The sequence below is a fragment of the Dendronephthya gigantea genome, unplaced genomic scaffold (assembly GCF_004324835.1).
Source record: "Dendronephthya gigantea isolate DGI-Jeju-01 unplaced genomic scaffold, DenGig_1.0 000055F, whole genome shotgun sequence".
NCBI lineage: Eukaryota > Metazoa > Cnidaria > Anthozoa > Malacalcyonacea > Nephtheidae > Dendronephthya > Dendronephthya gigantea.
Window position 1 is genome coordinate 295,293 of NW_021163065.1, and position 72,089 is coordinate 367,381.

At 36.8% G+C, this 72,089-nt stretch overlaps 1 non-coding gene across 1 annotated transcript; it reads right to left on the minus strand.

Annotated features, from left to right (window-relative positions):
- Positions 1 to 23,651: 23,651 nt before the first annotated feature.
- Positions 23,652 to 23,724, minus strand: Trnaa-agc. Its single transcript has one exon. It is a non-coding gene; the product is annotated as a tRNA-Ala (tRNA).
- Between the last annotated feature and the right edge of the window lie 48,365 nt (positions 23,725 to 72,089).

Genomic DNA, 72,089 nt, shown 5'->3' on the forward strand with positions numbered 1-72,089 from the left:
TTTATTGAAGCCTCTGCAAAGAAAAAACAAAGAAAACAAACGTAACTCAGGATACAAACAATAGTTCATGAGATAATTATATCCAAAGGGAAGGGTGGGAGGGAACCTTTGTTATATCTCGTCTCCTTATTCTTCATATAATTCATATTATACCTCAGGCCGCAAGCGGCCCTCGCATAATCTGAAATTATATTTCAGAAACGTCGCCTTGATATAACAATGTAAGTTAAAAGCTACTCATGAACTATTTAACGAGGATTTCGAAAGAACAGTCTGCACAATAGGGTTCTCACAAATTGGTCTGTAATAAAATCGCTTAAACGTAGAGTCATTGGACCAATCAGCCAGACTTAAAATATCCTTAAGGGAACAACCAGCGTTAACAGCTGCTGAACCTAAAGCACTGCGAGTTGAATGAGCTTTAAAAATGTTGGTATCCACCCCCGCATTCTTCAAGAACTCAACCACCCAGCGACTTAAAGTGTCTGTCGAGATGTATTTATGCGGTCGAATATATGACAGCAATAATTTGTTTGACATTTCGTCTGATGGAGTGCGAAAACACTGAGTGCGAGCTTCATACTCGCGGAGACAAGATACGACACAAAGATTCGGGTTGTCCGGAAAACTAGCGTGAAAGGATCTTTTACAAGCTTTTGAAAAGCGTGACTTCTTGAGCAAGGTAGGTAATTCAAAAACTACACCTTCCGGAAGGTAACGACGAAAACGAATATCGTGTGGAACTATTTCTGAAGCTCTTTCCATCTATGTCAACAATAAAAGAACACTTAACTTCTGGGATAGGAGCTTAAGTGAAAGTGACTGATTCTCTTTCAATGAATCAATATAATTGAGTACCATTTGTATATCCCACGTTGATGAATATCGGGGTAGTGGAGGTCTGGAGTTAAAAATCCCTTTTAATAATTGAGTGACAAGGGGATGTTCTCCTATCCGAACTCCATCGACTATTGGATGTGTCATGGATATTGCAGAACGATAAACATTCAATGTCCTATAAGCCTTCCCCAACTGAAACTCAGCAGTCAAAAAATCTAAAATGGCTGCAATATCTGCGTGAATGGGATTAATTTGGAATTTACCACACCAGCTGACCCATTTTCGCCAGGCGGAAGCATAAGTATTTGTAGTGCTTTTCCGCCATGCTGCAAGGAGCAAGTCCTGAGCTGTTTGCGATATTCCTGCTGTCGAATAGGATTGGCTGATACAAGCCAGCCTGCTAATTGGAGATTCGTTAGAGGATGAATCTCTACTTGTCGCGACAACAGTCCTGGAAAGTGTGGTAAAAGTAGGGGGGTTGCTACAAGCAGTTTTAGAAGCAATGGGTACCAGGGCTGTGTTTTCCACACTGGAGCGATTAACACTAAAGTTTGAACATTCTGGTCTACTACTTGTTTCAGACACCTTCCCACTAGTGAAAATGGGGGAAATGCATATCCTTGAAGGCAGTGCCAATCTAGTGCCCAGGCATTGCAAGTTTCTGCCTCGGGGTCGGGTCGCCAACTCACGAACCGGGGAAGTTGTTTTGTTAATCGAGAGGCAAATAGATCGATTTCTAGAGGGCCCCATAGGTTGTTTATGTGTTTGAATACCTGAGGGGCTAGTTGCCAGTCGTTGTGATCGGCGAAAACCCTGGATTCTCTGTCTGCCGCCACATTTAGCACCCCTGGAATGTGTTGAGCCTCTATCACAATTCCCCGGGAGAGACACCACTCCCATAGATTTATAGCTAGAGTGGTTAAAACTGGGGAATGGGTTCCTCCCATTTTGTTGATGTAATATGTTGCGGTTGTATTGTCCATTAACAAACGAACCCTTATTTCTGCTCTGTTCTTTGCAAATGCTTTGAGTGCAAATGCCCCGGCTAATAGTTCTAAGCAATTGATATGGAGAGATTGCTCCTGAGGTGTCCATCTTCCCCCAGTTGACACCACCATGCAGGAGGCACCCCAACCTTGCTGGGATGCATCGGTTTCTATTACTAGGTCTGGCTCCCCTGATACAAGAGCTTTCCCGTTCCATGCATCTAAGTTGTCCCTCCACCAAATCAACTCGTCTACCGCTTCTGGGCTGAGTTGAAAGGTGGCTGAATAATCCTGGGAGACTAGCAATGCTTTGTTCTTGTCTATCTGTAGATGCCGGAAATGTATCGGAGCCGGAAACACTGCTTGGATCGTTGAGCTTAGATACCCTAACAGCTTGGAAATTTGTTGAACTGATGGCCGGGGGTTGTCTAATATACTCTGGCATTCTTTCTTTGCTTTGCGCACCTTGTCCTTTGGTAAGGACAAGGACATTGTTTTGGCATTTATTAGGAAACCTAGAAATTCGATTATTGTTGTTGGCTCGAGAACAGACTTCTGGAAGTTTACTGTAAAACCCAAACACTCCAGAATGTTTACTGATATTTGTGCATGATTTGCTGCTAAGTCTGCAGATTCTGCCATTATTAACATGTCGTCGAGATAAATGATTATTCGAATTCCCAGTTGTCTTAGAAGGCCCATGTTGAATTTACCATCTGGTTGAGGTGTTCATACACGAGGGCCAAAGGACCCAAAACATCCAACACTCGGTCTTGCATAAAACGAAATTCTTTATCTGCTTGTTTTAGACCTGGAATCAGACCTGTCAAATAATTGTCTATCACAGGAGTATACGCAGCCTCCACATCAGGTCGGGGAAATTTGCGGCAGATAGCCTTGCGATCAAATGACTCCAGAGGTTTTCGAAAGGACTCAATAAAGTCCGAGAGTTCATTACTTGCCTGCCAACGTGAGGCTGGCGAAGTTGACTCATCCTCAATATCCTCCAGGTCGAACCCGTGTTGCGAATCGCTCGCCTCTAAGTCAATGCGAGGTCGTTTTTGTGGAGGTTCATTAGCCTCAAAAGTCTTTTCGGACACTGTTTGTTCATCTGTCCGAGCCGATAAATGGGCCTTGGACGCCCCGGCATTGATAATTTGTATCTCAGGATCAATAACACGAGCCTTGGTCGCTCTTGTATTTGGCGTAATATTGAGAGCGGATTGAAGCAATTCTAGCGCTCCTGGATCCGCAAAAATGGACTGAACTAAAGCTTTAGCCTTAGAGTTACCTGATTTCGATACTTCCTTATCTGGAACCGCCGTGATGTCATCTAAAGATGCAGGATTCTCACGCAAACTATTTCCTTCCGCCATGCTTCTTTGAGAGCGAAATAAAATGGCGACGGTTGATGGAAGCGCAAGGAACTTTGGGACGGTGTTAGATAGTTTTTATTGGTGTTCAGTTAACGTTTTTCTTTGTAACGCTGTTTTTGAGCGAAATAAAGTGGTTTAGATTGTTATATCGAGGCGACGTTTCTGAAATATAATCGGCTATTTAATGGTGGAGATATTACTCAGAAACAGAAATTTTACCAAGCGGCTCGCATGTTTCATGCAACGGCATACAAATATGCACTGAATAACCTTTCACATTCTGATGACTTGTTAAAGAATGCTGTGGTTATTAATTGGGCAGATCGTCGAGAAGCGAATCTGGATAGCATTACATATTTTGTTAAGAGGTATATAAACAGTACCATTGTAATGTATGTTTGACTTCACTACTTTGTCATCGGTCTTTATAAAACATTTTGTATTGTGTATTATAGGTTTCCAAACCTTTTGCCGTACGAGGAACCTACAGAATTTGATGCTTTGACAGAGGAGTTTCACGATTATCAACTTCTTAATGATGATGATATTCCACCCCATCACATAGAATTGTGTAAAACAGAGACGGGCGACTTGCGATTGGATGCACTGTGGAACTATATCGGTGGAATGAAAAATGCAGCAGAGAAAGCCTTGCGTTTCCCGAGGTTGAGAAAGCTCGCTCGACTTATTTTGACTATTCCGCATTCAAATGCCAAAGAAGAACAAATATTTTCAATCATCAGAAAAAAGAAGACATGCTTCCGCCCAAGACTCGATCCAGAAGAGACTTTAGGCAGCATCATCACAGTTAAGCTGGCCATGGAATCGGAGAAAGTTGACACGTTTGATATTCCGGATAAAGTACTAACTGATGCCAAAAGTGCAACTTACGACTATAACAAGAAACATTGTTCAAAAAAGAAATAGACATAATATGATGTCTGTAAAACTCAGTGTTGTATAATTGAACATACATTATTGATTAAACGTAGATCACTCGTTAATTCAATGAAGCTAAGCATATTTTTCGCCAATACCACGTGGCACCTGAACCAGCGGAAACACCAACGGTGGCAAAAAGTAGTTCGCGCGATAAAAAGAAAGTGAGTACACATCAACCTTTAGATAATTTTCGATGTATGGAAATGAGTTGCTATTCATGTTTCAACCCGTGTCTACAATATACTTTTAGTCACGTTGATAGTGATTAGTGAATGAATCTGTGAATGAGATGCATACTATATATGACCTATACTGACAGTTGATCACACGAATGGCAAATTCGTTTTTCTATGGAATCTTATAACATATTTTCAGCCCAGTGCGATACAACTGACAACGGCCTAATAACGCATGGCAAACCGGAAATGACGTCATCGTCAAATGACAAATTATTATTCTTTATTCATATAAGGCTATCCAAAAGTTAGAATTAACCTGTATAGTGCATGGTGTACTTAATATTTTTTACAGTTTGCATGAATAAATGTCTGGATATTTTTGGATGGCATATCATCATGCTATGAGTAAAAACCTTCATATGGTCCAATGTAACATTCGTCTATCACAGCAAAATTAAAAGTTAAAAATGGATGGACAAATATAAATTATTTAACATACAGTAACAAATAATTTGACAGTGACAGTTTTTACCATGATTTATTAATAATCACAGCCATAGAAGGCTATTGTATGTCCATGTTTTTAAATCGTTTTTCAGCTTATACAGATAAAATATAACAGCCTTTCTACACTGCACAATCACAAAAGATCCTTTTCGACTATTTCCGCAATTTATTTGTTCTTTTGCAAATACAAACACAAAATATTAGATTTTTCTTCATCGGTTTAACGTTTGCGTAATACAAATCTATACAATTTGTCCGAATCACTGTTGTTTTTAACATGTGCAGGGTCACATGATTGAGAGTGTTGGAAAGATTGCTTCAAGAAAATAACATGGGGCTTTAAATGTAACAAGTATAATGAAAGATGCTTGTATGTAGAAATTAGGAGTAGTGTCATTGTTATGAATTATTTAACCAAGAGAGTTCTAAAAATTAATTGGAATAAAAAGGTCATTGAATGTCTTCATGCTGGTCCTTATTATAACAATTTACTTCAAAAACGAACAAATAGTATATTCACTACAAATAGTGTATTGTATTATATATAAGCCATGGACAAGATATAGTCATTAAAGTGCCAATAAAACAAATTTTTTTATTCATTCATTTCGTACGCAACAGCGGAGAATTCGAGAATTTGACCTTAAAAATGTCCAATTTGAAATACAAACATGAGTTTTTGTACATTTTTGTAATAATTTTGCAATAAAAATATGGTTCGGAGACTGGAAACAAATCAGACGAATTTGACGTAAAGAGCAGACCACAAGAAATTGAAACAAACCAAATAACGCAAACTAATACAAACAATGTAGCAAGATTTTGTCGAATAGCAGTGATAATTCTGATGCTAATTTGGATTCAAGCAAGTCTGTATTAGATTCTTAATGCATAGCATATGAAGGCGAACCATTAGCTCCTCAGGAAAACGGTATAATGGTTTACATTAACCTGGGAAATTCCAAAGAAGTTGATATCCATGGCTTGACACCAGTTATTTTGGAGACTAGATATGACCAAAAGCATAAGTTGATTCCTGGTATGTAGGCTTTTTCAGTTTGGTAGTACATAAAATACTTAGGAGTTAGAACTTATGGGGTATAGGGCAACGAAGGGCAAAGGAAATTTTCCTTCATGCCCTGCTAGCAGGGTATTTTTAAAGTGCTACTGCAACGAAATTTTCGACCCCTTTTTTATTGGCTCAATTTAAAGTGCTCACTTTCCTGATTTCATTTCTGAAAACAGAATCAAAATTGGCTGTCTCAAAAGATTTTTATAGCTCTCCAAAGTCCCGATTTTTGCCACTTCCTGTGCGAACTTTTGCTCCGCCATATTGTGGTTTGTGACGTAGAAAAGAGTACTGATTCTTAGCATGGCGTAAAAATACTAGTGTTAAGTAGCCTCGCGGCTAAGTGAATTTCAAAGATTCGTATATGACTCTTGTTTAGCAAGATCCCTTGAATAAATGAGTATTGAAAGAAGATTCTGTGCATACATTTCATGTCTGAAGAATCATAGCACAAGTTGAAAGCTAACAGATAGGCAAAGGCTGATTTTATCATCAATGCGGAGATACTTTGCGCGCACATGCATTCATGCTGAAGTATAGTGATGTTGGCCTTTGTGTCTTAATGTGCACGGTGAGTGTCGTTTCTTAAGACATTGAAGTTCAATTTAAATCAGCAAGGATGGTGTTTCTTGAGTATTTATGTAAATAAACGGACCTGTGTTAGTATGTGTTTGATATATTTCGATACGCGCTATTGCAAAACAGTGGCAATGTGGCATTTACAATAGTGCAGTATCATATTACTGTTTATGGTTTGCGGGAATATATCGCATAGCATACACCAATATTACAGTAACAAGGACATCATATCATTGCCTTCATCTTCTTTACTGAAAGGCTAAGCAGTTTTTTTAAGTTCTTCAAGATCGTCTTACGTAGGGCTTTGTGGCATAAAGGACTAAGCGGCACAACATATACATGCTTATATATGGCATATATTACTACATTATATCCCTGTCAGACGGGCTAAGACTAATTTGAATTTTCTAACAAATTGGCGTATATTTTCAGAGACTTTACCAGGCATTTTTTGAATATATGTTAGTTAACAGAATTAACTTCCATTTCAAAATAAAATTTTTTGGTTCTCCGCGTCAAGCTCGAAAATTCGAAGCGGACAACACACAAGCTATATATATTACCATAAGCTTCGAAACATCGGTACTCGTTTTGACGTCACATCAGCAAACATGGCGGCTATAAAAGTTTGCATTTGATACTGAGGTTTGAGGGCAAAATTAGTCAACTTCTACTTAACACACAAAAGCCATATCTACATCAAATTGTTTCTAAAATACTGAATATTTGTTTAGGCTATTAAAAATGGGGTCGAAAATTTCGTTGCAGTAGCACTTTAATGAAAACAGAACACGCCAAAAGGTTGATGCGTATAACACACAATCCACCTTGGTGCTTTATGTGGTTAAATATAACTATGACAGACAAACTGAGGTTCTTTGGCCTTCTTACGGTTATGGCATATGTAAATTTTCTCGCCCGTTTTGTCATAGTAAGAAACAGTATATATCAAAATTATCTGGTTCCTATGTAAATGCTGTTATTGTACATGGCCTATCCACGCCTGTTGCAAAGCATATACGATTTCATTAGTGATAAGGAGTTAAATTTCTATTTGTCTACTCTGTAACCGGCTAAATTTTTAGAATAAGTGCGTACCTATGTTGGCGCGGCAACCACGACTTGTGCCTAAGGAATAAATTGGGCGTAAACAGGATACAAATACGGCACATCTAATCACCACAAATAGACGAAAACAGGACAGGTCAAAAGACTGAAACGTCAGACAAACGGGCTATAAATCTATCTAGGTTCACAATATAACATATAGTATAAAAAAATTGTTGAATCAACGAAATGAAGTCCATCCGCTACGCCAATATTAATTACGGATTATAAATATAAAAACTGTTCAAGTAGACAACGAAAATACCTGCAATTCAAATGTAGCTAGTTAGAAACCTAGAATTTAGCGAAACAAAGTACAACTGAGCAGCGTCAATTTATACTAATATTCGGCAGCTTATTAAGCGACTAAAAAGTAAAAATTGATGTATTTTGATTAAAATTTGATATGATTCTCTTAACTTGACCAATACATATTTGTTAAGCGAGGCTGTGTACAGCAAATTACAGATTAATTGAGACTACAATTTGTTTCCAATTAAGGTGATGGATGCAACTATGAATACAACAGAGAAGAATTTAACAACAACGCTGTTATCATTGATGCAACCTCCTGAACCACTGGAAAAAGTACGGCACCTCCCCAGCCAGTAGCCGAAGCATCTGTTGCAATGGACACACAGAAATGTTGCTCATCCCTCCAAGGGAGAGGGGAATCCTAACATCCGAGAAATAGCCAGTGTTCAATTTCTTGTTTCAGTAGACCGGATACAGGGATTGGTCGGCCAGTACAAAGACCAAAAAGATCATATGATTAATTTCACGGGTGAACAATCGGGCGGCTGGTACTGCCAACGAGAAGAAAGTGCATTTGCCCACAAGACACTGGAGCATTTTAACCGTGACTGTTGGAGTAAGCAACATTTCTTGCACGAGCTGAATAAAATGTTCCTTCTTTTTGGGTAGTAAGTGAAACACCTGAGAAGCAGAGTCAGACAGGAAACCAAGATATGGTACCACCAATCGTGGAATCAAGACTGACTTTGTTACAGTGAGAAAATAGCCCAAGCGTGTGAGGTAATATGAGACAAGAAAAAACTGCAGATTTAGCGGCAGCGAATCGACGCTCGTCGTCACAGTTAAACTTTGTATAGGCACCTTGATTAAGGGGAACTTGCAGCTGTCCATTGTGTCTGTCATCAATGTATAGAGAGCATGGAATACGAATAGAGCGGAAAAAATGAGTAGCTACAAGGCCTGTCGTATGGTACACGTAAGGAGAGCACTTCCATCCAAATGGCAGAGTGTTATAGGTAAAAAACCAGCCTCCCCATTGTATACCAAAGAAGGTAGTACTGTCTTCCGATAGGAACAGGTGGTCATACCCGGACTTATCATCAAGTACAGTCTGGAAAGATGCTTCCGAAACATAACGCGGTAGATCAAAGCACAAAGTTTATCGAGCATAAACGGTTTATCCTGCATCCATAAATTAATGTATCTAGCATCATATCACAGTTGTGGTTTCTTTGGTTCTACAGTAAGAGGGTGGACAATATAGGGAGGATCGACCTGTCCCACCTTTCCCACTAAAGAGACTGCGCCAGAATTTAGGCGTGCTAACAAGGTAGTGCGAACAAAGTGGGCGAAAGGCTTACAGGATAGGTTGTTACGAAAAAATCTACGTGGGGGACGATCGGAATCATAATCCTGACCTTTACAAAACCCGTTATAGTGTTGAGCAAATTCAAAAACCGATATTTTTTCTTGTAGCCAATGGAGTTGTTGATGGTTGCTCAGGCAAGATAGCACGCCATGCAGGTATGTTCTTATGGAGCCCACCAGGTCGAAAAGTTGCACGGTCACGAAACAATAAGTCATCTATATTCCCCACTGCATCGCCCCGAACCACCTGTTCCACCAGTGGCGCTCAACTGGCATTCACTGTCATCCCATCGCTGACATTGGTGGGGTTGCCCTGACAAGTCACCCATTTTACCGAGGGTTGTTGCATGGAAGCAATTTGGGCAATCACAGTGTCGAAGTCAGCATCGCATTCCCATGACCAAAATTTTTGCTGGAAAAGAGAGAAGACCCAAAGTACACTCCATGCCGTAGGGTAGCCCCAACCAAAGCCAGCGGAGAGACGACAGTTTTGCCCGGTAAAACCAGGAGGGTTGATTTAGGTACCCATATCAAAACTATCAAAACTCGCTAGCAATAGGCCGATTATTGGGGTGATGGGTAGGTAGAGTATTCGGGTGATAACGACCCCAAAGAGAAATAGCAAATGATAGAAATACACATTTTAATATCATTTGATTACTACATGTGGTATTGTTGCTATTGGATGATATAACATAAAGTATTTATAAACTATAATATATTACGAACATGTAAATAATTAGATATAAATTATAATAAGAATTCTAAAACACAACATGGCATAGTCTGGCCATTTTCTCGAAAATATCTTGATCAATCCTGATCAATCCTGATCCATCCTGCTTTTAAAGTGAAAATTAAATGTTTCTTGTGTTTCCTCTGGAATAAAGGACGCAGAAAAATTTGACTATTTAAGTTTCTCGGTAATATTTGATCTAAAATGCCACCGAAAAAATCTTCGCAAAAATCTGGCGATGGCGCTTCTGGCTCTGGAACAAGTGTTAATCTACCATTTATCTCGTCGGAAATGGGAAAACTTACAAAACTTGACATTAGCAGCTGTTCCCCTGAAGGATTTGAGATTTGGAAACAGCGATGGGACTCTGTTGCGACGATTACTGAATTTTTTGAACTCTCAAATGAAACTCAAAAAGCTCTCTTTATTAATGTGCTTAGTGATGATACTATCAAGCGAATGAATAACAAAACTCTCATAGAATCTTTCCACCGTCGGGTATGTGGCAGTTCAAATATGTTTGTGCATGAATATGAATTCCACAAACGAGTACAAGGCTTGAATAAATCATTTGACGAGTTTTACAATGATCTACAAACGCTCTTGAATAAATGTCATTACAAAGCATGTTGCCAGAGCTCAACACAAATGTCTTGTAACGACAGAATTCTCTTGGCACGTCTTGTGGCCGGTATAAAGTCTCATGATATAAGAAAGGGACTTCTCTGTATTCAGGTCACTGGGCAAAATCTGTTATGTGCCCCATGTTCTCTAAACCAACAAGTTATCCTGTTGTTCCTGACAAGAACGTTACTAATGAATCTTCCAATCTTGGTCCCACCACTAAACCAACTCTTAAAGTCATCTCAGCTGGTCAAGGACAACCAGGGACCTCTGACATCTCTGTCAAAGCCATCACCATTCCTAGTGTTGGTAAACACTACTACACCGACTTCATACTGGGCAACCACAACTGGAAGCAAAAATGCATGATTGATCCTGGTTCCAACATTAACTGTGTTGGTTATGATTGGATCACCCGCTTTGACACCCCTGAGTGGTCATATAATCTTGAATGTGGTTCGATGGCCAACCTGTTGAAGTCGTATCGGACGGTGGCACACAGTTTACTTGCAAGGCTTTTGCAACGTTTGTTGAGAGTTGAATTTTATACACACTGTGTCTTCTACTCACGCCCAACCCAATGGCAAAGCCGAAGCTGCAGTAAAAAATGTCAAGAAGCTTTTCAAAAAGTGTGGCTCTATGAATGACCAATTTTGGAAAGGCTTGCTGGCAATGCAGAACTGCTACTTGGTAGAGCACTGCACAATTCGCTCCCTCATTACCCTGGTCCAACAACCTTAGATAATGAGACGAAAACGAAAATCCTTGGTATTAAAAAGAAAGAGAAGAATATCTATGATCAACACACCAGCGCATTACCTCCTCTCCAGACCGGTACTCGATTCTGATTTGTCCCTTCTTGGAACTATTACAGAAATTAAACCGAATCGCACCTACGTAGTTTTAACTGAAGAAGGATCGACGCTCACTCAAAATCGAAGATACCTTCGGGCTGCACCTACCCCTGCTACTAATAATGCATTTCAAGTGAATGACCAACAGAAACCAACCCTGACTAATCCGTTGGGAGGAAGGCATGTGGGACAACATGTAGGTGATCCATATAATTTAAGAAGTAGATGTCCGAAGAACTGAACTTGGAAAGAACCTTTTATATCACTTAATCTTGACATTGTGTTGTTACTGTTAGTAGACTGGTTAATATAGGAAGGACTATTAGATACTGCTAAAAACTTTATATGTGAAGGAAGGGAGATGTGGTATTATTGCTATTGGATGATATAACATAAATTATTTATAAACTATAATATCTTAGGAACATGTAAATAATTAGATATAAATTATAATAAGAATTCTAAAACACAACACTACATATGTAACATAATTTGACTACTACACCTTCAAATGTGACAAAAAAAATTTTTTTTGTTGTTAAATAAAATAATAATTTGATTTAATCCTACAATACTCGAGTCCAAAGGCTATGAATCATTAATATAAATTGGTAGATCATTTCTAACAAAGAATTACGCATACACTCATTCAACATTTATTAACATCAGCCTTATCGAGAGGGTAACCTATCCAGACTTCGGTTGGTTACTAGTTGGTTTTTTCCACTGTGATCCCATGTTACCAGCAGGCGGCGTTGTGGATAGGTCCCGCTTCCGCAGCATACATTGATTCTGAAAATGACCCGGTTGGTGACAATAATAACAGCGAGGGCCAATAATGAACTACTGGATGGAAAATGTCGACGGTCACTAACAGGTACAGGTTTGAAAGTTTTTTCAACCTTTCGAACCATGTCAAAAATACGTTGGTGGTCCTTATCGCCAATTAGCCGGAGCAATAAACTTTGAAACTGTTCTGGAGGTAGGTCAGTGCGCTCACGGAGAGTTTGGTATGCCAAACGGTATTAGTTATCCTTTTCATGTTTATTGTCATGAGCTGTGTTATGCAGTGTCTCCACCATCGCCAGGACATCAAACTTATGAAAATCTGACAGGGGCCGCGAGGAATAATCCAACAACCGTTTAACCAAACTTTCAACTGAAGCCTCTGTAAACGTCTTAACTGTCGAACATAGTTGTTGAAATTCTGCTCACATCTTCTACAAATAATAAAAACCACAAATTTTTTGAAGCTTGTGTACAACTTCAGGAGTCTTCTAGTATGTATGCATTGAATCAGCTTGGGGTTTTCGTGTATTGGAATTTGGATGGCAAGACTTTCCCCCAACACTGATAAATTTACCCTGTTTATTATTATGTTCATGTACTTCATAACTTTACAAAGTCTTGTCCTAATTAATTGCTGGGCGAACCCTCACCCAAATTTACTCTTACCCCAATTTCGTATGTGGCGAACCGTCGCCCAAATTTATTATATTGGCAAACTCTTGCCCGAATCGTTTATTTGGCGAACCCTCGCCCAAATTATCCACCTGGCAAAACTCTTGCCCAAGTTATTTAGTCGGCGAACCCTCGCCCAAATTTTATCCTTTAGCAAATTCTTGACAGAATTATTTAGTTGGCGAACGCTCGCCCAAATGATTGACTTGGCAAACTCTTGCCTGAGTTGTGTTGTGGTCGGCGAACCCTCGCCCAAATTTTTTTATCCTTTGGCAAAATCTTGCCCGAATTATTTACTCGGCAAACCCTCGCCCAAATTGATGCATCTACCAAGCTCTTGCTCAAACCATTACGTGGCAAAACTCTTATCCATAGTTATCATTTGAAGACTTTTAATAATCTCTTGCAAGAATTTTATTTTGACGACTCCGCGCCTGAATCTATTATTTGGCAAATTCTTTGCTGATATCAAGTTACTTAGCCAACTGGCTCCCTCCCACACAGATTTTTATCTTTAATGCACACGCATAGACTTATTTTGAACAATACTGCGGCCGATACGTTAGGGAGTTCATAAGAATATACAATAAACTATTAACGAGAAGCGAATGCGAAGACAATAGGATCATAGTGCGAACGAATGTATAAGCAACGTTACTTAATCATGTCGGCTTCATATACCTCATTGAGTTATCAGAAGTGTTGCTTCTTGTGTGTGGCGACTCGTGCCAAATTCGAGTTCCTGCATGGGCCTTGAAAAAAGCTCAAGGAACAAAGAATCATATAATAATCACATAAAACTGTACCAAATTGTGGAGAGACCGCATCATCGCGACACGATGACTGAATAGACAAAATGTGATATTGTTTATAAGCAAAAGAAATATATATGTGTAGATAACTTGACCAAGCAAAGTTAACATGTCGAAAGACGTTTAGACTTAAACAGTACGGTGGATATAGTGTAGCATAAAGTAAAATTTACGGAGACGAGATATACAATAAGTAAAGATGTACCTCCAACGGATCTTCCTCTGCCGCTGCAGGGGGCACCGGAGCTTGGTCTGGTTGTTGAGGCTGGTTATGTTGGGCGTTCGGAATTGCTTGGTCTTCCTCGGGTTGGAAAAAATCGACAGGAATTTGGACATTGGGGTCTGCCATAGATTTCGTGGTCGTAAAAAACTCCAATCAATTACGATTAACCTTGCTCGCTTACCCGCTGGAACGAAACTGAGCTTTTCTGAGGGTTTCCTCGTGATTTTACACCCCTGTATCATTACTATTACGTACACTTGCCCAGTCATGCATTCAATCATGATACACGCCTTAATTTTTACTTTGCATATCATTATCGGGTTGTAAATAGTGCGGGCTGAAGATAATGAAATCAACAACTAAATCGCAGCTGCAATAGATAATAGTTGCAAGCAATCTTGGAACAGACCCAGACGCTGATTTCTAAAGGCTACATCCAGTAAGAAAACCCTCACACCGTTTAGACGATTTTCCTGCCACGAGAACACCAGTACCTGGGGATATAACCTCCTTTTACAGATGTGAGCTTTTTAAGTTTCTTGATTCCCTGATTTCAACCTTAAGAGAGAGTACCAATCCCTTGCAAGTGTTTTTCAGCCATTTTTGAAAGTTATCGACACCAAAGTCCCTCAACATGGAAGATGTCAAGATGCTGGCCACATCATTACCCTCTGTATTTCCGTCGGACATGTCTGCAAACGTGTACAATGAATTCAAAGTTTTCTTTCAGCACATTGATGAGTAAGAAAGCGCAGTGATTTCGACGATGATGGTGCACAACACTCTGAGATATTGAAAGCTGCAGATATCGCTCTCACATTGGCAAGGCAGCATGGTCTTTTAAAATGTGTGTTGAGAGTTTACCAGCTTTTTCTAACAGCTGCCCCATCAGTTTGCAAGAATGAAAGAACTTTCAGTGCATTAAAAAGGGTGAAAAACTACCTTCGAAGCAGAATGTCTGGAGCATGGTTGCAATCCTGCATTGTACTCGCAATGGAAAAAGACTTGTTGTATCAACTTGACCTGAAAAAAGTAGCTTTGAAATGGTCACTTTTGAAAGACAGGTAGCAAAAACTGTAAATCTTTTGTATTAATATAAACTTTGATAACTGCATGTGAATGAAGAATTTACAGAACAACAGTCGACTTAGTGATTGTGATTTATTGAGGTAGTCACAGAAATACTGTGTGATAAGTAGGGTTTGGTATTTTACTGTAATGACAACATCAGCGTGATGATTTCAGTGGAGTGTGGAAGAAACTGGTTTCAGTTGCTTACTTGCCCATGAATGCTAATTAAGTGCATGGGCATTTTATCAACCTAAATTATGTATGCATTCAGGCCCCTTCCTTTCCACAATAAGTATTATTCTTACAACCTCTCTTTCAATAAAAAAGTCTTGGAATTCTCTAACCACTTTATCTTCCATGCACATTGATGGACATGTACATGGTATTTTAGGTGCCCTATTTTGCTTTAAAATTACATCACAGTTTTTCAGGTACAATAATTAATTTGGAAAATTTGAGGTAAATTTTCGTTGTTCACCTCCCCAGTTGAAGGCTGTTCGCAATGGCCCTGAAATAAAGATTAATTATACACTTTAACTTAATATGATAAATAATGTTACTCACCAGGATGTGTTTTGTCTAGCGCCATTATTTCCAGCCAATAAGCAGGCCCATATTTAGCATAATTAACGCGATCAGTTATAAAAAACCAAGGAAGCATACTCCTAAATGCAGGCAGATAAAGGCTCCAATTAACTTCTCTTGTGGCTCTGAAGAACTTCAACTAGACACCTATTGATAAAAATTTTATGCAACAAAAAATTATGTTCTATGTTTAAACCACTGATCTGAAATAAGACTGGATAATGTATCTATAGAAGGGAAAAGTAAAGCCGGAAGTGATTCAACCGCCACCCTATTCAAAGGCCCCACTTTCATATCTTTTAATCCCCGAGCGGGCGCGGAGCGCCTGCGAGGGTACCAATTCCGCTCGGAGATTAGGAATTACACCCGGAACCCGGTAGAACATAGGCGAATCCAAAGTTGTCCAAATTCTTTGTCATGGACGATCGACGTTGGGTGGTTTTGTAAGTTACGCGCATGCGCGAGTAACGTCCGGTAATCAACGAACGTTCTGATTGGCTAAGACAGAAAGTTTGTATTTCAATGAGAACGTCAGCATTCAGCAATTTATATTATATTAACTGTCATTTCGTAAACATTTTTGTAAAAGCGTTTCATAAACTTTGTGCAAAGAAAGTAAAACGAGAAGAAACAAGATATATGAAGCATGACAGTTAGCAAAGATGAACATGGATACGGTCAAGCAAGGCTGTGTAAGAGGAATATTTCATAATCTGCAAACTTATAAATGTTTTCAAAGACAAAGGGTACGTGTTTACTTTGTTTATTTTGTATTTGTTTTGCGATAAAAATGAGCCATATTTGTATACTTTTCAGCTTTGTATGCCGTTTATTTGTTAAATTTTCAGCTTTTTATGCAAACGCATAAACCTGTAAAAGGCTATTACACCTTTGCAAGTCCTTTGCTTTAACTTCAAAAAGTGTTTTTGAAAGTGTAATTTAAATTTTGGTATCAAAAATACACACTATATTTATAAAGTATAAAATTTTTAGCCGCCGGCGTCGACTGCAATTACAGAATAAAATAAGTTTGAAGTTTTTTCTTTGTCTGTGGAGATTTTGTACTGTTTTAATCGTTTGAAACTTCGATTTTAAACCGTTACTTAATTGCTGGCATGGTATAATGCAGCAAAATTGAACGGGCAATATTTACACTAGCTTTATGATTATTTTTGTATTGAATGATGGAAACATTAGCGATAATATACTTGGTAAAATATAATAAGACTGATTAGAGTTTTTTTTTCATTTCATAATATAAGTTTAGGTCAGGTTAATTAACTCAGGAAATTGTGTACTTGGTTTGAAATAGCGAGGGGTTGCTGCATGCATGTATTTCTAGTATAGATTTCTATTACAAAACCATAGTTTTTTGCTTTTTTTGACTTGTTCAACTTTTTGACCGGGCCAATTTTACAATCACAAAAATAGAAGTATACGAGAAGAAGCATAAGCAAAAAATTTGGAGTATTTTGACTTAATAACGTCGCCAAACGGGATTTACTACGTTGAAGCAGAGTAGCGTCTTGGACATCTTTTATATCAACACCACTCAAAGCAAGCTCGTTTTTATATTTTGGTACAAAATCAACGCAAAATATAGTATTACTGCTTCTGGATAAATATTCTCGAAAAATGTGAAGAAACGAAGCGACTACATTGTGAACAAAGTTTACCAGGAATGAAATTTTTGGGGACATTATCTTATGTATTTAGTATCAATTGTTCTAGAGCAGAGTCGTATGCCAGAGTCGTATGATGATAAAGAAACACAGTGTCCTAAGCTGTGCAAAATATTTATTAAGCAACCTGATATTTGCCTGACTGCCATTGCAGGTGCCAACGACTTTGGTGTTTGATTTCTACCTTGACTGGATACATAGATTAAGTCTTGACAAATAGAGAAAACCTTAGGAGCTTCTTTTTCCTCTACTTCCAGATAGTCATTGAGTAAAGGCTTATCAGAGAATCCAAGGACCTATGCAATAAAGTTGAAAAGAATCGGGGAAACCAAGTTTTTTACACTTTCACATGTAATGTCAAAAAAAAAAAGGGAGGCTATGGTGGTTTGAGAGCTACCTATCGGATCGCCACCAGAGAGTTACCGTGCTTGGTGCAACATCCAAACAAGCAAGAGTCCTCTCTGGAGTGCCACAAGGATCGATCCTTGGACCACTGTTTTTCCTCATTTACGTGAATGACCTTCCCAACGTTGCCACGTCTTCATCTTCAGCAATGTTTGTGGATGACACAAAGTGTTTCCACACCATCGAACATCACAAGGACGTGCATGACCCTAATACAACAACTTAATTAAAAACAGTCACCCTAATACAACAACTTGAGAAAGTTCAGCGTCGAGCTACCAAATTCATATTATCACTGCCATTCCGGACCAATATTACGTACAAGGACAGGCTTTTGAAGATCGGTCTGCTGCCCCTAACCTACTGGCACGAGTATCTGGACATCATGTACCTATTCCAACATTCACAAGGTGACCCCAACATCTGCACTAAACAATCAGAACGCATCACAAGACGATCAGACACCACAGGTCGTTACACCACGTATATTATATATGTGGTGTAACAACCTGTAATATATCAGACACCACGTGTATATATTACACCATTGTATAATATTTTGTAATAATGTCCACCACTAATGTTCATGTAAATATTCTTATTCTATTTAGTATAATTGTATTGTAAGCAAGGGACCCCATAACTGGAGTTAAAACTCTGTGGGTCTCACCAGCCAAACATGGCGAAGAGTATAAATAAAAATAAATAAATAAAAATTTGACATATTTTGGAATTGTACAAAATTCAGAAGTCAGAAAATGAAACTGTTGCTGTGGTGACTTGCCCCACATATGTTGCATCATGGTGTGGAAAGGCATTAATATCAACAGCATACTCGTGAAAGTCATATGCAACCACATAATAGATATTAGAGAGTTACAGATTGACGTTTTTTCCTCAACCGCAAACCGCGGTTTGATGTTAAAGTTGCCATGTGACGTTTGCGATTCACGTTTTCAAGCGCTGAGGTGCATTTTCACATAGCTCATTTACCTCAGTATTTTGTCATTGCAATAGTGTATCGTTTCGCCTATAAACACTTCTGGTAGACATATTGGATATCCAAGATTTTTTTGTGGTAATTTTCTAGCCTGTTTTCAATAGGTTTACCGATTTTTTGTAAGAAAGCAGCTGTCATAATTAAATAACAGGTTGGCAATATGGCGGTTAACCATGATATCCAAGTTCGATATAGTCCCTTGAAATTGAAGGTCCATTTTAGCATAGGTGTAAACAACATTTGATTTAAAAAACATTGACGCATTCAAGATATCTAGAAGCAATTTCACAGCATAACTGTTTACTGGATGCAAATTTTGAAAAGTTTTAGCATAAGTTATAGGTAACTGACTTCTAACTAAATCTCAAATTTGCAACAACGGCAACGTAATACTGCTAAGGTGAAACTGCGGCTTGCGGTTTGCCGTAAACGTCAATCCATAACACTCTATTCAATACAGTTATACCTTTGCATATACCTTAGCGTAAATATCAGATAATTCTACGAAAGACGTTTTTGACTGTTTTCTGAAACTACTCAAGGAGATATACCATGCAATAATATAAATGTATAATAGGCAAGGAAACCAGCTTTTAATGATGCTAAATTGTGAGTAGTTATATTCACCTGTAAACTTTTGCTTTAGATCATTGTGACAAGAATGATCGCATGTGTATTTATTTTTTTATAAGTTGAAGAAAAATAAACTGTTAATTGTCTAAAAGTGTAATGAAAAGTAAAATAAGGATAACTTTTGGGCTTGTTAAATTGTTTGAATTAGACAATATGGCACTGCCAATTTAATTGGAGACGATATTACGAAGCTATTGGAAATTCAGAGGTAATTAATGAATACATGCAGAATAGATTTCTTAAGTATACAATTCTAAATTAACAAAAACATGATCCCTTGAGCACTCTGAGTTTAACGTTTATGGTTTTGGAAGGACAACGCAATTAACTGAATTAGCTGTATAAACACGTACAGTATACTATGCATGCATGCATGCGTGGAAAAAACAACGTATCAAATTGTTGCATGGATCATAAACTGATACTGCATTTACACATGCAATAGCATGCAGAAATAGTTAGTTGTAGTTAACATATTTTTATTAATAATAATAGTTAGTACTAATAGTTAGTTATATCATGGCATCATTTGGCGTTTCTCTAGTCAAATTAGAATGTGGTCAAGAGCCGCGTGGAAAGAAAAAAAAAGTGAAGAGGAAGCAGTGATACCATAATCTTGGATTACTAAAAATGTTGTGATGGCCATCAGGCCTTAATGTAATAAAGGCATTGAACGAGCAACAGAAACCCTCTGAAAACTGGCATTTCTTTTTATTGATCAAAGTAAAGTGTAAATCAGGTCAGTTATTTTCTGAGGAATAACATTTTAATTATCATGCATGCAAAAGCGACATTAAAATAAATAGCTTTAATTCAGTGCTGATAATGCTTCCTAACAATAAACATACTACGGGCATCAGTTATGTTTTCAGTCTTACGCCCGTATTCTAAAAGCTCACTCACACTCAAACTCATTGAGTGGGAGATCCTAATCTTCTCATAACGTTTGAATGGCGGTATTTCCAGCCGAAAAGGGGCTTGATTTTCAGTGATTTACCATATATCTTTCCATCTATTGAAAGAAAACTTTCTCATTGACCAGCATTAAGAAAATTTATATGCCACACTCAATGAGTGTAAGTGTGAGTGAGCTTTTTGAATACAGGCGTTAGTCTCTTAGCCTATTTAATTATAGATCAAGACATGCATTGCTCTAATAGAAACAATTTTTTAGATGAGTAAAACGTTTGCAAAGAGTTCATGTTAAATTAAGGTTGGTTGGTGAGGTTGTCTCGACGGTTTGTAACCGACGTCAGATCAATTTTCATATTCAACATTCTCACAATGTTGTTTCAACATTTAAATTTAACCTGTTTATAACGTTGAACAGTAGACGTTGAATCAAGGTTTTTTTGTGACATTGTTTCGACGTATTTTAACCAATGTCAGATCAATTTGCATATTCAACATTTTCACAATGTTGTCTCAACGTTTTAATTTCACGTGGTTTCAACATCGGAAAGCAGAGGTTGAATCAATGTTGGTGAGTGACGTTGTTTAGACCTATTTTAACCAACATCGGATCGATTTGCATTTTCAACATTTTTGCATTTGTTGTTTCAATGTTTTAATTTCAGGCGGTTTCAACGTTGGGAAACAAGAAATAGAATCGATGTTGGTGATTGACGTTGTTTAGATGTATATTAACCAACGTCAGATGGATTGGCATTTTCAAAATTTTTGCAACGTTGTAGGTGGACATTGTGACAAGGTTGTATCAACACCTTTTTGCCTTCTGGGACCACAGTTATTAGAATATACATGGTTTGGAGACTAGATGGAAGTACAATACAACTCATTATCTATGTTATTGTCCAGGTTTATGCAAAAAATGGTTCCTTATCCGTCACATGTCTATTGTATTTTAGCCCAACTAACCAATAGCAATAGCTTCGCTTAGCTCCTCAACCGTGACTTGAACAACATGTTAATTCAGACTTCACTATTGGTTTACTTGTTCAAAATACAATAGACACGTGACAAATAAGGAACAATTTTTGGTATATATGTTCCCCGACATAGATAATGAGTTCTATTGTACTTTCATGTAGTCTCTAAACCATGTATATTCTATTAACTGTGCTGGGACACATGTATATGCTCATTAAATTGGCATAATGTATGACCAAACTACCACCCATTGCAAATCATGGTAAAATAAATTCACATGTAGATAAATCTAAATGTAATACTAAAAACTATTTTTTTACACTAGGATTACAGATCAAACATGAATGTATCAATGGCAGATGCGACTTCCCTTTAGGAGCCCATTACTGATCACCAACATGTCCCACAACAATCTGATGACCCTTATCTTGATATTTTGCAAATATGCTATGATTGCATTGCTAAATATAAATATGCCTTAGTTGTAATTCCTACTGCTGGGGGGAAATCTTGCTGTTACTGGGTTACAGACATAGCTACCCCAGGAGTAACTGTAGTCATTACACCACTTATGGCATTAGAAAGTGAACAAGTTAAGGAACCTTGGAATAAACATTTGCAGTTTGAATTCAAGTATGTCAGCAGAAGAATGAGAAATTGTATTCCATAATCTGTCTCAAACGGAAACAATGTTTTTTTTCTTACCTCACACCTGAGTTTGCTCTATCTCTACCTGCTATGGCATGTTTTAAGTCAATGGCAGAAAATAAATCACTGTTGAGGTTCATTATTGATGAAGCTCACTGCATTGACATGTGGGGCCATCTTATGGTAACCTAGTGAATTTAAAGCAGTTTGGCAGACCAGTTGCTGCATTCCCGGAACTGCAACAAGTATAACAACCGAGGATTGTTGAAAAGTTAGAGTTATTTGAGGCTGATTGTGATTATTGTTCTAGAACGCTACCAGCAATGAAGGATTGCACAAACAAATCGATCAATTTGTGCCGTTGCGTACAAGAAATGCTAACAGTGAATACAAAGATTAATGTCAAGCAGGTTGCACTTGCTTTTAAAGGCTCTAAATCAAAGTGTGACATACAAAGCAAAGGTTTCCACATCATTTCCCATTCTGGTTCAGGGAGAAATGTTTTCAACAATGATGCGGACGCTATTAAATTTGTGCAAAAGCTCATTGTACACGAAGTTTTGTTGTAGAGCATTTGTGCAGTGGATGATAGATTTACAACGCCATATATTACCCTGGGAAAAAAGGCACAGCCAGTCATGAACAGAGAAATATGTGTGTTTTTAATGATATAATTGTGAAAGCAATGTTTTACTAAGCCTAGTTTACACTTGCAACATATATAAAGGCAAAGAAAGCTTTAATCCTGGCCAAAACCATTGACTGCACTCAAAATTTGTAGTTTTTTATGCAAAACATCAACATTTCTGTCTCGATTTTATTATTAATTATAATGATTATGATATTGATAAATTTAATACGTAGTTATCATATTGATATTGGTGAATTTGAAAAGTTTGAAGGTTTTTCCAAAGCAATAAGCAATAAGTTGAAAGATCAATAAAAATATATTCTAATCCAGAGAACTCGTGCAAATATTAATATGCCTGAATTACAAATATTTAAACAAATACAGTATATATTATAAATATTGAGCTTGCTAAGCGGATAAGTGAACAGATCACAATTGATCACGATTCACTGTCACGATTATAAACTATTAGTGTTTGTCGACATCTTCAGTGATTATCGGACGACCGAAACGAACTAAAATAACTAACCGAACGTCCTGACTTGTACATACATGGAAATGTTAATTTGCACACATTTGTATTTTTTGAATATGAAATATTTCTATTCCATTTGCTTCAAAAAGATCAAAATATTAAATGCTAGATTATGCTTCCTGTAAACACTAAAATTGAGCAAAGGAATTATGCGTAAATTTACAAACACCATGTTGAAGCAGTGGAACAGGGATACAAACACAACATATTGATTTATAACAAGATCTCAAGGTTTAGTTTCTTTATACTATTTGGATGAAACTGGCAAAAGTTATGCTTCAGTTTTGAATGAAACTGGCAAAAGTTATGCTTCAGTTTCATGAGAAATGTAACACATGCATCAAAAATGTGTCAGCACCCCTTAACTACTAGTGGTGAAAGATGGAAGGAAATGGCTGAGATATCTAAAATGCAGGGGACTTGATAGATCAGGTTGTATCGAAAAAGAGTAATCAAAGACCAATATGCAACAAGTCCCATTCCCAAAATTCCATGTTTAGACATATAATTAATATAAAAATTTTACTCAAGTTAGTTTAAACTCTCAGACAATGTGTATATTAGTAATAATGCAAAGACTCAGGTATGTATATTAAATGTATATGTGATGTTGCTACTCTGAGTGACCAACCGGGCAAGGTGAAAAATTAGCTTGACCACGGTGGGAATCAAACCCACGACCTTTGGTTTGCTAGTCCAATGCTCTTCCAACTGAGCTACAAGGTAAGATTTTGACAACTCAAAATTGAATGTGTGTAAATTAAATTCACGTACTTAGCAACTTGAAATATCTGTTGATCATCTTGCCCGGTTGGTGACTCAGAGTAGCAACATCACATGTACATTTAATGTGTATATTGTAGAAATATATGTGTATGTAAACTACTGATAATATATTCAAATCAAAACCTAACATATATATATATAAGTTCAAAGTCATATGGAATTCTTTAATTAAATGATATATAATATATACCATTTTGTCAAACAACAATTGTCACTAGGAAGCCTAATTTAACAGAACTTTATACTTTTTTTTCATTTTAGTTTATTTTATGTTACTGTGCAGTTCCTATAAACATAACTTAGGACAGTTCAATGATTTTCTTCTGGATAGTATCATAAACAATGTCCAGTTCATCAATGTCTGCTATCAATTGATTGATAAGCTTTTCTGGTGTCATTTTATCTAGGGAGTCATTGGTGGAACATCTAGCTATGAGCTGATGCACAATGCTGTTGAAGGCTGTCAAATTGAATTTATGGTTGGGATTTTCCTTGCTTTGAACAAACAGTTTAACTATCCACTGTTTTGAACAACGACTTGCTTTCAGAGTAAGGTTGCATTGTGAACAGAATGCAATGGTAGGGTTGTCTTTGCTTTCAACTTTTCTTTTACAAGAGGAGCAGCTGGAGTACTGACTGGCTGAAGAAATTCCTAGTAGATTGACAGTCAATTGATTGTTTGTCAGGGTTTGGCAAGTGGTTCTTCGATTTACTCTGTTTCCTCAAGTGTGAAAAATTCGGTGATATTGTGATATAAACTCCAAAGTTGTCATTTTTAGTGCAAAGTTTGAGAAACTTTGCAGTATTGTGATGAGTGGCGAAAATTCAAACGAGTCAGTAAGTCAGACAGTCAGTCAGTCATAGTGTAAACTTTACGGGGGGTAGGTTGATTTATGCGTGTAGTAACTTTTTGTATATGATCAGTAATTTAAGGTTTTTAAATCAGTTTAACTTGCTTTATTTATTAATGCACTATGTCCCTTTTGCAAAGTTCACCAAAATATTGAGGAATTTTGGCGGTTACTGTAAATTTTGAAGCATTGCTTTTCCGCGGTTTGGGTTTTGTTTTAAAGGGATTTGCGCAGAATTACCCCCCCGAAACACCCGATTCTTTCTCACATGTCGCAACTGCGCATGTGCCGTCGAGACTTGAACATTATTCACGATGTAAAGAAACGAGGAGCGACGAGCATTGCTTCAAAACATTCCGGGCGTAAAAATCGAGCAATTCTTTGAGAATCTACGCAATTTATCAACTTATGTTATGAATTACGAGCATTCAATTCAACACAAATATAATTTGGAAGGTTTATTCCTTAAATAGAGCTAAGAGGTTAGGAAGAAACGACGCTGTGTTGTTTATGTATTTATAGACTGCTACACATGTATATTAAATTGTCGATAGCAAGTCGATACCTGATATTCTGCATACAGTACAAAATGATACTATTCAAAACGGACATTTTGTGCAGTATTCAAATCATTTTGGCGGTATACAGTATTGATTATAAGTATATTGTTTTGTATCGATTTATACGCGTCGAAGTATCGACATCATAGACATAATATGCACCGCGGTTTATTTACATTATTTACAACGCAACTATTTTGGCTATTCTTATGAAGTGACGGATAAATTGTAGCCATCATATAAATGTAGTGAATGTAGTCACAGTTGTTTGACGAAGAAAAGAGGCTACACTGAGAAAATCACGCCCGGTTAGGCCGGTTTACATGGGCAACTAAAATTATAATTTAATAGTGACAGTATCCGCGGCTAACGTAATTTGAGTACTTTGAGTAATTTCCTTTTGATTAATGTTTAACCTAGTTCATTATATTTTTACTGGCATAAGTCAAAATGTTTATGTTGGGACAAACGTCTGGTTGCTTTAATAGGTATTACAGGACATGAAAACTTTGCACTATCCTTGGATCCCTAGTTATATATAAATTTTTTGAAGTTGTAATGCACTTGTCACCGGAAACCCCCACCACCCCCACCCTGGGGAAACATGGGGGATTAGAAAGCTGAACAAAAAAATGCAGGAAAATGCCCCATATATAGGGCAAGCAGCACTGCCGAAGCCCCACCTACAACAAGGTGTTTCAAAATATAAAGTTTCAAAACACAATTTTTTTAGTGTGTCGAGTTTTCAAGCAGGAGTGAATTTATCGTAAAACGAAAAAAAAAAATTTTAATAAATAACAAACTGTTTATTAAATGTAAATACAGTTGGTTTTAAAGACCTCACGCTGAGACATACTTTGAAGATACTCTGATTTAAAGCATTTAAACAAATTTAAAAATTTCCTCGTACGACATCAAATATTTAAAACGCTATTTGAAAGCTTATTATTTCGTATTTTGTTATTAACAAATGATAATATTGATATTGCAACTGGTATGTGAGTGGAATGACCAATCAACCTTGATTAATGTACCAAAAACTTTACTGGTAATAGTGTTGTAAACCAAAATAGCTTCAAAGTTCAAATTTTTTCTGACCCACAAACTGTTAGACCATTGGTAGCGTTCATGTTAATCTGTTCATCACAATACTTTATGTATATAACTTTATAATATTTTTTAAATAACAACACGCTTTTTTACAGTAGCTTTGTGCAAATTGTGCGCACCTCTGTAGAGCGTTTTCATTGACGTCAGACTTTTTCACCAGCTAACTTTCTTGTAATATTTTCTATGTTTTGCAAAAAGCAAGCAAAAATATAACTAGAGCCAAAATTTGCGACTGGTAGCGCGGTTGGTAGTGGAACAAGAGGGAAATTAAAACGTCAATTTTTTATTTAATACGAGGCCGCCATGTTGGTGTACCATTTCGGAACACCAACATGGCGCAGAAAAAAAAACAAGAATCAAAAGCAGAATTTTAATGAAAATGGTCAGATCTAAACTCCGAATGGTTTAACAACACTTTTAAGGGTTTAACAAATACTAACACTAGAAGAAATGTATCAACCTAAAATTTTCGACGTTACTTCACAACAACGATCTGCAAACCATATAAAACGCTCAGGTTCATAGGATTTATAATTTAGATTTTAGAGTTTTGATGACATCACATGAAAACGTCCTATTTTATTTCCCATAATTATTCACCAGTGCAAAGTGGCTCTGTCAAACACTGTAGATGAAACTACCAAACATTGTAGACGAACTTTCATCTACAATGTTTGGCAGTTTTGACAAAACCACTTTCCACTGGGAACATTTGTTGCTGTAATTGATGCACACGAGAAGTGGAACCACTTTATAGGGCAGGTGGAGTTGTCACAACCAATCATGTTTTCCTTGTTGTTTGGCTCACCGCAAGGACAGACGATTTCATCTCCCGAGTCTTCCGACAAGTCTTGGGCTTCAATGGATGCTATTTAAAAAGTTTAATAATTTTGAATAAGTTTTTCGATATGATCTGTTATAATTGAGTCACAGGTCCAAATACTAACCTTTTTTAGCAGCTCTTGTTGCCGCTGCTTTCTTGGCTCCTTTTTGTCTCCTCATCCTTACATCATGAAGATGGTTTAGCCACATAGTAATTTCTTGGACTGTTAAATGGGTGTCTTTTGCCAAATTTGCTTTTTTAACTTCATCTTCAATGATATTCTGTCCTTTTTTAATGCTCTGATCAAATTCTTTCTGGAGGACTACAGATAGCTGTAGCCAAGCCTCTCGAGGTTTCATATAATGGCCAGGATAAGGGCCTTGGCAACTTGAACAGTCGGCACCCCAAGGTCTAGTTGGGTCAGGGACTGGAAGAGGAAAGTACGACAGTGGAGGTCCACCTTCGTACCAATAACGTTGGTTTGATGTTGCAGTATTACATTTTGGGTGCGGGCATTTCTCCTTGTAGCACAAAGAAAGATATATAAAATACTTTTCTGGAATATCAGCCCTCTTGTGACTGTTGAATACGTTCCAAACTTTTTGAAAATATGATTGTTAGTGGCTAGCTGCCCAGACTCTTGCTCCAACTGAGAAGTGCATACTCTTGACACATGATCTTCCTCTTCAGAAACCCAGGTACAGTCCCCTTCACTGTCTGAACGTGACTCATCTTGTAGACTGTCCTCATCCGAACTTATGGTCAACCCAAATCCTTGTAATATGGCTTTATCTTTTACATTTGCCAGCATGTCAACAGCCTCACGAACTTCTCTCAATGAACTGATGGCTTTGTTAATTTTTGTTTCTTGTTTAGTAAAATCAGTAAAACCATTTATTTGACAAGTTCTGCCCTTTGCAACAGGCAAATTTAATAAGAAGTCGATCTGACTCTGAACTGGCCATACTACACAGATCTTTAAGCATGGCTTTTGTCATCACTGTCGTTGTTTGAGTTTGTGGCAAACACTTTTCAGCAAGTCTTGCAAATCTCTGAACGTCCATACCAGGAACATTGGCAATCACAAATAATTTTTGTGACCCAGGACCTTGAAAACTCATGTGCACAACAGAGACAGGCATTTGCATTATTTTTCTAACAGCTTGATCGGCTTTATATGAAATGAGAGGGAAAAATTTCTTGTATGTTGTAGACAGTTCAACAATGCACTCCGTCTCCAGAAATTTTGCGAATCCAACAAGTGCCAAACAATCTTTACAAGCGTTTCCTTCTTGTATATTATGTTTATATGAACAAAACAAAGGTCTTATAGCAATAAAGTCTTGCAAATTAAACTTTGAAACAGGTATTGGAGAAACGTAAACACCAAAGGCCACCTTATAGCTATTACCTAATCTGGTTGCCTTAAAGTTCTTATACCAATTTAGTTTTTCAGTTTGCTTTTGCGTTTCTGACTCTCCAACAAAAAATTATCCTCATCGGAATCAGATGTACAGGATTTATGCTGTGGGCTCACTTTTTCATCATCCATCAGCGTAATAATATCGGCATCTTTCTCCTCAGCTGTAGCATCTGTGACAGTGGGCGAAGGCGCACTGGTCTTAAAAAATGACTGCAGCTTGCGTTGTTTTTGATCTTCATTGGATGTTTGGTCGGATATCTTTGACGTATTCTGTGTTGTAGTCGACGCTTTTCTAGATGTCAAGTACTTCTGGGATTTGGCTTCCAGCTTTTGCATTTGGCTCATTTCCGACTGCAGCACCCGCTTTTCTGCTCTTAGACTTGACAACTCTTTGCTCTTCTCAGCAGCTCGCTCATATTGCTGGACAGCCACAAATTTATCTCTCGATTTCTCAAGGTATATCAGCCTTGTATCTAGTTCAGCTAGGTCTTCGTTGATTGCGGTAATTCTCTTGTCCCTTAGTTCCTGTGTCAATCTTGGCTTTTTGGCAACCTGTGGAGTATCTGTCTTACTGCCAAATAGTTTAGATTGAGATTTCTTCTTCCTGTACTGATAGCCTTCAGCATGAACTTTTTCATGTGCCAAAGAAAGCAATTTTCCTCTCTCTTGCAGCAACAAAGGATGATCCAAACAGAGCTGTAACAATGGACTGCATAGATCAGGAGACTTTTTATAGATGACACTATGCTCTTTTATTTCCTCAGCATCTACTTCCACACTGGTAACTAACGAATCATTATTTGCACAGCTTTCTACCTGAGGGTAGGGGAAAAAATTTCACTTTCACTGATAATGATCTGAGCTTACAGGTAATAAATAATTTGTTGTGTTTCCACAAAACAAAACATTACTGTTCTTACTATGGAAACATTGAAAGAAATTATATTTATGTATACTCACAACTAATTCAGGACCCAACTTCAGCGTTTTTCCATCAGCTATAAGTGTTGATTGTTTTGTCCTGCACACATCCCCTGTATTCATCACCTTGCTTTTTAAATTAATAGTACTTGAACTGATAGTATTATTCACCACATTTAGATGATCTGATTTGGTGCTGCTTGGTGCTGCTTGGTGCTGCTGGACTGTTGACTTGAGTAATAACTGAATATGCTCGTTCTCCCCATCTGCCTCTTGGAGGAAACAACTTGCCTTAAAAGGCCACTTCCGTTTGCAAAATTAGCTTGTAAACTACTTAAAAGTAGAGTGCCATCATCTTCTAATGCTATATTAACTTCATCACCAAGACATGAAACAGTCACATACTCTATTAAACCAAGAACATGAAAACACAAAATACACAACAATGATTCATGCATGCATGTAGCTACAAGCCCACCAAGATAGCAAATAAAATTGAGAACTATTAAAAAACACAGCATATTAAACTCAAACAAAACTTGTAGTACATGAAAGGGTATTTAGAAGTGCATAGGTATCATAAAGGATATCAAAGATAAGTAGCTTGTATTAAACTACACTACACTACACTCCACTATTAACACTACACTACACTGCACTGCACTGCACCGCACCACACCACAATACACTACACTACACTACACTAGACCACACTGCACAGCACTACACTACCTGAAAGTACACTACACAAAACTACACTACCCAAAACTATGTGAAACTATTAAAATTTGAATATTCAGTTCAAAATAATACAGTCTACAGACAAAATACAAAAACCTTTACATTTACATTTCTGTAGTTTGTTCTGACTCCGAGTTTCTAAAACTTATTAATTGTTGAGTACCGGAATTTCCTTGACAATATTTCTGAATTAACAACAAAATTTAGTATTTTTTGCTTTTATATATATGATGAGTTGAACCTTATCTTTGTTTTACATGCGATGAAGCAAATATTTCTCCTTGTCTGTTTGATCTAGAGTAGGTAAACACTTAAAAGCTGTGAAATTAAAATTTGTTTGGAAACGTTTTGCAGTAGGTAAAAGTATTCTCACTGTAAGCACAAAATTTTACAATGAATGCATAATTTGATACAAAACAAAAAAATAAATCATAAAAAGTGAGTATTCAGACTATTTAATATACAAAACCGGGAATAAATCATGAATAAAACATAAGTTTCAAGATTTCTCACCTTCGACCTCCGTGTTTTCCATGTGGATGTCCGCCATTTTGAATCAAGCATTTATTCGATCCCAGTCCCCTTTCAATTTTTGTCGTTGACAAAACTGACCTAAGCCCCCACCCTATGGGGCGCATAGAAAAGTCTAATCCCCCATTATCTCCCACATATACCCCATGTTTCCCCGGGGTGGTGGTGATGGGGGTTTCCGGTGACAAGTGCATAAGTCTTTCCTTTCTGTGCTTCATGAACAAATGTACCCCAAAATGTTACTTTAATTGTGCCGGTGGCATCTGACACAAGTCCATCTTGTTTGATGAGTTCTTGACCCCGACCAGATGAAACGTTGCTGAGAGAGCTGATTGTGGTATCTTGACTTACATCACATCGTTCAAAAGGAAGTATAGAGGAGGTTTCAACAATGGTGTGCCTTTCTATAATGACATTTGTTGTACCATACTTAGTCTTCTCGTTATATCTTGTGATTTTGAGAGGTGACTTGGTTTTCTTGTAGTGGTCAAATTTGTTTTTACGTTCAGGTGAAAAACAGCTCTTACAATGCTATCTTTAGTCTGGAGATTGCAGTCAAAGTACCGCCACTTTTTGTCACGACCAGTCTTGATTGGAGAAACTGAGTGCACATAGTAATCAATCTCATTGGCATTTGTTTTTGGAGAAACTGGTGAACATTCTTAGAATTTAAAAAGAATATAAGATAAGAATATAATAAAAGATATTAAATATCAGAATAGAGGAAACCATATACTAAGTTGGAAAAATGAAAATACACAAGTATTCAATGTTGGTAAATTGAATTATGTGTCAATATGCCTTGACAATATAGGCTGTCATTAATCCAAAGCAAAATTGTGGTTGACATGACCAAATATTTAAACTTTGTTCCAAAGTTTTTTTTTGGAAGAATTTTAGTCTGGATAAATGATAATTGTAATTGGAAAAGTGGGATGGGGATCCAATTTCTCAATTGAGTTGGCAAACAGGCAAAGCCAAATATTTATATTTATCAAGGTATTTCTAATATTATGTGAAAATTATCTGCCACTTTGGTGTTTTCAGTCATGACTCTAGATAAGATAAGAAAAATATTAGTTCAAAACATGTGTTCAAAGGTGAAGTCAGAAAATATACCCATAGCATTGCGCACAGAAAGCGGGCTGCCATGTGGCGCTTGTTAACCACTACACGACCACTATGACTAATTTCCTCTAGTAAAACCTATAGGCCTATATATTTAATGCTAAAAATATGAAAGGTAAAGAAGAAGTGCCATAAACATAGGCTGGCAAAGTCCGTTTTTAAGATGCGTAAATATAGTCATGAGCTTGCTTGCTAGTTGCTCTTATAATAATCGGTCTTTCTGTCTATGTATCTTTGCATAGTCGTATAATTACAGTAAAAAACTTTATACGGCTATTATTTCGACGAACGCTAATGCCTTCAAGCCCCTGGCCGTTTGTCATTTGTGAGCTTTGTCAATGGTCAACAGGGACCGCGGAGCAGTTTTTGGATTGGGGGGGCTAGCGAAGCCGAAAGAGTGAACCCTCGGGGGCGGGTCCATACTTATCTATTTAGATTTTTCTTGTAAACACTTCAATGAAAACATTGTTCACCGACACGGATAGTGAACACATAATTATGATTACACAACTTACTATGAGGAGTTTTTATTCGTATTATTACGGCCATATAAAAATCGCTATAAAGGAATCAAATGTATTTAGAAAATTATTGGGGGGGCTAAAGCCCCCCAGCCCCCCCCCCTCCGCGGTCCCTGGTCAATTAAATATTAAAGCCGAAACACACCGAAGCGATTTCACAATGAAACTATGAAAAGTGTTATAAAGCTTTTTGAAAAAAATAACAGTTTTATGAAAAAAAAACCAACGCTGTAAATGTAAACGGCTCTGTTTAATTTGTCACATGTTCGGTGTGTCTTGGCCATTTGGCCTTCAACAATTTAAATATACAGCGCACTAAAAATTAATAATATAAGAACACCACACAGTGTCACACACTCACCTAGACAAATCGAAGGTTTCAACTCCCAAGGTAATGATAAATTCCACAGGAAAAGTACTCAATAGGAGTGTGAAAGTGCAGATATCCATAAACGACAGTGTATGCTTGAAAACTCAGAGCAAAAGAGCGTGATACAACATACAAGTGCGTGAAAAATATCATTTTGCCATATTGGCTAATTGGCATATTCTGATTGGCCAAGCCAAACAAATCGGAAACAAGCTGTAACTTAAAACCTGGGGCTGCCACTGCCAGCGCTTTGGCATTTGCAACCTTGTTTGTGAAATTTGTTTTTCGCGAATGATGCGCAACACACGTGCGACGTCCAGACGAAAACAAGGCCATGACCTTGGCCTTTCCGATTCCGAAATATAGGATTAATATCACTGAGCTATATTATAATTCCAAATTATGTCTTAATTTGGAATTATTATATAGCTCAGTGATTAATATCAGCATCTTCGGCACAACTTCTGCACTATTGCTGATCGTCGAATCACGTGTTTTGTCGGAGATTTAGTATATTTTTTAGCGAACTGCTTTCAACCATATGCTTCCAACTTCCAAGGTTATTCAGTCTTTTTGTTAATATTGGTTTTTGGGGGATGATCCAAAGTCAAAGTAAGTGCTATTCTATCATTCACGTAGCTCTTATTTTTGTGAAATTACATATTTTCATCGCTCATTTGTCCACTGTGGTCGAATTGCAATCAGAGTCACAATATAAGAGCGTACATTCCAAACAAGGCAAACTTGCCTGCACTGACTTTTTGTCAGGCGCTAAACGTGAGGTCGACGTATAAAAAAAACTAAAACAGGAGCCATTCTTGCTCGCACTGATCGTCATAGATCAGGCGCTCATTTACATGAAGGGCATTTACATGAAGGGCCACATAGCAAAACTAAACCTAGCGATTGTGCAGGTATTGAAATTGAACCCAGCCATTGTGCGGGTATTGAAATTGAACCCACCCATTGTGCGGGTATTGAAATTGAACCCAGCCATTGTGCGGGTACATAAAACGACAGCCGTTGCGCTGGTATACTCAAACAAACTATTTAACATTGCTGCCAACTTGCAGTTACAACACTTTTTAACAAATATACTGATGACCTTATAACATACCCAAATATTACCTGCCGACTTGCAGCAAATTACTGACAAATAAAACACTTTATAAAGTCAAGAATTGACATTTGTTTTCTGAGTTCTAGACCATAAATATGGGTGTGACTATTGAAGTTTATCGGGCCAGGATTGGTTCACATCACAATTTTACAGATTGTCGCAACAGTCTGTGTCGTCTTAAAGGTATACTTTGGAATCAATTACTATTAATGTTTTACTTTAATGTATTCTGCTTGCCTTATCTCAAAAGCCAATTGAATAAGAGCCAAAAAAACAGTGAATTATGCTTAGGGTATGTTCAAATGATATACTATAATAATGTTTATGTACTATTATTACTGAGACTGTCCAGTGATGTGGAGGAAAATCCAGGTCCTAGGACTATAAATGATATAGTTCACTCAGTCTGTACAGTACATGCTGATTTTGATCAAGGTAATGACCTAATGTTTGGTGTGAATGCTGGTAAACAGTGTGTAGCCATGTCATTATATGCAATTTTTTACAAAGAAATTAAGTCAGTAATATTTGGGATTGATCAATTCTAAACACAATTTTAATAAATGGGAACAGTTTGTATGATGTTATCAGCCAAAGTATAAATAAGAGTTATTTATTATTAACTGATGTCCCTGAGTTTGTGGACACAGACAATCATACTTTTAATTTGCAATACAGTAATTCCTTTTGCATTGTATTTAAGTGAAAATAGTCTCCCGTATGTGACTCTTGAATATGCTTTAAATGAAGTATTTTATTCTTTAAACTATAAAAGTTGTTTACTTACAATTGGTATGAATACTGTAGCAATCATGATGCCTTTTCCCAATGTGTTTAAAGTGTTTGATTCACATTCACGTGACCTATGTGGTAGACCATCCGCATTGGGATACTGTATTTTAACATCAGTGGAAGGAATAACAAATCTTGCAGAATATTTTCAATTATCATCAATGCTCTATGAAGGTAATGTTGTAATACCATTCGAGTTAAAGGGTGTAAAGTGTATTGATAACAGTGATATAGAGACAGAATTCTCTACAAGTGTTACCACAAATCCAGATATGGCAGATTCTACTGAGCTGTTTAACAAGTACTAGGACAATCATTGAAAATAAGGGAAGAATCAAATGATTCAACAGAAAAAATTGAAGTTAGACCTGAAAAAATTAGAAAGTATACAAATTCAAAAAGGACAAGAAGACAAAATGAGCCAGCAGACAAAAGGGAAGTTAGACTTAAAAAAATGATGGAATATAATAATGCCAGAAAAACCAAATCAACAAATGAGACAACTGAGCAAAGGGAAGCTAGACTTACAAAAATGAGAGAATATAATAATTCAAAAAAGCAAGAAGACAAAATGAGTCTAATGAGAAAAGGACAGCCAGGCTTACAAAAGATCGTAAAAGAAAAAGAGCTTTTAGACATGCAAAATTGAATGAACAAAATGATTGCAGGGGAACCACAAAACAAACTGAGACTACTGAGTAAAGGGAAGCCAGACTTACAAAAGATCGTGAAAGAAAGAGGGCTTCTAGAAAAAAGGCTTTGTCTCAAAAGCAGGGTAGGAAAACAGATAACAGTACAGATTCAGCCAGAAAAGAAATTTCAGATACTGTGAATTGCACTGAAAATATTGATATTAGCACTTATTAAAAAGTTTCACAACTCTGTATCTACAGGGCCTGTGTATATTTGCATTTGCATTGACCAATTATGGTATAAACATACTGTCTCTCCTGCAGACCAACTAAAAAAGGGCAATCCTGGTAATCAAGTACCTTCAAAATGCAAAAAGTGTTGATAATATTGAGTGGATTTGTCAAACCTGTCACAAACACTTAAAGAAAGGGAAAGTTCCCCCTTGTGCATCACATGCTAATCACATGCAACTTCCACAAAAACCGTCTTCCTTTGATCTAAATGAACTCGAATGTCGACTTATTGCTCCTCAGTTGGCATTTCAAAAGATTTTTCAGGCCCCAAGTGGAGGCCAACTGAAGATCAGTGGTAATGTTGTCAATATTCCTGCAGACATTAACAGTACAGTAAATGTCCTTCCTAGATTATTAAATGAGACAAGTACGATTAAAACTGAAGCGAAGATTGCAATACAAAAGTGCTGCACTTTCAATGAATATAAGACCTCACAAAGTAATGCAAGCAGCTGTATGGTTGATTAACAGAACTCCTTTGTATAAAGATAAATGTTCTTCCTAGATTATTAGATGAGACAAGTACGATTAAAGTTCAACTAAAGCGAAGATTGCAATACAAAAGTTCTGCACTTTCAATGAATATAAGACCTCACAAAGTAATGCAAGCAGCTGCATGGTTGATTAACAGAACTCCTTTGTATCAAGATCAAGGAATTGTTATCAATGAGAATTGGTTAAGAAGTTTGCAAGAGTCATTCGATCAGACCAGTGATAGTATTGAAATGTCAAATGATGCAGCTCATTTACCAGCACCAAACACTATGGAGGATGAGTGGAGTGAAGATGAAGCTGAGATACCAGCTGGAGTAACTGATAGTATGTTGACTCCCCCAGATTTTGTCAGTGATAGCAAAAGACAGGAAATTTATAATGTTGCTCCTGGTGAAGGTAACAGGCCGTTGAGTATATTTAGAGATCAGTACTCTGAAGAAATGTCATATCCAGGCATATTTCTTGGACAAAAAAGACCTGATGATAAACAAAGGTTAAGAAGTGTTTACTATAGTGACATATGTAAGTCTGAGTTAAGACGATCTGATCGACAAGCTGTGATGTGTGTTGAAAATATATTCTTCAAAGCTAAGAAGCTGCAAATGAAATTCTTCATTGGCCAGTCACAAATTGCTCTTCAAAAAAACAAAATAGGTAACAGAACACTTACCGCTGGAGACCTAAAAACTGCAGAAGGTTTACAAAGTTTAATAAACTATAATGATGGTTTCAAATTCTTGAAAACTCTTAGGGGTGCACCACCTTATTTTGAGCGAGCTAAAAAGGACTTGTTTGCCATGATTCGTCAATTAGGACCAGCATCTTTATTTTGTAGTTTCTCATCAGAAGAAACAAAATGGAATCATTTATTAAGAATTCTTGGTAAACTTATTGATCACAAGGATTATAGTGATGACGAATTGAACAATCTCAATTGGGAGGAAATGTGTCGACTAATTCAAAGTGACCCAGTAACCTGTGCAAGACATTTTGATTTTCAGTTCAATACCTTCTTAAAAGATGTCTTAATGAGTGAACTTGCTCCTGTAGGAAAAATTAAAGATTGGTTTTATAGAATTAAATACCAACAGCGAGGATCACCTCATATTCATATGTTGATATGGCTTGAAAATGCACCTGTGTTTGGTGTTGATAAAGATGAAGATGTTGTTACGTATATTGATAAAATAATTACCTGTAGCAAACCAGAAGATGATACAGATTTACTTGATCTTTTTAATAGACAGGCACACCGGCATTCTCATACTTGCAGGAAAAAGTCTAAAAAAATTTGTAGATTCAACTATCCACAACCACCAATGAGATGTACTCAGATTCTTTATCCTCTTGATGTCTTAAGATATCTCTTCAACTGTTGCTAAAGCCAGTAAAAATTGTGGAAAAAGATTAAAACGAAACTAAATTATTTTAAGGAAGGTAAAGACATTACTATATTACTTATTAATATATTCTTGCTATACGATCATCTTTGAATACTCCGACAATCTTCTTAAAAAGAAGTCCAAATAAGTTAAGGATTAATAATTACAATCCTGTTTGCCTTTGGGCATGGCGAGCAAATATGGACATTCAATATGTCTTAGATGTATATGCCTGTGCAATGTATATTGTATCATATATTTCCAAAGGTCAAAAAGGAATGAGTAAATTATTGCATAAAGCTTGTGCTGAGGCAAAAGAGGGTAATACAAACATCAAACAGCAAGTTCGTGATAAGTGCACAAGAAGAGTGTATGTTGTTTTGCAAATTTAAACAAAACATTTGATCATCTGGCAGAGAATTGTCTTCTTTACCAAACAATGAATCGTTAATTTTAAATGAAATGCACAATAACAAATATCGAGCCTTAGTTCAGCTGCTGAATAAGAAACAAAGAGAATTCTTCTATCATGCTCTGCATTTGATAAAAACATCAGACAAACCATTTTAGGCATTTCTCAGTGGAAGTGGAGGTGTCGGAAAGTCTCACCTTATTAAATCGATATACCAGGCAGCATTGAAGTATTACAATTCACGAGCAGGGGACAATTTTCATTGTGTTTATATATTATTGCTTGCTCCATCAGGTAAAGCTGCATATCTTATAAAATGTAGCACGAATCACAGTGCCTTGCACATTCCAGCCTGTCAGTCATTGAAAAATTATAAACCATTAAGGTGCTGAGACACGAAGGGTTTTGATTCAGGGACATAGTGTAGCGACAAGTATTGGCGACAAAATCATATGAAATACAAACAAGGGGAACATGCAACAGGGCGCTGTAGCGAAAGCATAGATCAGGGACAAATTTATGTGAGAAGAAACGAGGGATAATTTTACAGGGACGTGTTGCAGCAACGAGTGTCAACGACAAAACCATATGCAGCACACAACGAGGAAACATGAAGCAGGGTGTTGAAACAGAGGCATGAGCCAGGGATAAAATAATGTCGGAAAACACGTGAGATTGTTTTACAGAGTTATGTTTCGGAGACAAGTGGCAACCTCAAAATCATGTTAAGGACACACTAAGGAAACGTGTAGCTGGGTGTTGAACCAGGGGAATGTGCCTGGGAAAAAATTGCAATGCGCACAGACGAAAAAAAATGTTGCGGGGACATGTGTCAGCGTTATAATGAAGTGACACGTCCCATCGTGAATTCTGATCGCATTATAATCGCGCAATATCAATTTGGTACAAATTTGATCCCGTCGTCATGTTGCAAGCAGTTCAACTTGTTGAACTTTTTGCCACATGTTGCGGAAACAAAATGTTGAAGTGACGCCTTGACCTTCCATGTGCATGGTGCTGCAACATGTCCCCAACAATAAGTAAAAATATAGCTAATAAGAGACTACCACAATTATATTTTTCATATGACAAGTAAAAACAAATATGGCGACTATTGTTCACAAAAATTGTGCTCCTTATTGCTGGAATGATTGGGGCCGAAAGGAAAAAATGCTTGTTATTTTAATGATGTTAATGGATGAACAAGATTCTGTTATGTTGCAACGGAGAATTTGGTGTCGTCAGTGGTTGCTACGGCGTGAGGAACGAGGAGCATATCACACGATTTTCAAGGAGTTTGCTGTTGAAGATACGCCTGGTTTTGCTGAGTACATGAGAATGCCTTACGCAAAGTTTGTTGAGCTAGCAAAAAAAATCTCGCCCTTTATAGCCAAGCAAGAAACCTGTATGCGAAAATCTATTGACCCAAGCGAAAGGTTGGCCCTTGCAATTAGGTATCTTGCCACAGGGGAAACTTTCCAGTCACCATCTTTCCAGTTTCGAATCGGAACGACGACAATCTCTCATATTGTGATCGTATGTTTGGCTATTTACCGTGTGTTTGGGAAGGAGTATTTGAAAACACCAACTACAACTGAAAAATGGAATGAAATTGCAGAGTTATTTTACTCCAGGTGGAATATTCCTAATAACATAGGGCCATTGACGGGAAACGAATTGTCATGCAAAAACCTGCAGGCGCTGGATCTCAATTCCATGACTACAAAGGAAGTGAGAGCATCATTGCCTTGGTTATGGCTGGACCAGAGTACGAATGTCTCTATGTTGATGTGCGCACTAATGGTCAAAATCCAGATGGTCATGCTTGGAGCCATTGCTCTCTAAAACAAGCTCTACACAGCACAGAGAATCCGTTGAATTTACCTCAACCACGCCTATTACCTGGAAGTACCAAACCAATTCCTTTTGTTCTGACAGGGGACAAAGCCTTCCCATTGTCAAAACACATGCTTAAACCGTACCCAAGAAGGGATCTTACAGTAGAGGAAAGAATAGCTAGCTATCGTATTTCAAGAGGGAGAAGAATTTCGGAGAACATACTAGGAATTCTTGGAAATAGATGGCGTTGTTTTAGAGCCCCGTTTTTGTTGTGTCCTGAAAAGGTACAAAAAATCACTATGGCTATACTAACACTCCACAACTGGCTGCGAAGTGACGGTACATGCCGTAACATATACTGCCCTTTGACACTGATTGACAGGGAAGATTTGGCTACTGGCGAGCTTATTCCGGGGCTTTGGAGGGACGATATTCCTTCGGAATCCCTCTTACCATTACAGTCTGCTCTAATCCACAACCCCGCCAGTGAAGCTAAAGCAATGCGCCAGGAATTTACAAGATGGTTTAATGATGAGGGAGATATTGCCTGGCAACATAAGATGTGTGGCCTTTAGAGTACAACATTTTAGAAGACATTTCGGGAATGAATTGTTGTGTTTGGAAAGTTCCTTCTAATATGTGACAAGTTTTTCTAACAAGTACTTGCAGTGTGTGTATCATTTACTATAGAATATAACTATATATAACTACAGTTCAAGGACTTGTTGCTAATATGAGGTTTCATGCTGCCGTTAGGAAAAAGGCCACTGAACAGAGGCCAAATAAATGCCAAAAGTTAAATATCAGCAATATAGTAGTTAAAAACATGGTGTTATACCATGTATTTTAAAGAAGCCATAAATATTTGTTCATTCTCTGCTGCTTTTTTACTAGTTGTGTCAAATCTTATATCCTTCATTTTCTCATTATTTTAGCCTAGACATTGAAGTTTCATTGAAATTTAAGGAATAAGAGGCCAATGTTTAAGTAGGAAAAGTAGAAATACAACCTTTGGGTGGGATCCTTCCCCTAAATCCTACTTGTCGCACATCTTATATTCAATAAGAATTTTAAGAACACTGTTTTTATTATAATAATTTGGTACACAACAAATATTGTAACGAAATACAGGACAAAATACAACATTTTTCTACCTAATTTAAACTTATACAGAATATCTAACTTGCATGTTCCAAAAAATGTAATGAATATAAACCACAAATAAAGAAAAAAGGTTTGTAACACGTTTCAGTTGTCTTTTGTTGTCACACTCAACAGGTGAGTTACCATACTCAATTCCTCATGTTAGATCATGATAAACCCTTTGATAAACCCCTAAACTATTATCAAAAGGCAAAGGGGAACATGATCTTAAATGCTGTTCTCCACTGGGAATATTAGGACCTTGGTAATACTGATTGTTGCTGGTCGAACTAGCACTGGGGGGTCTTCCATAGTTGTTGTCAGAATACATGGTTGAATTAAAGGTTGATGGATACGGTCTTTGACCATACTGGGATAGATTATCAGTGATATTACAATGGCTGGCTTCAATGTCATTTTGTTCTTCCATCTCATAGAGCACATCAGAAATACGTTTCTTTGCACGGCGATATTGAACAGGAGACAACTTCGCCAAACTCAAAGCTACATAATTGGTAAAGGCTAGTGGCTCCTTTTTGTCAGCTAATGGCATGTCATGGCCAGATGGAGGAGGAGTTTGCATAGCATCCACAGCTTGTGCAAAAAGTTCTAGTTTTTTTCCCTCTCTTTCATCTCTTTGCATTTGCCTGGATGATTTTTTGGACTTGATATTGGACGGACCCATTAGTGAATCCATCGTCTCAGCTGGATCATCACATATGCAGTGAATGAACTGTAATTGAGCATAAAATTCCCAGTTGGGTTTGTAAATATCTGTGGTGCCTGATCCTGACAGTTTCTTAGTAGCCTTTGAGAATTCCTGTTTGAACTTTTTAACCAAACTTTTCCACTTTCTCTCAATATCTTCATGACTAAATTTGTCATTAAGTTCTTTACCAAGTAGTTCTACTAGTAGATCCTTGTTAAAATTTGTGTGGTACTCTGGCTCATTGTGATTCCACAATGACGAATTTGCTTAAAGGACTCAATGAGGTGTTCTAAAAGGGGGAAGACATTATTAATGGGACATGCCAGCTTTCTCAGCTGTCAAGAACTGATCAAGTACTAGTACTTCCTCTGTATGTATTACTAATATTTTCAGAAAATTTAGAGCCTTTGAATTAACAAGTGGGAACACTGGCAAAATGGCTGTCATCTTGTTGACAATTTTGCGTTGTGAATATTTTAAACGAATTTAACCATATTCTTATTTTTACACACCATTTCAGTGCTAAACCAAAACAGAGAACACATTATGAAAAGAAATCTGTGTCTAATTTGTTCATCATTCAAACTGAATAAAGTTAATGTGAGGCAGAAGGGCATGCTAGAACAATTTTTGGAAACTTGTCTTTCATTTTCCCATTTTCATATAGTTATATGAATTTTTCTTCACCAAAACCAAGGAATATTTCGTGAATTTAAAAGTATAAGCTATTATTTTGTACTCTGTGTTAAACATGTAATTACGTAATTGGTCATAGTTATTTTTGGTTATGGCTAATAGTTACCAGTTTCTTCATTTGACCATTCAACGTTATCTTCTTTTCCTTCCTCCATTTCCAATGACAAATGAAGAAATCCCAAGTCTTTCCAAAAATTCCATTTAATTTCGCTGTCTGGATCTCCCCTTTTCTTTTTCATATTTCTCAGCAATGAACTTCTTAACCCATGCCATCGTGATTTTATCGCTTTTGGGTCTCTCTGTGGCTGTGTCATTTGAAATCGAGCTATCAAAGGTGCTGTAGTATGACTGTTAGACTAATATTTAAATGTGGTATCACGCTTGCTTGTTATGGTTACTCGCGTCATGTTGACGTGAGCTTGTGGTCTGAGTTGTTGGTCTTTGGGTTTTGACGATACCTTGTTGTAAAGTATTTTACTAAGCATTTATTCAAATAAATCCTATTCTACAGTGCCATTGCTTTTTTCGTTTTTTGCTGGTTCGCATTGTCTTTGAGCTTTTTGTCCCATAAGATGGGATTCTCCTGGAAATGTGTAATCAGCAAGCGAGTTTGGCTTGCACTCCAGGACGTCAGGTCAGTGTCTTCAGGAATACTGATATCAACTTGCTGAGTTTCGTCCACTTCTTCTTCGATATCCGCCATATTCAGAAGCAAAGTACTTCATGTACGCAGTATGACTAAAGTTAAATAATTGGATACGCCATGTAACATGTAACCATGACGTCAACGCTGGTAACGCATATGGCAAAGACAAAATATAATGAAAAACTGGTTGATACTGAACTTGAACACGCTGTTATAAATACAAATACTGCACCTCACCAAATCAAAAGTAAAATATGATGATCATGAAATCACGTTTCCAAATATAAACAACACTATTCAAAAAATACAGCAGAACTCTTTAGACGTGCAGTCAGTTCACACTTCACACAATGGGACGTGTCACTTCATTATAAAGCTGACACATGTCCCCGCAACATTTTTTTCGTCTGTGCGCATTGCGATTTTTTCCCAGGCACATTCCCCTGGTTCAACACCCAGCTACACGTTTCCTTAGTGTGTCCTTAATATGTCCAGAAATGACGACATTTCAAATCTCAACCGTCCATATCATGAAACCGCTTTTTATTCTAAACTTCCTATGATAATTGGATATCCTTGTGCCAGAAACTGTCATGGGATCGAAATAACTATTATGAAGACGGTGGAACGTCCAGACCTAATTGTAATTGGAATATACAGATCTCCGACACTTGCACTATCATCTCTTTTGGCTGCCATTTCTACGACCTTGGAGGAGCATCCTTCTCCACAGGTTATAATCATTGGAGACTTTAATGTCAACTGGCTTGATGAGATAGAACGAAGATCACTGTACAATCTTATGATCAATACCAATGGCTTTGAGCAACCTATATCTAGTTCTACAACAGATAATGGAACATTGATTGATCATCTGTATACGAATTTGATTGAAGAGGATATCCAGGCAGGTACTCTTGAAACTTACTTTAGTGATCACAAAGCAATTTTGGCCTCTCTTAAGGTGAGAAGGTAATCGCATTCAAACAGTGTTAGTATATGTTAAAAGAATAACCATAGTATTGACATGGTCAGATTAACCCAGGCCAATGTTTATTGGCCTGTTTCCCATTTAACAAAAGGTAAGCATGTATTTTTTCCCGCATTTTTTTTCCTTTTTCCTTCCATTTTTACCATTTCTTTTCCTTTTTAGGTTCTGGTGCCATATTTTCAAATTATTCAAATAATGTCAAAGCTAAAACACTAATAATTTACTGGCCTGTCTCCCATTTAACAAAAGGTAAGCATTTATTTTTTCCAGGTTTTTTTCCTGTTTCCTTCCAATTTTACCATTTCCTTTCCTTTTTAGGTTCTGGTGGCATATTTTCAAATTATTCAAATGATGTCGAAGCTAAAACACTAATAATCTAAAGGTATATAATAGATTAGTATTAAATGCAAGCAACATGTCTTCGTTTTTGCGAGTCTTTGCTTTTCACAGAACTGAATCAGCTACAGTCACGAAAAAGGCTTTAAAAATGTTGATGATGTTCCTTGTTGCCAACCGCATGGATGTGCTGAAAGTTGAACGCCAAGCAGTGCTGAATTACGAAAACGAAGATATGCTGAGCAGAGCAACAGGGCTGATGCCTACATTGCAGAGTTAGATGATGTCGTTTTGGGGGGTGTTGTTATGACAAACGGGGAAACAGAAGGTTTCGTTGAACCAACGTCTTCACACAGACATGATCCTGTTGAGAAATCACATCACAGTAAAAATGACAGAGACATGCCTTACCGACGCAAATGATCAAAACCCTTTTTGAGGTCACTTGACATCGCAATCTACTTTCATAGTACAAAACAAAATCATTACAAAGAAAGAGGCTCGGGTGCAACTCAAGCATGTGACTAGAAAGGTCTATGATGTCACAATTTCCACATTTCCGGAGTGTGCTGAATGCACATACTGTACTAGACAAAATTTGTGCTCGCATGTTCTGTGGGTCTATTTGTTTGTTTTTAAACTACCAGAAACGAGCAACCTTCTACAACAAAGGGCTCCTACATGTGATGAGTTTGCTGAAATCGCTTCAAGTCTCCAATTATCCGGTGCCACGTCTACCTCATCCACCCCACCTGAACGTTCCATCGGTAACGCTTCCACCTCATTTACTTCAAACGCTGGACCTTCCATTGTCAACCCTTCCACACCGATCACTCCACCTACTGGACTTAGTTCCATCGGTGAAGCTTCTACCTTGACCACATCAAATGCTGGACATTCCATCAGTAAAGCTTGTAGCTCAACCACATCAAACGCTAGATGTCCCATTGGTAAAACTTCCACCTCGTCTTCTACTTCACTTGCGCCTAGTCAACTGGCTGGCTCGTTGACAAATATGAACAAATGCACCTGGGAATTGATACGATACAAAGGAATTCATAAGGGACGTCGACCACGCTGTAGAAATCCTCCCTGCAAATCTGAAATGGGTGATGGGTCACTTGTTATCATCGCTAATGGAATGTTGTCTCCTCCGTATTTCAATTCCAAAGGAGAGAGATTCAATGTTCCATCAAAATTTTACTTTTGCTTAAATAGTACATGTTGTATGCATACGCCCGTGGGTAGTGATGTTTTACTACCACAAGAAATATCCATAAAAGAAGCCCTTCTTTACGTGTTGAGTTCTGATGAGTACGAACAGATTTCTAATATTAGATTATCATTTATTTGGGAGTGAACATGCAGTATTTTAACAATACAAAAGCCTTCCCACTTTTGTAATTTTGTAATTTTTCAAACTTATGGTTTACATTAAGATTTATATTAAATTACAGATTTGTGAACTTTTCATTGTCTGTATGAACTTTATTTGCATTTGTCTGGTTAGAAGTATTCTTCAATAATTATCCCGTATTCCTACAATAGTACTTCAAGGGTTCATATGCACATGCAAGGTAGGACAATGCAGTCACCGCACTAAGTCGCTTTTGAACATTTGCGACTGATTTTGATATTTTTTGACAGTTTCCATGAACTTTTTGTGAACATTTGAAAATGGTTTATATGAATATTTACAACTTTTATCTTGAATCCTGACGGGATAGCTTTGTTTAAAACCCGTCTGAACTTGTATATCAGTTAATAAATTGAACATTAGTGAAGACCTGCTTATCCTATGCATCACATTTTTTTTTGATCCCCAAATTTTCACATAATGCCATAAATGCCCTCCTAAATAACTGCTTAATAAGTACCATATATCCAATTGGGTTTAAATCCAGACACCTCAGTTGTGGGGGTGTTTTTATTAAATGGAATGGCTCATGATTGACCCCCTTATAAAGATGGTGGATAGGGAGGGCAATTACCCACTGACTTGTCTATTAGTTTGCATGCACTGTAAAACCATTATTGGACCAGGAACTGGTCCCTAACCGCTGCTAATCTTGTTGTTGTTGTTGTTGTTGTTAGGGGGTGAGGCTCTTTAAAAAAACCCTAAGGCTCTATCATTACTTGTTTGATCGGAATGAAACTTGGCACAATTATTCTAAGCAATATTCTGCATCGATTGACGGAGTTTGAATTTTTACTTTTGACCGTTGAAGCAAGTTACAAGCAATTCTTGACTATATGTGCAGCAAATAATATATGCATATCATTAATATTCAGCCTATATATAAGAATTTGCAAACGATTAGAAATACATTGTCCTCTCTATTGTTGTAAATACAATGCAGTTCAGAAACTCGGTCACACAGTTCCTGGTCCACTATAGTACGATCGTACTTGTTAATAATCACTATTGTTGGATTCATGGACATTCATTCTTAGGAACTACTCATCTTTTACACAAGTTTACTTAGTAAGATTTGTAGTGATGCAAGATGATCAATCATTGATTGAAGACCAAGCTGAAGATTATTGTGATGACAACGAACTGCCTTCACCATCTGCCAGAAGATGTGCAACAGCTACATGTAGTCCAACAAAAAGCAAATAAAATGTGGAAACAACTTATCCAGCCTCAGTATCAATAGATGTTCTGTTGAAGGCAGGCAAACTGGCTAAACCCGAACCAAAGAACAGGGTGAACTGACCTTAGAGAACTGACCTTAGAGAAGTTTGACATTGAATCAAGAGAGTGGACTGAAGTCACAAAAGAAGAATTTGTAGTTGACAAGAATAAATTTGATTCTGGTGCATTTAGAAATGCCTTCCATGCCAAAAGTGTCAAAAATCAGAAGACAAAGTGGGTCTTAAAAACGTAAAAGCCTGAGACTATAAACACAATTGAAAACACTGCTAAAACTCAATGGAGAACCACTGCCAAAAGCAGGTCCAAATGCATGCAGTGGCTCGAGAGCTTGCATAGAAATTTGAGTCAAAAACCCCCTCTAATTTTGGTCAGTGTTTCAAGTACAACCGATGTTTTTATACCACCTACAATGGGGAGCCTGCAACTATTTAAGAGTATGTACCAGGAACATTTTTCAAGGTTGTCAACAATGATGGCAAATGTCGAAAGCCACCAAATGAAGCCAACAGTGGATGCAAGGAGATTTTTGACCAGGCACAATGCCTGGTGCATTATACTTACCACTCATCTGATAAGAAGATTATGCTTCTTGATATACAAAGGGGCTAATTATACATTATATGATCCAGAAATTGCCAGTGATGAGATTTTTAGAAAATCTGAGATACTCTTGGTATCGGATATACTCTGGTTCAACCAGACGGTGAGTTATCAATGTCACTTGACTCCCACTGTCTTCCAAACAATTTATTGTAACCCTTCGACCATAATCATTTAGGACTTCAATCTTCTTTACAGGAAGAGCTACAACCTTCTTCTTTAAGCTATTCAAATTTGTGTATGACGTCTCTTCCTTTGTTAATTCTTCTGGTTTTGCTTTGGATTGTTCGCCATTCGATGAGTCACTTCCTTTGCTTTCTTTAGGATGTTCTTTGTGTAATAACGTATGATGTGTCCCTTTACAGTGTTCTATAAGGCATCCCACTTTTCGTCTACATTTCTTGATGAAATGTCCTCGAAGCAAGCATTTGAAACAAGCACCATTTTGTCTCATCAACAGTTTCCTTTCATCTACTGACATTTTCTTTAACCCGGCCAGTGGTTACCGTCTCGACAAACCCAACAATTTTCTTTTCCAGGTAATACTTTATTAGTTCTTATCATTTCGGTTTGAGTGACTTCATCACGTGTTGTAACATGCACGTATGGTTTGAAAACTTGCTTGCCTGGAGCTCATCTATCACCAGATTCAGAGTTTTTTCTCTAGAATATGAACTTTCTTTTTTAACCATTCAATAAATGCACGCATATCAGATCCAATACCTTTGTCTTCTTGGTATGTTGCCCAGTCAACCAGAAGGTTACGTGGTAATTTGGATGTTAGCAATTTCATTCTTCTTGGATCATTTAAATGAATGGAGACATCTGATCCCATATTTTCTAATATTTGAATGTTAGTATTCAAATCATCGTAGAATTTCCGAAGGCCAGGTACGTCTGCTGCCTTTATTTTTGGTAAATTCTCCATAGCTCCAAGGTAAGAGCTTGCTTGATCTTCTTCATCACGAAATCTATTTTCTAAAGCATTTAAAACTAAGGGATACGATTGCTCAGTAAACAGAAACCCTCTAATACAGTCTTTTGCAGGGCCAGTTAAATGTTTTTCCAAGATAGCAAGTTTTACAATTGCATCATAGGGCTGTTTATCAACCACGGCCTTGAATGTCTGAAAGAACCTAATCCAATTATCTTTTTTTCCATCAAATGTCCATAGTGGTACGGTCTTTTCCCAAGGACTAACGGTGTACTGTGCTTCAAAATTTCGTTGGAAGTACCCTCAATTGGAAACTTCTTATTAGTCTGATTCAAGACATCTGGAAGCTGGACACTAGCCTTATCAGAGGAAATACTCTCCTTTCCTTTTAATGATTTATTTATAACCGATTGAGAGTATAAAGAATTCTTTGATCTTGATGAGTTGGATTTCTTTATACTAAGACATTCTAAATCACGTTCTGCTTGACGAATTTCCAGTTCGCGACAAATTTGCATTTCACGCTTCAAGGTTTTAAACTTCAAGTCTTGTAATTGTTCCTCATATCGTCTGCCCCGCCAGGGACATCACTCGAGCTCGCACAATTCTTCGTCGTTGAACCATTTAGACTCATTACAAAGTCCCGAGTTTCAGCACCAGTTTGTTATGACTTTTATATTTTATTACTTCATTTCATGTACAAAGGTATTATATCTCAAAGACTAACTAAACAAGACTAAACTTTGCTTGCAAGTCAGCGAGTTTTATCTGCTCACAACGCCCACACATTCACTCTATATTAAATATTTACATACAAATTAAGTCAATCGTATAAACACTATACATATTTGAAGGTTCTGCACCGATTCCGCAATCCTGACTGATTTATGTATCAAATCCCATTTTCCCGCCTGACATTTTTGGTCATCTGATTAGTCCCATATTCCTAATCTACTAAACATACTTTCCTGCATCTTGCCACAATCTGCCACAATTTTTCTGCTTCTCGTAATATATTTAAAAACCTGCTTCTTGCCTGGATTTTCTTTCTCTAAATCCCAAATCCCACTCTACATTTTTGCCTATTTTGCCATCTTACAAAACTGGTACAGGACCATCATACTTGCTATACATTTTTTAGCAGGCAACACTAAAATAATGAATAATATTCACAATTATTTAGAAAATCAAAATGTTAAATGATGTTCTTTTCATTAGAACTTCAGTGGTGGTAAAGTAAACCGCAAATTAAGTATTTGGATAATGCGTCTTTAGGAAAAGGTAAGTATCAGCAGCATCTGTAGGCTTGATACCATCCAAATCTGGGATAATGCGTTCACATGCAGTTCGCACAATGGGTGATAAAAAATCCTCCCCAACAGTCTTCTTTAGTTACAGGTAATCCTGAAAAATGTATGATAATTGAATAATTGAGCAATGTAAAATGCTTGCTAGCATGAAACTGACACATTTTGAAACTTGGAATGGTATTTTTTTTATTCATACCGCATTCTTCAGCACCATATTTTTTAGGGAATGAATACAAATGATTGGGGATCCCTTTAGGCATTTGTGCCTCTTTCTGACTCAATGAGAGTTCCATATTGTTTCTCTGAATATGTCCATTTCCCTCTGGATGACAGGAATAAAAATAAATGCCAGAAGGTCTCTGTTAATGGATAAGGTGTAAGTGCATGGAGTAATGTGTTTTATCCAAAGACATGTAAACAAAGTTAAAAAGTTTGCAACAGACTGTTCAAAGTATTGCGAACCTACAACCATTTACAATCAATTAATAACAAATTAATCTTTTATTAACACATTGAAAGGTGGTAGCGTGAGCTGCATCAACGCTTTAAAAAATTTTTTAAAAGACAACTAAGAATGCTGCTGGAAATGGGGTATTATGACCCAAGCAACCAAACAGATAGGTATATTATGTATAATATTCAGCAGCATTCTTAGTTGTCTTTTCAAAAATTTCTCAAAGCGTTGATGCAGCTCACGCTACCACCTTTCAATGTGTTAATAAAAGATTAATTTGTTATTAATTGATTGTAAATGGTTGTAGGTTTGCAATATTTTGAACTTATTACCTTGTTACTTGTGAAAGGTCCATATTGTACTGTTTTAGCTGCATCTTGATTTCTGTCTCTGTGGGTTTGCATCATTTACATGCATTGTGCCCTGACGTATAGTATTTTACAATGTATTCTCCTTAAGGTCAGATGATTTAACTTATCAAAGAAACAGCACAGGCACTGAATAGATCTATTGGCTTTTCCACCCATGTGTCTCTGAGTTAACCTATTGAGTTGCATTGTGCCCTGATTAATCTTAGATGTACTTAAGTATTTCCTCTGGCAGACAATTTTATTGTATAAGTGAGAGTACTGGGGCCAGTTGTACAAAGGCTGGATAGCACTATATCCACCAGATAGTGATTTCTTTAAGGATGCTTGAAAAGCCATAAAATTACATGTTATACTAAACATTGCAAAATTTCAGAGCAAATGAAAAAATCACTATCCAGTGGTATCAGAAGTATATTTGGTATATGATTGATTTTGAATGATGTATTATTTTTAGGTCGATTTGATTTCAACAAATATATGGCGAAATGTGTTAAATGCAGTTTGGTTTGTGAACTATTATGCAATTTTCAATTAATGTTGCAAAATGGTTATTGGCCTGGCAGTGTTGGATCATCTCCATCATATCTTTGACCAAGATTTATTTTGTATGTGGGACGTATTTCATAAAAGAATGCCCGGAACATCACAGAAAAGTTTTCTTGAGGCATTAGTGGAATTTTCATTGAGCAAAGGAAGAGTATGTTTTATTTTGAAACATATTACATATATGGTACATTACAAGTTTAGGGTTCCATTTAAAAAACATATCTCAAGCAGAAGTAAGGCTTTTTTAATGTTAGTATTCTTTTAATTGAGTTGTTTGTTGGCAGAGATTGGTAAAATAGTGTTATCCTTTGATTATTGATATAGTTACATTAGTAAAGGACTATATACATACATTAACAGAGCCTACAAAAAATATTTAGTATATACCTTTTTCTTCTTAAGAGTGGTATTATCAACCCAACTATAACCCAACTATATTCTCAGTTGCAATTGAAGTAGTATTTCCAATTTGAGATGGAATCCTTGAAGGGTGTGAACTGGATGGAGCGCCCTTTGTTGTGAAAAAGAGCAGCATTCATGCCATGTTGATTGGAAATATGAAACTCTATCATTATAAACATTCTAGCTTGTGAGTAGTTCTTAAACGTAGTTCATCCAATATGGGTATTTAGCAAATGAGGAACAGATAACGAGAATAAATTAAGATTATACAAAGATTTTGTATACTGTCCAATTGCAAGACAACATTCATTTTTCGACACAACACAACTGTGTTTCAGTTCCTGTCAAGACTCAATAAACCAGATGAGAGGCTTTATTTGTTTTCCACATACATATATAGGTCACAGTCCCAGTGTTATTATGGAAATGTTTTCATTGCCGACAACAATGATGTTAAAAAACATTTGCAACAATTGTATCAAGGAGATCTGGTTTGTTGTTACAACATTTTGCACATTACAAATTCCAATGTGATATAAACTGCAATTACACCATGACACTGTTTTTAACAAAGGTGTACAAGGAATGTAATGTGGAGAGACAACATGAAAAGCAGCAAGAAACAAGAATTTCAAAAAAGCTAAGCTAGATGAACAAGGTTTTTATTAACAAGTATACACAAGGTTATTAATTCCAAGCTTCAAATCTTCAGTGCAAGAGATATTTCATTGTATAATTATGAATCTTTTTGCACACCAAGTTTGTGCAAAAAGATTCATAAATATACAATGAATGCAAACCAATTTCCACAGTGTTGGTTGATGGCAGAATCTACCTAATTATTAGACAAACCCTACAAATACACATTACCACTTTATATTATTTTTATTTTTTAAACTCCTAGAACATTTCTTTCAGCTTATCCCATCAACTGTTACTTGAATTTGAAGTGTGTATAATTCCACTCGAAATTAAGATGTTTTAAACCTCTAGAATTTACCTGCATTGAGTGAAGTGCAAAATATCATAATTCACTTACCCTCACTTATTCCTAACATTACCATCATAAACACATTAAGCACCTTTGCTCCTGTAAGCTACCTTGGTAGCTTGGTGGCAAGAGCCCTGCACTGGCATCGCAATGGCGTAGGTACAATTCCTGCTGGAGGCTCCATAGATGACTAATTTTTGCATCAAATGTTCCTGGCTTGAATTTGAAGTGTGTATAATTCCACTCAAAATTAAAACATTAAATCTCTAGAATTCACCTGCATCGAGTGAAGATCCAAAAATTATAAAAGATTACCCTCACCTATCCCTGGCATTACCATCATATACACATTAACCATAATTGCTCTTGTCAACTACATCTGTAGCTCAATGTCAAGAGCACTGTACTGGCATTGCAATAGCATAGGTTTGATTCCTCCCAAAGGACCAAGAGTTCAAGAGTTGAGTCATTTTTTCCATCAACTGTTCCTGGCTTGAATTTGAAGTGTGTATAACTCCACTTGAAATTAATGCCCTTTAAACCTCTAGAATTTATCTGCATCGAGTGAAGTGTCAAAAATCATAATTTATTTCTCTTCACCTATTCCTTGCATTACCATCATATACACATTAATTCACCCTTGCCCCTTCAGCTACTTCTGAACCATGCTTGCTCTTGTCAGCTACCTTTGTAGCTCAGTGGCAACCGCATTGCACCGGCACCAAAATAGCGTAGGTTCAATTCCTGCCCGAGAACCCATAGTTTATTCAATTGTCCATTCATTATCCAAGCTTAAATTTGAAGTCTATAATTCCACTCGAAATTAAGACCGCTTAAACCTCAAGAATTTGCATGCATCCATTGAAGTGCTAAAAATCATATATCATTTACCATCACCTATTCCTGGCATTACCATCATATACACATTAACAATGCTTGCTCTTGTCAGCTACATCTTTAGCTCAGTGACAAGAGCATTGCACCGACATCGCAATAGCGTAGGTTCGATTCCAGCTGAAGGACGACAGATAGTTGACATATTTTTGCATCAAATGTTGCTTGCTTGAGTTTGAAGTGTGTATAATTGCAGTCGAAATTAATGCTCTTTAAACAAATACAATTTATCTGCATTGAATGAAGTGCTAAAAATCATAATTGATTTACCCTAACTTATTCCCAGCATTACCATCTTATACACATCTTATACAGCTATCTCTGCAATTCAGTGGCAAGAGCACTGCAGTGCCATCATAATGATACACACTTCAAATTCAAGCCAAAAACCATTGGTGGGAAAATGAATAACTTATTGGACCTGCAGCACGAATTGAACCTACACCATTGCAACACTGGAACAGTGCTCTTCCCACTGAGCTACAGATGTAGCTGAGAAGAGAAAGGGTGATTAATGTGTATATGATGGTAATGCCAGAAATATGCAAGGATAAAACAATTATGATTTTTGGCACTTCACTCAATGCAGAGAAATTCTAGAGGTTAAAGGGCATTAATTTCAAGCCGGAAGCTGTTGGTGGGAAAACATATAAACTATCGGTCCTCTAGTATGAATCGTTGCTCTTCCCACTGAGCTACAAAGGTAGCTGACAAGAGCAAACATGGTTAATGTGTATATGATGGTAATGCCGAAATAGGTGAGCGTAAATCAATTATGGCTTTTAGCACTTCGCTCGATGCAGGTCAGTCAACCGTGTCAGACATGTAATTTTGCTCTCTCTGCTTTATACATACTCGAAACTTTGTTAAATCTTGATTAATGGCAACAGCAAAGCTAAAAAAGGGAAATTCTGAATTAAAAGAAGAAATAGCTCTATTAAATGAGAGACTTAGTCAAGTCTCTAAAGACGTTGAGAACAAAATTGACAAACATATTGAACAAGAAAGTGGCTATCTTGGAAAGCAAATAAAACTCTTGAATGAATCCGAAAAGAAATCCATTCAATTCATCAGTGACCAATATGATGTTCTTGCTAAATTTAAAGAAACCGCTATGAAGGATTTGCAGCTAATCAAATCACAGATTGACGTAATATCTAAAAAATGTGCAAACCTTGCAAATGCAATCGATCAATCCGAAGAGTACAGCTACCAGTACAACCTCAAGATTACAGGTGTACCACAAAAATGTGATGCAGAATCAGCAGAAGAATCCACGGCACTGTGTATAAAGTTATTTCACGCTATCAGGGTGACAAGCATCTGGGAATATGACATAGATATAGCCCATTGTGTACCTGCTAGAGAACAGAGTCAAATGTTGAAAGCAATTATTTGTAAATTCACACGCTGTATAGCTCAACATTGAGTACTTGCTGCAAAGAAGCAGGCCAACGGTCCAAAACAAGAACAACTTGGTTTGGCTACTAGAACTTGAATGGGTGATATTAGAATATAAGAAAACATAACCCCAAGATTGCAGGAATTGTTATAGAAAGCAAACAAGATTAAAAGAGCCAAGCAATATAAATTTTGTTGGGTTAAAAACAAAGCAATCTGCCTCCGCAAGTCCGATGGTGCTCCGGTTATTAGAATCCTTAAGCTGGATGATCTGGCTTCACTAATCTTGCAACTTAATGTGTGTATAATCAAAGATAAGTAAATTTTTCATTGAATTATTATCCATAATGATGGAGGACTTTAATGTAGTATCGTTAACTGAATTGTTACCCTTTAATCACCTTAATGACAACTTGTTTCATGCAGCATTATACGAACTATCACATGGACCTCTCAATTATAACATTGATCGTATAGAAACACTAGTTTTTAACCCATTAAATGATCTGACTTTAGTATTAGATAATTTTTCAATAACTCATCACGATCCAGATCAAAATTTCTTCACAAGTTAACCACCTACTAGTAAATATATGGGTGAGAGTGAAATTTGTGATCAAGCCAATGAGCAACAAATTAAGAGTTCGAATTTGTTGAAATTAAGAGTTAGCTAATCAGATACCCCCAGCAAATTGTTCTTTTCAGAGCTTTCTAAAACCAGCTATGCCTGAAACATTATTTTTAAGACCGATGTGTGAGAGTGAGCTTAGTGAAATATGTATGTCATTTAAAAATACATGTGTATCTGGTTTCGATAATATACCAATGCATACAATCAAAAACTCTTTTGAATTTATTTCAAAACCATTGACGTATATTATTAATAAGTTTTTGGTAAATGGGTTATTTCCTGACAGGTTGAAAATCGCCAAGATAATACTAATTTTTAAATCTGGTGATACGGATAAATGTCCAAATTATAGACCTATATCAATATTAGTTAATTTTTCCAAATTTTTTGAGAAGGTTATGCATAAACTGCTTTTGCATTTTATCGAAAAGTTAGAATTTCTGTGTTGTTATCTGTCTGGCTTTCGTAAGAAACACTCAACTGAACTCGCACTCATACATTTGACTAACAAAGTTGCGACTTCCATTGATGAGAATAAAATGACAGCTAGTGTATTCCTAGACGTATTCAAAACATTTGATACAGTTAGTCGTGAAATATTATTTCATAAGCTGGAAAATTATGGTTTTCGTGGTTTGGTTTTCAGTTGGATTAAGAGCTATTTTGAAAATAGAAAACAATTTGTCCAGCTTGGGAAAACTACAGCCTCTGAAGCTACTGTACGATGTGGAGTGCCGCAGGGTTCTATTTTGGCACCACTCTTTTTTATATTATATATTAATGATATTTCTAATTCATTACGCTCAGTTGAACCTTTTATTATTTGCAGACGACACTACCATTTATTATTCTCATAATGATCCTACTGTTCTTGCAAGGATAATGAATGATGCACTGCAAATGTTGGGCAGTGGATGAGGGCGAACAAGTTGAGTATTAACATAGATAAAACTAATTACGTTATTTTTAAATCTTGACAAAAAAAGATTACTAGTGACATATCCCTCAATTTTGAGGGTATTTCGCTGGCACGAAAACAGCAATATAAATTTTTGGGAGTTTACTTGGATGAAAATCTGTCTTGGAAATTTCATATAAATCATGTTTCCAATAAGATTTCAAAATCAATTGGTAAAATTTTCCGTGCTTGTTTACATTTATCCTCTGAAACAAAATTGTTGTTATATTATACCTTAATTTATCCCTACTTGAATTACTGTAATCTTGTCTGGTCGACAACTTTTATCTCACATCTAAATCGTTTATTTTTATTACAAAAGCAAATTGTCAGAATAATAACAAATTCTAATTTCTTAGCGCATACTGCTCCCCTTTTTCAAAGATTAAAATTGCTTGATATTTATAAGATCAACTTATTTTTCACTGGTAAATTTATGTTTCTTTATCATAAAAAATTGCTCTCTCCTGCCTTTCTTTGCCTGTTAATTAAGGGTAATGAAATTCATAATTGTAACACAAGATATGCAAAGTTCTACCGAACACACTCTTGTAGTTTCACAAAGAAACAACACACTATTCTTTTCAATTGCCTTAAACTATGGAATTTGCTTCCGGAGAGTGTAATACAAGCAGAGACTTTCGGTTCCTTCAGGATTGGAATGAAAAAATATCTTCTTGATCAATAGTGATGTCAGTGATAGGAGAATTATGTCAAGTTGTCATTGCCATTATTACGTTATACCTTATTAATTCTTAATTTCTAATTTATTTGTTATATTTGTCGCAGTGTGAATGTGTGCTGAATTCCTCGTATATCGGAATGGTTCTGTTGTAATGTGTCATTTTTGTCATTACTTAATAATTTCCTATGTTAATATTTAAATATTCTGTGTGAGTACCAAGAAGGCATTCACATAATAAGCCTGGTGGTTTCAGAATGTCTCCTTGCCATAAATATTGCCATAGATATTACTCGTAATTTATTTAAATGTTGTACATGTAATTCTATTTTCCTGGTAATTGAAATATATGTATATTTGTGGCAAACATTAAACAAGTCCAGTCCGTCAGACTGAATACCAAAACAGGTAAATTATAGAGGTTTAAAGGGTATTAATTTTGAGCGCAATTATACAACTTTCAAATTAAAGCCAGCAACAGTTGATGCAAAAATGAGTCAACTATCGGTTCTTCGGCAGGAATTGCACCTATGCTATTGTGATGCCAGTGCAGTCCTCTTGCCACTAAGGTAGCTGACAAGAGCAAGGGTGATTAAAGTGTATATGCTGGTAATGTAGGGAATATGTAGGGGTAAATTAATTATGATTTTTGGCACTTCACTCGATGCAGGTAAATTCTAGTGGTTTAAAGAACCTTAATATTTAGTAGAATTAAAATTTAAATTAAGGCTAGGAACATTAACCTCGGGAATGGCTTTGAAACAGTTTTACAAACTTTTTAATGGACAAATGTGTATATAAAATTTGGTAATCTGGATTTAGTTTAAAGGTATGCTGTACACCAGTTCAGAAAGTTTTCAAGTTTATGATCTCATTACATTTATGCAAGCACACCTGCGACAGCATATAAAGTGCGGGCATATTCAGCTAAAGTTCGATATTAGGTTGAACTATAAAAAATGAATGCGTGTGTGCATTGTTAATAAGGGAGTTCGTCTCTGAACAAAACAAACTTTTTAAACTGTGCAGCACACAATGGCACTCATCAGGTAAATCATAAGTTACCCGACAATGGGTTTTTTTGTGGCATTAATCCACAAATAGCATTTTGATCTGTTATAATTTGCATTACATGAAGTAGCGCACACATTCATAATTAAAAAATGTCAATAATTTTTTATGTATAAAATATATAAAAGGTTGGCAAGTATATTACTATATACAAATAATATATCAATAAAAAACATCAAAAACACTTCAATTTCTTTAAAAAAACAACTCAGTATGAGCATGAGTAAATACTAATCACGTATCCTGTAATATTTTGGTCTTAAATCACTCCTAAAAGACTAAACTTATCGAAAATTCGTCAAAATTTTTGCAAAATTGTGTTAAAACCATGTGGAATGATAGTTGCCTACCTTACGTCACAGATTTATGCCCTGTGATTAGCTGATTAAGTCATCAATTTCCCCACGATAAGGGGGTGAACATTCTTTGTTCTCTTCTGCCTTTCTTTTGTCTTTATTGTTTTAAAATATTCAACAATATTTACATAATATACAAAAGGCAAGTACTGCAGCAGGAAAATTTAAAAATGTGAAAGCTTAAAAGTCTTTGCATAAAAAATATAGAGTGCATGATGTAAAAAAGTCCCAATTAAGGGTATATTTAAATATAGGAGCAAGACCTGATGAAGGTGTGAAGGGCAAAGGAGGACGTTTTTGACCAGTAAATAGCTTGCGTTGTTTTTTATACGCTTACACGGCGCACAGTATTTACAAATTAGATGTTCATTTAAACCAATTTCAGTCTTTAACCCATAGGAAACAAGAGTGATGATGAGAGGAAAAGCTCTGCTCAACTGCAAAGATTTTTACTTGGTGAGTTTAATTTTTCACTAAAGCTTCTCGCTTTACTTAAGTGCCAAATTTTCTTGTTCTTGACATGAACAACAGCGGAAGTGTAACAGTTCAAAGCCAAGGTCATCCTGAAGGTCATCCCCCTAAAAATTTATCTTGCAGAAACAGAAATATAATAAAAAGAATATCAAGAAATAGTTGCCATTCTAAGCGACGAAATCCCTGATGTCAACTTACCAGCAGTAAAAGGTAGACTATACACCATTGTATTAAACTATTTCAGTATCACAATATACCCATGCACGTAATCATTAGATCGAATAATGTATTTACTTCACTTCTCTTTGTAATTGTTTTCTTTAAATCTGATCACACTTTAAGGTATTCTGCATGTTGCAATAAACTGTCAACTGTATGTACTTGACAGTTAACCTAGTCTGTTTATTTGGATAATTTACACTGAAAGTCTGTTTTAGCTGAGTAATAAATCTGTTCTCTAATACCATATATTTCTTATAAACTTAGTTTAATGCTATCTACTACCTTAGTTGATCCACTACTTTAATGTTAAGGATCACTATTGTGCTAGCTAACATATGGTGTATGTACATGTACTGCTTAAGCATATAAAATTATGAAGTAAACTAATTACAAATAAGTACTTACAAATTATGCCAAAACTAACAATTACAAAGTTGTGAGATTCAAGGGTATAGATATTTATAATTATAGGTTACAATATTTTGAATTGTGACAATATGAGAGATGTGATAAAGACTAACATTGGTGCATCCCTAAACATAATTTGAAATTTCTGGTGCCCCTTTTACAAAAATTATCTGCTGAACCACCAACCCCTTCCCACTAGCTTTCAACAGTGAATGAAATGTCAATATTAATATAATTTAAATAATAGTCACTTTTTTATTGTCAGTACTATGTATTCAATATTATTAATTGAAAGTTGTTGTGAAATTAAACAATAGGTAGCAGCAGATTATGGAGGACCTCGCAAAGAGTTCTTTCGGCTTGTAATAAAAGAAATTAAAACAAAGTTTTTTGATAATGGCATTCAAGAGCATATAACTCCACAATATGAATTAGTTGGTACTATTTTTGGTAAGTTAAAGCATAAAAATGAATGTTTATTTAATTAACTTGATGGATTTAAAATCAGTTGATGCTATTCCTCTGTTGTGTTTCTTCATATTCACTTATCTATCTTTGCTGTTCAATAGATTTAAACTTTTTTTTTTCATTAGGGTTAAGCATTCTTCAAAATGGGAAGGTCCCACAATTTATGCCAGATAACATCTTACATGCAATCTTCAGTGAAAATAAAGTTTCAGCAGCATTAACAAGTTTGCGAGAAGGTTTCATGAAAACTGGTTTATACCAGGTATATTCCTTTAACCAAAGGTTATATCTGTAAATCAGAAGATTGTATTCCTATCAAATGACCACCACAATATAACAAATATATTCCTTCATTACTATGGTTGAGATTCTTCTGCATAACATAACTACAACTTTAAGATGCACAGATAAATCTGAAATATTATCATCCAGTTGTCTTAGTCTGTCTCAACCTACCAAACCACATGATGTGGGTTCCATTCCCACAGTGCATCATGATAATGCTGGTCAAGTTCATTTTCAGCTTGCCAGTAATTCATACACCTTATAGTCATATTATGTACTACCACTGTGGGTATAACAAACCATTTTTGGAACCAGTTTCGTGCCTACACTGGGGTATGGGTGATACATTCGGGCAACTACTTTTACATGCTTCCCTCTTTAGCTCTCTGCCTGTGTTTAAGGACCAGTTCTTTTGTGAGGTCTTCTCTTGTCTTTCCTTCGAAGGTTGGTTGCCAGCTGCCAACATTTCTGAAAGTGTTTCAACCAACGCGAGCAACCCTGACTCTGAAGGTGCTAACAAACTTACTAAAACCGGAATTTAGTGAAGAGGGCTCGAACAGCTGTACGTTCGAAAGACTTGTGTATTCAGCATTTCTAAAGTACTTGAGAGAAGCTGCAGGTTAGTATTCCATTGGATATGTAACGCTTCTTGACCAACCAGCACAGTTATATTATAATGTAAATTTAGGTTATGTCATTTTTTATTTATATTATTTAGCTGGGAGAAGAAACAATATTACTCTGGCCCATGTTCTCCAATTTGCCACTTCAGCAGACGAGGAGCCTGTCTTAGGCTTTTCAATCCATCCATCATTGGAGTTTTATGAAGCTTCCACTTTGTTCCTGCCAACATTTAACACATGTAGCAATTGCCTCAAGTTACCTCGTCCTTCTCATGGGGTACCTTTGCCGCCCCAAATAATGTTGTTTAATTTATATGACTATGCATTTTCTAATGCCTATTTTGGCAACAGATAAATTCTATTCAATACATATATTTGGTGTATTTCACTTGTGTTGAAAGCAACTTAAGGCGATGTTTCACGTAGCATATTTCAACATCAACTCGCAACGCAAGAATAAACAATTCACCGTTTTTAATCTGCACTTTTTTGCAGAGATATTTTTTTCTTGAGGTTTGATGCTGTTCAATATACATTATGATGTTGTGTTAAATGTATTCAGCTTTAACGAGAACATTTATTACGAAGGTAAAAAGTTTTGGATAATGTTAAGAGCTCGTAAGTATACATCAATACCAAAATTTGCAGAATTTGCTCTTGTAGGTGCTTCATTTCTGAGAATTTCTTGACAAGCTTCGGGTACCACAAAAGACAAAGGGTAGAAAATTGGCCTTTCGTTATCTATTGCGCTATCATCAATATTTCCATCCACACCATAGTTTTCAATCTCAACATTAGTAAGTTCAATGCCCAATGGATTTTGTAACTGCCCTGCTACCCACATTCGCAGAGGACTTGATCTTGTAGTGCGCATTCTATGGGTTGACCATGCTTTTTTCCACACATCTAATTGATTGTTGATCATTGGTAAGAAGACATGATGCAGTGCTGCCACGTGAATATCATTCAAAGGATCTAGGATATGTTGATCTTCCATGAAATAAAATAACCTGTAATATAAACCAAGTACTCCTTCGTATACATCCCTCCATAATCTTTCTACCCTTTGGTTGTGGGTACTTTTGCCAGTTATCATACTGCCTCTTTGGGTACCTCTTCTAGATATCATGTAATCCGCTATTGCGACATTCTCACCTCCTTTATCGGACCGAACTCTGCTTGGTAGACCATATTGGTTTACTGCTGTAACGAACCAGTGTAACAAAGTATCTGCTTTGTTATTATCAGTGCATTTTAACATCAAAGGAAGACGGCTATAGCCATCTATTCCACCAACAATGATAAAATGCCACCTTACCAATTTGTGGTTTGTGTCCACATGCCAAAGGTGGTTTGGTCCTCGCACAGCATATACTCTTCTTGTCAACCGACCTAGCCTACGACGTTGGATTCCTTCGTCGTCAACCCTGTGCAAACTGTCCCTGAGTCTCATTCTCTGCACTTTGATGCCCCTTTGTGATAGGATACACTTTACCATATTTTCTCCCGATTGTGGAAACTGCTTTGCTATTTCAAGTACATGGCAATCCAGGTCTTCGTCAGAAATAACGGTAAAATTTAGTTTGCTGAGATCATACATTCGCATCCGTCGATAAATGGTACTTTCCGAAACGTCAAGCATTAATGCAATTTCAGAAATTGTGAAACCCTCTTCAAGATGTGTTTCGAGCACTGATTTGGGAATAAAAAATGATGGAGGACCACTTCGTAAATCGTCAAAACTTTGTTTTGGTTGCTGCCCTCCGCATTTACTACATTCCATTCGTAGTGACATCATGTCAGTGCGATTTGATATACCAAGCACTCCTAAATCAGCTGACGATAAGTGACAAACAATATCGGCAGATATCTTTTCCTTTCGAAACAAATCAATTTTACTTTGCAGATTCAACTTCCTTAATATGGTATCCATTTGTTTTGAACTTACAGTGTCGTATGTCTCCGGGTTGGCCATTTTGGACTTTTTAAAAATTTATATTGTTTCCAGTGATTCGTGGCCACTGTTCGTGCCCATACCTGTGTTTCATTGGTTTCATTCACCAAATTGTCGGAAGCTATCGTCGTGTTTCGTCGACCACGGCCATGAAGCTTCTGCTGGCCTACAAATAACGGAGGCTCGCTTATATACAAAAGCACAAAATGTAAAGCCGAAATAATCTGATATAAAGACAAGAGCACCCAATATAAAGACGAAAGCACTCAATATAAAGACAAAAGCACCCGATATAAAGACAAAAGCACCCGATATAAAGACAAAAGCACCCGATATAAAGACAAAAGTACCCGATATAAAGACAAAAGCACCCGATATAAAGACAAAAGCACCCAATATAAAGACAAAAGTACCCGATATAAAGACAAAAGTACCCAATATAAAGACAAAAGTACCCGATATAAAGACAAAAGTACCCAATATAAAGACAAAAGTACCCGATATAAAGACAAAAGTACCCAATATAAAGACAAAAGTACCCGATATAAAGACAAAAGTACCCAATATAAAGACAAAAGCAGTCAATATAAAGACAAAAGCACCCAATATAAAGACGAAAGTACCCAATATAAAGACAAAAGCAGTCAATATAAAGACAAAAGCACCCAATATAAAGACGAAAGTACCCATAATAAAAACAAAAGCACCCAATATAAAGACGAAAGTACAGAATATAAAGACAAAAGTACCCAATATAAAGACGAAAGTACCGAAAATAAAGACAAAAGTACCCGATATAAAGACAAAAGCACCTAATATAAGGAGTTTTAATAACATAAGACAGCCCGGCGTTCCATAAACATACAGTAACATGCAAGAGGATATGGTAAAGCTCAATAAAGAAGATGGTGATGAAGACATATTTGAAAAAGATGAAAATTTAGAAACTGGTAGCACTTGCAGTGAGACATCATCTGAGGCACTTGGTATATATCCAAAGAGGAAAAGAAAGGGCTCAGAAGAAAATGAGTGGATGAAGACTGCAGCGGGTGAACTTACCAAATTGACACAAGATAGTAATAGTGAGATCAACAAGATGAATGGGATGTGTTTGGCATAGATGTTGCAAATTCCCTCATGGGCATTAAAAATCCAGATTGGCAAAGATGTGTTAAGTTTGCTGTACAATCTGCCATTTTTCAAGCATGTCGTGAATGTTAGTAGCTTCTTAGTTTGTTATTAGCGGAAGTGAACAAGTTAATCGTTAATATTCTTGAGCGAACAAAACTGACACTTTGATTGACATAATATTATAGAGATAGAGAGAGAGCGTGCGGGCAAGTGAGTTTTGGAGATTATAATTTAAAGAAAACATATCTTAAATCTAAGCGTGAAATACTTCTTCAAACTAATTGTGGGAAGCAACAACAAACTTCACCACAAGCAACAGAAAAGGCAAGATTGACAGTGCCTACAGTTCCAGTTATGGATTCATTTTTTAATCAAATATGTCTTACCTGTGCCAGCAGTACCACTTACAATCATACGAAGTGGATTGCATTCATCATTAACCATGGATGCAGTGATAATGTCAAATGCCAGCCGCTGTTTGTCATTCAAGGTTCCTGGGTCAACCACCACTTGTTGGTCACCTGTGTGATACTACATACCTTGCTCCTCTGCGTCCCTTCTCTGTTTAGAAATCCATCAAGGAGACTCTCTTAACAAATCCCCAGGCACACCTCTTGCTGCTTTGAACCAATCCACTGCCTTGTTATTTGCCATTTGATTTCCTGCATCCTCATAATGTTGGTTGAGTCTACATAACAACATCCAATCCTCAATTTGCTCTTCCTCATTAGGTTGATCCTGTTCGTCATCGTTTTCATCACTACTTTCATCAGTTCCATATGTTTCAGCTGTCTGTGCAGCATGGACCATCTCTGTTTCAATAGAATACCCAAATACATTGTCTCTAGCAAAATCTGTCTGAAGAAATGAAGCATATGTGTTAATAAACATATCATCAGTTTCCTCCATATTGTCCCATGCATTTGATGACTTACCTTCCAATCGGTTTAAACTTAATGAGTTGATACTTGCAGTATTTTCCAAAGGTAGGGCTGCCAGGATTGGCTGTAACCTTTGGAAATGTCCTGACAATAGAAGGATTCACTCGTTTTGTCAACTCACTTCTGACTCTTGTGAACTGAGATGCATACTGCATCAAGTTCAACTGAGATAACCCCCTATACCTACTCTCCACTTTTGTCCGCTCTCCATAACTTGAAGAACAGAATTCTGAAGTACTTCCTCTTGTGGATTTTCTGCATCAAGGATCATTTTTCTGCTGTTTTCTAAAGAAACAGTAACAAAACTATATGTACAGCCTACCAAAGGCAAACTGAGTAACATATGGGAAGTCTCCTGAGCAGCCATGTCCCTATCACCAGCAACTTGGATCATTGCTTTCTTGATTGCAGAAGACACTTGGTCATCATTCTGTAATGAAGATACAGACAACTACAGTATGTCAGAAGCAGATTTTGATTGTGGTTCTCCTTTTGCTGCATACTTGGCCATGTATCTTGCACATGCCTTTTCATCTACAATTACCTGCAAATCCACATTGGCCCGCCAATTCTCAAGCATGACCCTGTTGTGTGAATTCAGCCTCTCGTTTTTTCTCTGAGTGTACAACTCTGAGTGTACAGATTTATTTTTCTTACCTCAAACCTCATAAATCAGTGCAGTCTCCTCTTGTAATGGTTTTGGGAACTCAAATCTGCAGGCAGGTCAACCCTCTTCTTTTTAAGGCAATACGCTGGACTGCATCTGGTGTGCCTCTCTACTAAATTTACTAACCTGTGATAATCAACATCATGACTATCAACTGATGTGGCTTTCACAGCAGAAGGGTGTGGAGCTGGTACTGTCCAGTTCTCATCCGGCAGATCATCATTAACTGTGGTCACAAGCCAGTCAACATAACTTTAAAAGGGATAAAAAGTAACATGGTTATAATACCTAATTACTCCTGCGTCAGCGATGGAGTTGAAAATTCGCCTCGGTTTTTTTTTTTTGTTGTTTTTTTTTATTTTTTATTTTTTTATTATTTTTGTCGTCGCAAGTGTGTAATGGCGCGAAATATACTAGTATTTAAAATGTGTATGTGACTGTATTTATCTATGTCCCAGTCTTGTCTCCCAAGAGTTGTGGTGCACAGCTTTGGCTAATTTTCCGATGCGCGATTCGACTTCGCTCGCATGATACGGCAATTCCTCCAAGAGGAACAAATAAACCGTTCTTTTCATGCTTTTCGATTAAATTTAGATTGAATTGGGGTAAGAATATATTCAATACATGTAGATTCTGGTCCTATTTTAGTAATATCGCTGCTATTTTGCCGTTTAACAAGATGATGTGGTCGTGTATGGGCGCTTTGACTCGTAGTTTGCACAGGATTGAAGATTTAATATAACTATATAAGTGCGAATTCCAAAGGCAAAGTGTAAGACAAAGCGAATGTATCATGCCGTTTATTTACATTTTTGAACAATTGAACTTCTATACTTTTTAAAGTACGATGTGCTTCTGAATTTCGCGATCGAACATTTAGGTTCGCAAGGCATCTAAATGCGAATATGAACTGTATTGTTTATGTTCAGAAGCTCTATATTGAAGACTGGCACGTGCGCTGGAGTTAACGCCAGAACAGGCGTCTTGTTTATATATATTTCTCCATAATGTAAATACTTTCTTTACACTCTCAATTCCTTAGCAATAGGAAATATCAATTTCTAAAGAAAATATACGGAATTTTGTTTTTTTGTGAATTTATGTGGAAGCTGTATTTTGCAAATTGCAAAATTTGCAACATTGCAGCATTAGTAGGCAAAAACTAAGTGTTCTACAGCACATACAAAAGATCTCTAATAATGCACATGCAACTTATACCTTGGACACAATTTGCGTACTTTATGTGGTGAGTGTAAATCATTTATAATACTTAGATATACATACAAACCTACCTAATTAGCTTTCTCTTCGCATCCTCACCCTCTCTGACAATTTCCTGGCAAGAGAATTCAAAATCGTCAGGGGACATTTCATTCTCTTTCTCTTTTTCGAGTACTGCTTGACGTGCATGTTTACGTAATAATCAAATATCTGGATCATTCTTTAATTTAGCACATCCATGAGCATGTATACTTCCTCTGGCCTGATATTTAAACCTATACCAAAACCATTCAGCATCCAAGACACCTTGAAGCCAATGTTTGATGAACTCCTGTAGCCTTTGCATGAAGAACCAATCTGTCAGGTGTGGATTGTCTATCACTGCTTGTGCTCTTTCTGTTCTTGATGCACCCTCATTACTTTGCAAAAGTCTTTGCAAGTCTGGCCAATGGCTATCAGCTGCACTAAAAGTGAAAAAAAAGGTAGGGCAACCTTTTTGTTTAATCAGGGATAATAGTTCTTGCAGTCACTGATACCAATACTGATTTGTTCCTTGAATTTTTGAAACATATTGTTGCAAACAATTTACCATTTGATTTGCACTCATTGAGTTCACCATTGTCTTCAGCTCCTCCATAGTCATGTTTGCATCTGCTGGATGTTGCCGCAAGTAACTGATGTCTCTGCTTCATATTCAGTGCCCAGTATGGGAACCGAGGATGAGAGGCAAACCTCAATTCAAACTTACCATTTGGTAGCCTCTCTGCAAACTTCATTAGGTGTTTGAATGCCTCTGCCAAACTTACCTCATGTTGCCTGACTCTGTTTGTTGGGTCACCTTTCCCATAGGGAAATAGTGTTGGAAATGCCATGCTTCCCAAACCATCTGTTTTAAATTCATTAACAGCATTACCTTCTGTAGATGGCCAGTCCAAAGGGTCAACCTCATTTACTGCATCTTTGATAGCTGCACCATCCTTTCTTTGTCTTTGACGCATAGGAATAAATGATGTACTGCCATTTCCTAAAACTAATTCTTCAACTGTTGCGTTAGCACTCATTACAGGTTCTTGCGGGGGGCCCTCATTTTCAACATGAACTGAAAGTTCATTGTCATCAATAACATACCTTAGCTCTTCAGGGACACCATTCTCTGGTAGGCTTTGGATAACATCCCTGTCAATCTCAATGTCTTTGAAAAATGGATTGTTTGTTTTCAACCACAATATAGCTTCTAGCACTCTGTGTTGATGAACTATAAAATCTTTATGTGTTTCATCAGCACCCTGTCTACGCACAATCATAACAGGCAAGTCAGCTACTTGTGCAGGCAACCTATTCAAAAAACTTTGAATATCCTGTGGTAAGTTTAGTACCTGTGTCAAACCTCTCAATTGCTCAGGAACAATACCTGGGTCCATGTCATTGCCAGCACTGAAATTCTTTGGGGACTTCTTGTCTCTTTTGGACCGGTAACAAACGAAGGGATCTGCTGCCAAGTTTTGCCTTGTTGGCCAGGCCTCTCTACAAATTGTACACTGCCCACGCTCTAAATGCTCTTGATCTAAATGAAAACTGTGCATTTCATTCTGAACAAACTCCTGCTCATGCAAGGGGTTGTCAACATTTTGCCAACCACCTTTATGCAAATATTGGTCTGAACTACTTTTAGCATCATCATTTGTACCATTCTCATCACACAGAGTTACCTGATCGTTTTCTGACTGTACCTGCTGAGGTATTGACCTTGTCTCATAGGATCTTTTCGCTCGTTTCCTCGCATTTTCAAGCCTTTCTGCTCGCTTTTGGACACTTTCACATCGCCTTCTCTCTCTTGTGTTAGCCCTATTTTCTTCCCTTTGCATCTCACTTTCTTCACTTGTATTTGCTTCTTTTCTCTGTTTATAAGCAGCCCTACGCTTCGCCAAGCGATTCTCCTTTTCTTCTGACGTTTCTCGTTGCAAATGTAGTCGTGCATTTTCCCTTCGTCTCTTGAGTACCTTGCTGGAGCTCACTTCAATTCTATGCTTATGAGAAGATTCTTATGAGATTCTTCACGTCTTTTATCTCTTTTCTTTCCTCTTTCATCGCATGTACTTACCCTGACCATTTTTTGTACGCATCTCTTCGCTTTGCTAACCTATGCTGCTTTTCCTCTGCCGTTTCTTTATCCATCTTGGCCTTATGATTAACCCTTCTTTTTGCCAGCATTTCCTTGTGATAACCTGCCTCCTTCTGCATCTCGGTTTCCAAATTGGACATTGATTTTAACGAAAAATTTGCTTGTCTTAAGCACAGATTTTTTTGTAAAAAGTTTTTAAATGGCTTTTTAAAAAGACAGTTAAATCGCTGACGCTGTATTTTAAATATAAACATTTTGTCTTGGCCAATCAGGATGATACTGGTTACCAGTGTTTACTCTAACATATCTAACATTCATATCTAACAAAATCACCCAACGTTGACCGTCCATGACAAAGAATTTGAGCAACTTTGGATTCACCTATGTTCTGTCACAGGTAAAGATAACACATTTAAGGATGTTAAGGTCAGAAGAGAAAAAGTGCATCATGCATTGCTATGGCTTTTAAGAAACAATCCGCATTATAGTGATGTCACTATCAATCATCATGCTTTACAATTACTCCCTATTAATGGTACTCTATCTGATTTAATGACAATTGAGTCTGAAAATATGTTTTTTTCTAAGATATCTCGATATGTTGCAAATATTGCTGGCGCAAATGCCTACTGGTATAAGGTGAGAAAAGCTTTTAAAGCAATTGTCACCACTGTTTGGACTCCCACATTTTTTTTACATTTTCTTCAGCTGATATGCATTGGCCAGAGTCGCATAGGCTATTAGGAAATGAAAATAGTACAAGCAAAGAAAGGTGAGAAGCTGTAATAAGAAATTCACATTTAGTGGATTGGTTTTTACCCAAAGAGTTGAAAGCTTTATCAAACATTGGCTGTACAAAACCCTTGATGCCAAGTGGCACATACATTGCCATGGCATTGCTAAACTAAACAATGACCCTGGTTTGTGTGATCTTACTAAGACTGCCCTTAAAGGATTTTTAGCTTGCAAATTCAAAGATGAGAAAAAAAGGTAATAACACATCTGAGCTTGACAATGATATTACGGCTGGTATAGAAGCTGCTGAAAGGGCTTGTAAATATGTTGATTGGTTGCTTTCCACAGTTAACCCAAACCCACCAGACAATGCTTTATGGGTAAGACCAAGCATTCATCCGTGTCAAAAAGATTTTCAGAACATTGCAGACTGTGATTTGCATGAAAATAAATGATTCTCGGCTGAATAATAACCAGCAACTCCAACTACAAGGTTGGAGAGCCAATTATTGACCATTATGCTTGTGTTGAATACCTCACCAAGTATGCTGCTAAGGGTGAACCCAGAACACCTATCTTTAAAGCAGCATTCAATAAAATCATGAGTAATGCTCCAAGCAATAGTAATCCTCATAAAGCTATCAAAAAAGTTGTTATGAAAACTATTGGTGAAAGAGATTATGCTGCACAAGAAACAATGCACCATTTGCTCTCACTAAAACTACACAGTTCTAGCTTTAGAGTAATACCAGTTAGCCTAAATGGCTTTCGTAGAATTAACACATCAACTGCAGAAGCGGACATTTGCTCAAGCAATTCTCTTTTTCATGTGTATGCTAATTGTGCACAATACAACAATGCGACTGTTACAGCCAAATTAAATTTCGTTCAGTTTGCAACACAGTTTAAGGTTGTTAATAATAAGCTAACCAGACATACAGATAATGTTATTCCTAGAATTTTTCCAAACTATTCATGCAATAGAAAAAGGCCAAATTTTTCTCAGTAAATAAGGATCTTACTGGCCAGAATTTTATTAGATTACAAGAGTTTTTACATGACATTGATAATATTATAATTGATGAATATTCAATGCTTGGTCAGCTACCATTTGGCTGGATAGATAGGCGATTAAAGCAATCATCTGGCCTACAAGATAAACTTCTTGGTGACAAATCAGTTATCTAATGTGGAGATCCAGCTCAGCTGCCCCCTGTCGCAGACAAACCACTTTATCATGCAATACCAACAAAAAGTATTAGCGAACAAGGTTACCTGACCTATAAGATGTTTAATAATGTTGTTAAACTCGATGTTAATCAGCGTGTACAAGGGCATAATCCAGAACAAACACGTTTTAGAGAATTGCTCTTAAGATTAAGAAAAGGCGAATCAATAGTAAGGGACTGGAAACTGTTGTTAACTACACAACCATCAACCACTTCAAATTGATGCAGGGAATGTTCAGGTTTGCGAGGAGATCCTTCTCGTATCAAACATATTGTTTACAAAAGGTAATTTGTGAGCGCTACGGTGTGCGCTACTCCCACGCGTAGTGATGATGTGCGCACAAGCATTTGTTTACACACATTGTCAGTTGATGACTTTGTTCAAACGCGTTTATGCATACATTACTGGTAATAGGTTTTAATGACAGGACGAACCTGAACATGTTCCCCTCCAAACAAAGAGATTACACAAATGCCGGTTTACTTATCAGACAGTAAGAGTTTGCGAAGAGTATATTTTATTTTACTACTGAGAATTACACACTTGTATGTTCATTTTAAGAGTTCATTTCTTAAATATTCTGTGTATGCTTATGATTATTGTTCTCATCACTTGTAAACTCACTCACCTAGTTAGTACATGAATGTCTACTTTATCGACATAATGCTTTAAAATCCAATATTTGAGTTCAACGTATCCGTGATCTACGCATGCACACCATAACTTTCGAACAAACTCCTTATTTGTAAATGTTTGTCTTTCATCAAAAACAATCTTCCATTCGTTTTCGTCTTCTACCAGCGTGGATAATATTTTGTTCTCAAAGCTGGATAAGGTCATGTAGATAATTGGGTGCGCGGCATCTTCTCCCCAATAAAAGATTAAGTCAGCTACTTTTATTTTTACGGCAAATAAAACACTCTTCGCTTCAATTCTTGTCTATGATCAGCACGGAGCGTGGTTCTTCAATCGATGCGTGTGTACTTGTGCATTTCAATCGCACTAACACGGGGTTTACCCGAAGACATGCGCGGCCTCCACGTGAGATGATGTGCGCACAAGTGTGTTATTGCAACATAGCTTACACGTGGAAGACTT